Source organism: Ovis canadensis, chromosome 11, assembly GCF_042477335.2.
Source record: "Ovis canadensis isolate MfBH-ARS-UI-01 breed Bighorn chromosome 11, ARS-UI_OviCan_v2, whole genome shotgun sequence".
In the NCBI taxonomy this organism is placed as follows: Eukaryota; Metazoa; Chordata; class Mammalia; order Artiodactyla; family Bovidae; genus Ovis; species Ovis canadensis.
In genome coordinates, this window is record NC_091255.1 from 65,193,495 (window position 1) to 65,263,921 (window position 70,427).

At 52.3% G+C, this 70,427-nt stretch overlaps 1 protein-coding gene across 3 annotated transcripts; it reads right to left on the bottom strand.

Annotated features, from left to right (window-relative positions):
* Positions 1-728: 728 nt before the first annotated feature.
* Positions 729-5,006, bottom strand: RPL38 (ribosomal protein L38). 3 transcript variants are annotated; one of them, XM_069544042.1, is made up of 5 exons: positions 4,929-5,006; positions 4,682-4,715; positions 4,472-4,532; positions 1,451-1,573; positions 729-803 (listed from the first exon to the last, which is right to left on the bottom strand). In XM_069544042.1, the coding sequence occupies exons 2-5, from the start codon at positions 4,682-4,684 to the stop codon at positions 778-780; spliced, it is 213 nt and encodes a 70-aa protein (XP_069400143.1). In that variant the 5' UTR covers positions 4,685-4,715; positions 4,929-5,006; the 3' UTR covers positions 729-777. The 3 variants fall into 3 exon arrangements, with proteins under 3 accessions (XP_069400143.1, XP_069400145.1, XP_069400144.1); XM_069544044.1 differs by having other exon boundaries at positions 4,913-4,954; XM_069544043.1 differs by having other exon boundaries at positions 4,837-4,945.
* Positions 5,007-70,427: the final 65,421 nt, after the last annotated feature.

The following is a 70,427-nucleotide window of genomic DNA, read 5'->3' on the forward strand; positions in this document are numbered from 1 at the left end:
CCACCTGTGCATGTGGTTGGTGGCTATCTGTCAGCTGGCAGGGCAGTTCGCCTCCACACCCACTACTGCCTCAGTGAGAGGACCCCCATCTTTTCCCCACAGAGGAGGAGGGCCACATGCTTCAAGAACACATTTTAAGTAGAAAACAGAGTCTGACACTATTCCACAGGTGCCCGGCACAGGTCCTGTGGGAGCCTCAGCCTCCAGCCCTTGGCAGAGGCATCCCCGCCACAGCCCCGTCTCAGGCTGCCGAGGGGTGGGCGCCAGCCTGCTCTTCCCAGCACTCTGCCTCAGCGCCCATCAGCCTAAGGGAAGGGCCCCTTCTCCAGGGGCACCACATCTCGCCATGGCAGAGACAAAAGCCGCCACATTCCGAGGATTCTGAGGAAAAGCCAGCTTCATTTACTGCCACTTCTGAGAAGGCTGATCAACTCCGTCAAACTATCATTTTCATCACTGGGGAGCTTATTTTACCTAAGTGACTTTTAAATCTCAGGAGTGGAGACTGGCTTTATTTCCACCAGTATCTGACTCCTTTAACTGCCTACTTCTTCTTACTTTCAAAATTAAGACTTAAAAAAAAAATGGCTTAACTGTCCCCTGGGAGGGATCATAGCCCAAGATAGGGGAGTTAATGAGGGAGCCCAGCCAGGACTCCCACGCTATTCCCACCAGAAGCCATCAGCAAGTTAGGACCCACCCACCCCTGTTCTCAAAGACAAAGGCCATTTTGAGAATTTTAAAAATTTTAATACAGTTCAAAGCAGCGTACGTGGTTCATTTCAGCTCCTTCACGGCCAAACCTAGAGGCAAAGACACATAAACGTGAGCCAATCAAACGACTCATCTCATCTGAGTTACTACTGCCTGTCTGGATCTGGCACTTAGGCTAAAGAGCGTTCACAGAGCTCAGAAATTAAGCCCACCAGGCAGGTCTGCGTCAAACATAAGTTAGTGTTTAAAAATAAAAACGCAGTTAACTCTCACATAGGAAGTGGCGCTGGCTGACTTGTACTGTGAAGACGTGGCCTGTGGAACCCTGGCTGGGCTCTGAGCTCCCAGCTGCTCTGCTGAGCCTTCCGCCACCAGGATGGCCCCTCTGCTTAATCCACCCGCATCATCTGCCGTATTCAGTAAGTTTCTCAACCAGTGAGAACGGGGGCCATCAATCCCAGCACCTCCCTACCCTGCAGGGCCATGGTGGGGATGAAATGAGTGGCCCAGGGGGTGAGCGCCAGCTGGCATGATGCTATATTAGAAAGGCATGGCTCCCTCTGGGTCTGACTTCTGAGCGCCCACGTGACACCACCGGCAGGAGCAGACAGTTAGACAAAGCACAGAAGGGACTCTCCTAATTCTGGAGACAAGTCGGGAAACAAGCCGGTGACACAGCCCGCCCCCGCCCCCGCCCCTCGGGCTGTCCGCACCCCTGCGGCTTCCGGCTACTCACCAGGGGGCAGGGACTGCTTCAGCTTCTCGGCCTTCTCTTTGTCTGTGATGACCAAGGTGTAAAGGTATCTGCTGCATCGAACTTTAAACTTCACATTATCCTTATTTTTCTTGATCTTGACGGCTACCAGAGAGACCAGAGTAGTAATAAGACCGTGGCACAGGAGAGAGACATTGCAGTCCACCTGCTGTTTGCTACTTCTGCACAAAGCGGCACCGGTGACTGCTGCGCTCACCTCCCTCGTGGTCCCTCTGATCAACAGAAAATAAGACCCCCCACCCACCTCTGACCTCAGTGTCAGAAATCCACATTTCCCCTGTATCAATACTCTAGAACCTGAGTTAAAGTCTGTATTTGTAACACAAGTAGCATCTGACACAGAGAAGGCAATGGCACCCCACTCTAGTACTCTTGCCTGGAAAATCCCATGGATGGGGTCGCTAAGAGTTGGACATGACTTCACTTTCACGCATTGGAGAAGAAAATGGCAACCCACTCCAGTGTTCTTGCCTGGAGAATCCCAGGGACGGGGAGCCTGGTGGGCTGCTGTCTATGGGGTCGCCCAGAGTTGGACACGACTGAAGTGACTTAGCAGCAGCAGCAGCATCTGGCACAGTGATACACTCCAGACCATCCAGTATCCACCTTAAAATTCTCTATCAGGACCACAGCTTGGACAATAAAGAGCCCCAAGTGTGCCCCAAACTCAACAGTGTGCAGTTTGAAATTTAGCGAACAATCTGATTATGTACAGGCGTCAATGCATTTCTATGAGGCCAGGAGCTACTCCGCAAGTGGGAAGACAGCCCCTTCCAGGTGACTCATGTCTGGCACCCGTCAAATTGCTCGTTCTGACTCCCATGGCACAGGCTGACCTGGCCACACGACACTCAACTCCATCTCTGCCAGTAACTGCTGAAGGGGTAGGGCACGTCACCGGAAGCAGAAACTATGCCCGAGCCTGCCCAAGACACCGGCTGCCCTGGCTCACATTCTAATAAATCAGAACCGTGGCTATTTATTCAAACCAACCTATTCTGCTATCTTAACATTCCTCTCAAAGCTGAATATACTGTGTTGTCCCTAGCAGCTGCCGTACACCTATAAACTGAACTCTCACAAGGTCAGACATAAGCAACTCTTAAAAAATGTTTACTCAACAACATATGATGCAATAACTGTATTTACAGGAATATACTCCAAAGAACTGAAAGCAGGGACAAGAGAGATTTTACATCAAAACTCACAGCAACACTGTTCACAAGAGCCAAAGGCAGAAACCACCCAAATGTCCACGTTATGCTAAATGAACTCAGCCCGTCATGAAAGGACAAATGTCACACGATTTCACTCACATGAGGTGCTGAGAGTGGTCAGGGTAGAAGAGACAGTAGTGGAGGCAGGAGAACGGTGTCGCCAGGGGGGAGAGTCGCAGACCAGGACTGGCCCAGGGCCTGTGAGGAGCCAGGCTGCCCGGGAGGAGGTGGGCGATGGGTGGAACCCATCTCCCCAAGCCCGTGGGAAAACTGGCTCCTGGTCTAAAATGGCTGGGGACTCTTGGTTAATGGGTTACAGGGTTTTAGTTTTGCAAGATGAGAATTTCTCAAAAAGCATGGCTGCCCTACAATGTGAATACAGGCAAACACGGCACACACATTGCACACCCCAAAACGTGAGCTTCACGTTGCTTATGTTACAACTACAGCGATGACGACAACTTTACGTTTATCCAAAGACGACTTCCTGGGCACCCTATCATATCCAGGGGAACAGGATTCTCAGGTCACGCTTTAACACCAAGCTCCCAAACAGAAGAGCAATGCAAAGCAGTCTGATGATCTGGTGTCATCTCTTCACTGTGCTAAAATTCTCTACCAGGTCATCTGGTCTGATCCTGCCACCAAACCTGAGAGACAGGTACGATCACCCCCCTCTGCTACAGTGGAAATGGTGGGGTCAGAGAGTTACCCACTGGGAGAGCTGGCCTTTGAACCCAGAAGTGACCGCAAATTCCCTGGTCTGGACTAAAGCTGACCTGATAGTTTCTCTTTGCATATGACTGTAAATAAAAAAATACAAGCACGTGATCACCTGCAGTTCCCACAGTACCTGTTACAGGTAAGGGGGACACAACTACGAATCTCCTCGTCCCCCACGCCAATCCCCAAAAGGCTCTCCCGTGAGCCACCGCTTCACCCCACCACTGAGACAGGTCATCAGAGACCTCAGTGCCTTAGCCCACCCTAACCCGTCCGTCCAAGAGTACTCTCTCTACTTTCCCAACCTCCCCTTTGGGATGTGTCTGGGAGGGGAGGGAAACTGCAAGTAACAGCCCCAAAGAGATGTGTTAAAGCTGCACATCCGAGTCCAAACCCAGTGCTGACCACGAGCTCCCCAAACCCCCCTACAACAAAGAGACGCGAGAACTCCCTCTCACATCAGGGTAGAGAGAGAGAACAGACGCAGCTGGGGCGGGCACATGTCAATCAAAGACTTGCTGCTCTACGCGTCTCCTATCAGTGACCCAGCGTTTGCGCAAATGACGTAGTTCATTGTGAACAGAGCTTGTCCTCGGCCCAGAACCCAACACGCAGCACTGACTCCGAGTTTGTGAAACCTGAGTTTCCCGACGTCCCCCCTGCAGGAACCTCCACTATCCCCCGGGGTTTGCGCAAACTCCCGTCTACTAGGTCGCTGATGCTATCTAACCATCTCATCCTCCGCCGCCTCCTTCTTTTGCCTTCAGTCTTTTCCACAACCGGGGTCTTCTCCAAAGAGTCAGCTCTTCACATCCGTTCACACTACCCCACACACACCAGAAAACAAAAAACCCCTGGGGACCCTCCTTAAGGAAGGAAGAGAACACACCCCGGACCAAGCGCCTTGTCTTATGGGAGACAGGCTGAGACCCCCGAACCCCGACAGCAGACGAGGGCAGAAGCGGCCGCCGGCGCCCTCCCGCCGTTCCGGGGGGCGTCCCGAGCCCGCGATCGCCGCCTCCCGTCCAGGGCTCCCACTTACACTTGGCGTCCTTGCGGCGGGCTGTGAGCAGGAAGTCCTTGATCTCCTCGATTTTGCGAGGCTGCAACACACAGCGAAGGCAATCAGCCGCTGAGACGCATCTGGCTGGGGTGCCCAACCCCGGCAGCCACTTTGGGGCCCCTGAAGACCCTCGCAGAGGCCGCCCTGCCTGCGCCCCCCGCGGGGAGCCCCAAGTGGGGTCGTACTCACCATAGCGATGAGGAGCGGGGCGCGCGGCCGGAACCTGCAGGGAAGACAAGCGTTGGCGGCGTCAACGCGGGAGCGGGCACTGGCGGCGGCCCTGCCTCCCTGCCCCGTGCCCCCAAAATGCCGGCCCCATCGCACCCCACCCTCCCCCGAAACACCTTCAACCCAGAACTGGGGTCCTCAGATAGCACCCGGCGAGGATGACCACGGATTACTACCCCATTCCCCACGTACGGCACTAGAGACTCACGTCAAGGGGCGAGAAGCGAAGAGAGCGGAAAAGGAAGAGACTTCCGCTTCCGGGCAATTAAACCGTGCCCCAGAGGAAGCTGAGTACGGTATCTGCAGAGGGTCAAGAACCACACAGGCGTTTGCCCTTCACATGGCTGCCTCTCTGCCCTCTTCTGGCCTAGATTAACAGTGCAGCTTCCTGCACGCAGCGGGCCGCCTCCTGCCCCCACTCTTGACCGCCTCTATTCCTCCGCCCAAATCCCTCCCTGCCTTTGTTAGATTTCATTTCAGACCCAGTTTGAAGACCTGTGTTAGGACTTGTTATCAACTAGTTTTATTAGGCCTCTGTGTTAAATGGCAACCCACTCCAGTGATCTTACCTGAGGATCCCAGGGACGGGGGAGCCTGGTGGGCTGCCGCCTATGGCGTCGCACAGAGTTGGACACAATTGAAGCGACTTAGCAGCAGCAGCAGCAGTTGGGCATCTAGGCAGAAATGTTTTTCATTTAAATGAAGGGTTGTTCTCCTGTCGTGTCCGACTCTTTGCAACCCCATGAACATGCACACAAGGCTCCTCTGTCCTCGACTATCTCCCAGCTGCTGCTGCTGCTGCTAAGTCGCTTCAGTCGTGTCTGACTCTGTGCGATGCCATAGACGGTAGCCCACCAGGGATTCTGGTGGGCTCGGCCGTTCCTGGGATTCTCCAGGCAAGAACACTGGAAGGGGTTGCCATTTCCTTCTCCAATGCATGAAAGTGAAAAGTGAAAGTGAAGTCGCTCAGTCGTATCCGACTCTTCTTGACCCCATGGACTGCAGCCTACCAGGCTCCTCCGTCCATGGAGTTTTCCAGGCAAGAGTACTGGAGTGGGGTGCCATTGCCTTCTCCAGAGTTTGCACAAATTCATGTCTATCAAGTCGGTGATGCTGTCTAACCATCTCATCCTTGGCTGCCTCCTCCTTTAGCTTTCAATCTGTCCCAGCATCAGGGTCTTTTCCAATGACTCAGCTCTTCACATCAGGTGGCCAAAGTATTGGAGCTTCAGCTTCAGCATCACCTTCCAATGAATATTCAGGTTGAAGGGACTCTCTTGTGTATATTTGAGAACCTCTTTCTAGGAAAGTGAAAGTGAAGTCGCTCAGTTGTGTCTGACTCTTTGTGACCCCATGGACTGTAGCCTGCCAGGCTCCTTCTGTCCATGGAATTTCCCAGGCAAGAATACTGGAGTGGATTGCCATTTCCTTCTCCAGGGGATCCTCCTGACCTAGGAATTGAACTCACAGCCCCTGCATTGGCAGGCCGGTTTTCTACCACTGAACCGCCTGGGAAGTCCATTTAAGAACTGATACCATTGGGAATTCCCTGGTGGTCCAGTGGTTAAGACTGCACTTCCACTGCAGGGGATGTGGGTTAGACCCCACCGGTCAAGGAACTAACATTCCACTTGCTGGTGGTGCAGAATAAATGAATAACTGGTACTCCAAAAGCAAGTTAAAACCTGGAATAGCTGACCTCTGTGGAATACTCCTTGGGCAGCCCCTGCATTAAGCACTTCACCCACAGGGCGTCTGTGATCCTCGGGTGTGCTGGTAAGGGGTGGCCTGGTCATTTACTCCAGTCTTACCCAGGGGAGAATGAAGGCTTGTCAGTTGCTGGGAGAGGTGACATCAAGACTCGAACACACGCTCCCAGACTCCTGACCACTTCTTCCCGAGGCTGTGTGTACACCTGCAACGCTCTGGCAGCTCTGAGAAGGCAGCATTCTCTTTGCCCCTTTGCTCCCTCGCAGCCTCCGTCCCATCCTTGGCATTTTATTTTCTCGGCACAAATTTACCCTCAGCTCTTAGAGAACTGGCAGGCTCTGGGAAGCCTGAGGTTATCGATTTTATTTTTATCCTCCACTTTAATTTTATTTTTAACCTCCTTACAAATGTCTACATTTTATTATATTTGTTTCTTCCCTCCCATTTAATAACTGCACATTGGAATGTAATTGCCCTGTGGGCCTTATTACAGAGCAGCCCACCTGAAGAGGAGTCCTTTACCATGAACCTCACTTTGAACTCACCTCCCTCCCTCCTCGCTTTTCTCCCGTTAGACGAGCCCAGGTCGAGCATCTTCCTAGAGATGCCGGAGATACAGGGAAAGATAAACCTGCAGTCCTTGCCCCTGGGAGATCGCGAGATCCTCTAATTGTGCTGGAGAGCCTTTTAAAAGAAGCCAGACTGTATTTCTGTGACTAAAGATGCATCTGAGTGTTAACCATGAGAAAGGCTAATTGGTAGGGGCTTAATCTGAGATTATCTGAAGGTCAGGGTGCCTCAGCTCTGAACTGAGAAGGTGAAACTGTTAGTTGCTCAGTGTCGTGTCCGCCTCTGTTTGACCCCATGGACTGTAGCTCGCCAGGCTCCTCCGTCCGTAGGATTCTCCAGGCAAGAATACTGCCATTTCCTCCTCCAGGGGACCTTCCTGACCCAGGGATCCAACCCAGGTCTCCCGCATTGCAGGCAGATTCTTTACTGTCTGAGCCACCAGGGACCCGAGAAGGACACTCTCAGATCCACCAGGCTGACCCAACAGCCCCCTCCGCCTCGCGCTGCTGCCTTTCTGGTCCTTTCTCCCCTACTACTCGGGCAGAAGCACTGGCCTTTTCAGCCCAGCCAGCGGGTCTCCCATGTGCACTTCCAGAGTCCAGGCGTCTGCCTGTGTCCTTCCCTCTGATACTAAGTCCTGCTCATCCTCAGCGCTCAGCTCTCCCCTCTCCTCCGGGCGGGACCCTGCATCTCTGCCTCCTGTCGCCCGTCGCTCGTGCGGTAGTTACTCCCACGCGCTTCTCCATAGACGTGCGGCAGTGTTAAACTTTTCATACAGCTGCACCAATTTTCAAAATTTTTTAATAAAGGCAAGAATGAGGTTCTGCGTGCTGCTGCTAACTCTCCAAATGCGATGCTCATAAAGCTGCAGAGTCGCTCAGAGCTGCCATGGATGACCCTTAAGGCGGATGCAGCATCCGTCTAGATCCCTTCCTATATGAAGGGTGGACGGATTGATGGAGGGGTGGCTGGATGAATGAATGAAGGGGTGGAGAGGGGGATGGAGAGCTAGGGGAGGGGAAAAGGGAGGATGGGAGGGAGGACCAGTGTGGACAAAGCGAAGCCCAGCACATAGTAGGTCCACAGAATATTTGTTGCGTGAATGCCTGGTGCTGCTCCCCTCCACAGGACCTGCAGGACAGGCAAGGGGGCAGGGAGAGGGGCTGAACCCCCCTACCTCACCTTCACACTTAAAAAAAATATAAATATCCCAGTGAGACTGTGCAATTCAGATTGGGACTTGAGCCCACGGTCTTTTTAAAATTAAATTTAATTCTGTTTTTGGCTGCTCTGGGTCTTCGTTGCTGCCTGGGCTCTACTCCAGCTGCGGTGAGCAGGGGCTGTCCTCTAGCTGCGATGCTCAGGCTTCTCACTGGGCGGCCTCTCTGCTGTGGAACACAAGGTCTAGAGCGTGGGCTCAGTAGTTGTTGGGGACTTAGTTGCCCCGCGGCACGTGGGATCTTCCCGGACCCGTGTCCCCTGCACTGGCAGGCGGGTTCCTAACCGCTGGACCATCAGGGAAGTCCCTGGACCTCCCTATTGGCAGCAACCCCAGAGACAGATGTTCACCCGCTTGAATTGCCTAAGAAAAGACCATCGACATCCAGTAACACAAAGACGTCTGTATTCAAGCACCAAAGGCTTTTTCCAGCTTCCCAAAGGGACAAATAGTAAAATCAGCTGCAGCCACCGAAAGGTGAAGCTAGGAGCCTGGAGGGAAGGCTTCCCTCCTTCATGAGAGGGCGAGCCCCACAGGAAACTGGAAACGGGAGCCAAAGCCCTGGTCCTGGGAGACGGCCTGTGTCTCTGGGTGGAGCCCGGGATGCTGCATTTGACAGACACCTCCCTGGTGATGCCCATACTCTAAACTCCGCGAGGGGCCCAGGGAGGACCTTGGAGGATGTGAAGGCCCCTGGATTTAAGAGCCTGACCCAGGTTGCCGGTACCGAGTCACTCTGGCCATGAAGTGTGGAGGATGGGCTGGAACGTCCAAGACGATGGCCGTGAGAATGAGGAGGGCTACGGTCAGTGTCTGAGGGCCAGGGAGGAGGGTCTCAGATAGGGGGTGGCCGTTTGGTCGGAAGGCTGGAGGCGGACAGAGGGCGCGTCCAGAGGTGCAGGAAGCCTTCCCTTCTCTCTTTGCCGGCCCCCCCCCCCGCCCCGCTCCCCCCAACCCCGCCTCGCTCCCCCCCACCCCCCCAGCTCCCCCCCACCCCCCCAGCCCCCCCCAATCATCCTGCCAGCCTCAGGGCTGCTTGACCCTCCCCGAGCGGGCCAGGCACACAGCTTCTACCCCTAGCCGGGCCTGGCCACCCCTGAGGGCTGCCCAATTTAGATGCCTCTGCAGCTTCCAGGGCACATCGGAAGGAGACCTGCACTGGCCAAGAAATCAGCGCAGACCTCACGGTGGGCAGAGGACCCTTATGACACCGGGGGGTGATCTGAAGGGCCTGAAAGACCTTCCCAGGCCTCCACGTTTCCTCTCTTTCAATTCATTCCATTCATGCAAATTGTGTTTAATGGGGCTTCCCTGGTGGCTCAGTGATGAAGAATCTGCCTGTGGACGCACAAGCCGTAGGAGGCATGGGTTCAATTCCTGGGTTGGGAAGATCCCTTGGAGAAGGGAATGACAACCCACTCCAGTATTCTTGCCTGGGCAATCCCATGGACAGAGGGGCCTGGAGGGACTACAGTCCTCGGGGTGGCAAAGAACTGGACGCGCCTGAGGAACTGAGCACGCATGCGCGAACTCTTTTCCCGTGCCAGGCCCTGGACTGGAATAACCAGGCTGTTGGGGTTTGGTGTTTCATCCAACCTGAGTCCCGAACAGCAAGGGCTGTGCCCACAGGCACGACGGTCCTCCTGGGGGTGCCCGTGGGGGAGTTCATGGTTTCTGTTAGAGCCGAGAGGCAGGAGGAGGTGGGGGGGGGGCTCCCCAAATGGCTGTTCCCACTCGACGCTGTTCTGTAAGGCTGGGCTTGTCCACGGCAGACATCATCCTGCAAAAACCCGTGCCTGCTTGCAGTCTCGTCTCCTTCACTTGTTCTAAAGCAAGGAGTGTGTGTGTGTGTTGGGAGGCCGGGGGTCACTACCTCCCTCTCCTCTCTCACGGGGCTGCTGTGAAGCCCCAGTGGCTCAGTGAGACTCAGAACCATCTTGCTTTCCTCCCCTCATCGGAAAATCGCCGCCCAGCCCTGGGTGTAGTTCCCACGAGTGGCCACACGAGGGTGCTGAGGCCGCGACTGGAAATGGAAAGGGAAGGAACCGGGCATTTTCTGCCTCGAATCCTAAAACCTCCGGCTGAGAGCACTTACATAAATTAGAGGTAATATTTGTATGGTATTTCATACCTGACGGGGTGCTCTCATATCTACCATCTCATATAATTTCCAAGAGGCCCCCAAGAGGCCCATGCCGTCTGCTGCCGGCAGGGCTGGCCTTTAAACCATCCTGGCTGGGGTTTGTTTATTAAACCTTAAAGGTTTTCAGCCCCGGGGGGAGAGCTCAGGATGGCCTCTGGCTGAATTTGGTTACTTGGGGAAAGGACGCCGAGGGAGGGAAAGAGGCAGGGTGTGGGCATGGGGCTGGTGCTTTTATTGGGGGGGGGGGTGCGGTGGACCAGAGATGGCTAAAGGGATGCAGGGTTCTCCCCTCCTCCACCCTCAAAGAGTCCGGGGTAACCTCAGGTCCTCCCGCCCCCAACCCCCTCACCCCCACCCCAGAGATGTAGGTTTAATATTTTCCCAGTTGCTGTGGTAAAAGTCATAAGGCATGGCCGGTCAGACTGCAACAGGGTTTCTCAAACTCAGACTGCTGACTTTTGGACCAGATCGTTCTGGTTTTGTTGGGTGTGGGGTGTGGGGTGGGGAGCAGTTCTGAACAGGTAGCATGCTGGGTTCTCCCTGGCCGCTACCCGCCAGATGCCGGACCCTCACCACTGTGACAGACAAGTGCATCTCCAGACATTGTCCTGTGTCCCTGGGGAGCGAAAACATCGCTCCACATTGACAGCCCCTGGACCAGAAGGACAAAACCAAGAGGACATTCTTTATTATAGTGATGTCTGTCCTGCACCTGTGGCCAAGTACCCCTGCGCTCGGGCCGCTGTCTTTGCACCCAGTGGCCATTGCTCATGTTGGTACCCGGCCCTTGCCCTGGGATGCTCGAAGGTCTGGTGTCTTTCTCTACTGCTTCTTTGTGGGTCTCTGGCCGGCTGGCAAGGACGGGTGTGGGCATGCAGTCAGTCACAAGAGCGAGTGCAGGCCCATCGGCTGGAAGCCCTGACCCTTAGGAATGGCGCTCTCTTCTTCGCAGCGGGAGGACCATTTCCACTGGGAGTCCTTCTGTGGGGATGGGGTCTGGTGAGGGAGTTGGGGAGGCAGGAGGCAGAAAAGGCAGAAAAGGAGCTTGTTGTTAAGGGGCCTTTAAGGGAGCACACGCCCACCTGCCCAGACAGCCCGTTGACTGACTAAATGGATTCAACCCATTTTTAGAGAGCTCCTTCTGTCAGCTCCTTCAGGCAGGTGGTGAAGACGCAGAAATAAGATCTAGTCTGCGTCTCTGTCTCCGTCTCCAGAAGCTCACAGACTAGCAGGAGAGGCGCAGATAAGGCAGTCAGTGCTTCTCGTTCACGGTGGGACCAGATGGGGACCGTGGGAGTCTGAGCCAGGCTGGGGACAGGCTGGGCTCAGGGAAACCCTCCCGGAGGAAGTTACGATGGTGCCCATTCACAGCTGAGAGAACCCACCCAACACGCTCAGCAGCCTGCCAGCAAGAGCAAGCCCTCACCGCAAATATGTTCTGGGGGGGGAGGGGACAAGAACAGCAATGAGCAATAATAGCAAAAGAAGCCATGAGACTGGGTGGCCTCAATCCAGGAGGTCTTCCTGGAGGAAGTGCTGTGGTAATATTTGAGGAAAACTGTCCCTGGAGATGGACAGTCTTGGATTGAAATCCCATGTCTGACTGAGAGATCTTGAACCAGTCTCCTGGCATCTCTGAGCCTCAGTCTCTGTTGAGGAGGGGTATGAATCCTTCCAAGACTTCCCGGTCCCTGTGCTGAACGGGTGGAATCCACACAACTGTTGGCAGCAGAAACCACAGCAGCAAGTGCTTAGGCCAGCGGCTGGCTCTGGGGCTGCGAACTGAGTGTAAGTCAAGAGTTGCCAGTGGGGCTTCCTGGGTGGCTCAGTGGTAAAGAATCCGCCTGCCGATGCAGAAGATACGGGTTCGATCCCTGGTCTGGGAAGGTCCCACGTGCCATGGAGCTACCAAGCCCGTGTGCCTGTGCTCTGGAGCCCAGGAGCCACACCGCCTGAAGCCGACATGCCCTGGACCCCGTGCCTTGCCACGAGAGAAGCCACTGCAATGAGAAACCTGCGCACCGCAACTCGAGGGTAGCCCCCGCTCGCCACAACTACAGGGAAGACCCCGCAGCAAGGAAGACCCCGCAGCAAGGAAGACCCAACTCGGCCAAGGAACAAGAGCCGTCAGTGGATTTGGAGCGCTACAACCCGGAGGAGAGGAGGTGGGCTGGGCCGGCCCTGGACCTGGGTGAGGCAGGACCCCTGAGGAAACCCGCTTGGTGCCGAGGGGGGACCCAGCCAGTTTGACAGATGCCACCTCCTCAATTCCCCTGCCTCCACTCCCCACTTTACACTGTGAACGGCTTCCACGGTGTCCAACCTGCTACCGTAAAAAGGATAGATTAGACAGCGTCCACTAGCAGTGAGGAAAATCATATCAGGGCAGAGGAGAATCCATCTTGAGTGTAAGGGACGAGTGCCCCTCCTATACATCAGCGGGTGCCAGGGGTGAGGGGCATATGAGAGAGAGGAAGAAGAAGGGCACGGTCCCTTCAGAGTAAGGGACGGGGGCCCGGCCTATCGGCTTGTATATATCTTGCATTATGCAGCGGGAGAGAGAAAATCAATAGAGCTGTCAGCGGTGTAATGCATTCAGCATTGCCGACAGTCCCATCTCAGGATGCTCCAGACAGATGCTTCAAATTAAAAAAAGGGGGGAGGGGGAGAAGGGCTGCAGGGGTGGGAGACAAACGCCCTGACAGACCGGAGGGAAAGAGGGGGCATGACTGAGGTGCTGGGGAAATTAAAGTCCATAAATCACCAGGCTGGGAGAGCATCCGGGGTGTGACTGACTGGAGCCCCTTATCATCAGGGGTGGCGGGGCCTTGGCCCCCTCTGCCAGGTGGGCTTCGTGGTTGGGGAGAGGGGTGAGCATGGGGCCCTCTGGTATTAGCGGTGTTAATGACAGGAGGCTGGGCTAGACTGGGATGTGGGGGTGGGGGAAGCCAGATGCTGTGAATGATAACCTTCGAGCCTCGGGGGGTTGTGGGGGTCCTTTGGGTTGGTGGGGGGTCTCTATGGACCTGCCTGCTGGGTGCCTGCTTTCCCCTCAACCTCAGAGTCTCTGACCTCCTACCCCGTCCCCACAGGAGCCCCAAGGGCTGCCTGCATCACCCTCTTCTTGGAGGTGATCCCCGTGGGAGTCTGGGTGGTCTGTGTGTCCTTCCCAGAACTAGCTGTCTCAGGTGTAGAACTTAGGAGCCCTGGGAAAGACGTGTGCATGGGGGGTTGAAGGGCCTGCACCCTCCCCTCCTGCAGGAAGCCCTGTGCCCCCACCCTCCCCCAGGGTTTCACCTGCCCAGGCTGGGCCAACTGAGAAGAAAATCAGAGCCGACCCCACATCGAGGTGTGCAGGGGTCAGGACAGTGCTGCCTCCAGGACGGGGTCACTTCTCACCATCAACGGCCCCCACTGCCCTCTGGATGCTTCCAGACTCTGACCGGAAACAGCACAGCAATGACTGGAGGGTCATGTTAACCTCGCGGCTGGTTTTAAGCAGGTGTGGGCAGCAGGTGCATGGAACCAAGCGGGAGACCTCCCCCGGCCCAGAGTGTGGCAGGGACACCTCAGCTGGCCGTGGACAGTCTGTTGGAAGGGCTGCCCCGCTGACCCTTCGGGCATCTCTTGCTGAAGGATGTGCTCAGCTCTCTGCAGCCTCTCAGGGGGAGGCTCGCTCTCTCTCCCCATCCCGCCTTCTCTCCACGTCTCTCTTCTTCTTCCTCCCATCTCCCCCCGGAGCACCCCACTGTCCGAACCCCACAGGGTCACGGTCACCCATGGGACCCAGAGCAGGGTGGAGTTCCGACCTGGAGAGACCAGCCGGCCTGTCTTCACGGCGCCAGGAGCCGGTGGACGGCAGGCCTCCGGGGGCCCAGTGATCCAGTGTGGCCGCCTCCCCATCCGGCTTCTCCATGGCCCCGAGGCAGAGGAGTCCCTGGCGCTCAGCCTGCTCCCGTCTGTCCCGCCCATCATCCCAGCGTCCCCTGCACTCCCTGGTCCCCGGAATCCCCGCCACGTCTGCAGGCTCAGGTTGGCATCCACAGGCGCAGACGTGCCCTGGCCGGTGAGCCTCCCGCGTGCAGGTGAGCCGCGCGAGAAACAGTAGGCCCGAGGCTGCTTCACCGGGTACGATCGCCCAGGACATGATCTGCCAGTTAAACTGGTGACTGCCTTTCAGAAGCAATTACAGAGAGCTGCACTGCCTCCCAAGGTGAGGCGATTAAGAACAGCGCTGGAGACCACTGTGCGGGCAGGGCCTGGAGGGGTCAGGGGACAGCGGGGACGCGAGGCTGCGCGGCTCCCGGCACCCGAGCGCGTGCGCCAGCGGAGAGGGTCCCGCGGAGGAAGCCGGATTTGGGAGGAAGGAGAGGAAGCTAGACGCGGCCGGGGGCCCCAAGCCGCAAGCTTCAGAGCCAGAACTGGGTCTCTGTGCCCCTGTCCTTCCTGTCTCCTTCTCTGGTGTGTGCCAGTTTGGAAACAAGATTTGTGCGAATCTAGACTCCATCCCAGGGGTCAGGGAGGCGCGCGGCCTGGTTAGGAGCGAGGAGGAGAGAACTGACCCTGGTCTCTGTGGTGAGAAACCTTTCCCATGGTCTCCTCCGCTTCCTCACAAAGGCTGGTGAGCCGCCGGAGGCCTCCCACGTGGCGAAAATCGCAGCACCTTCGGAGCCGGAAGGATGGAGTCAGAAGTGGCCCCAACCAGCCTCCTTCCTGGCTGAGGCTTGGGGAGGGGCGGCCCTGGCTGCTCGCCACGTTCTCCAGCTCCAAGGCACGACCCTGCCCGCTCTGCCTTCCTTCCCCCTCTACCTGCTCTCTGCATTGCCTGTAAGGTAACGCGGGCTGTTCCCCTTGGTCTGCTCTCATCTCCCCGTGGGCTTCCCAGGTGGCACAGTGGGGGAGAACCCACCTGCCAGTGCAGGAGACTCAGGAGATGCCGGCTCGATTCCTGGGTGGGGAAGATCCCCTGGAGAAGGTTACCCACTCCAGTATCTTGCCTGGAGAATTCTATGGAGAGAGAAGCCTGGTGGGCTACAGTCCATGGGGTGGGCTGCAGAGTCAGACGTGACTGAGCACACACATCCCTCCCTGAGAGGCAGCCTGTGGTCTCTGGAAAGTTAGCCTCCCAGACGGGGAGTGACAGGAAGTGGGGGGAAGGCTGAAGGGCAGCTGGGTCCTTCCAACTCTGCCTCCTTCTTTCCTGTTCAGAATTTCCCCCTCAGCCCTTGCGGGGCAGACTGCTCTCCCGTTGGTGGAGGAAGGCAGGTGCAGCTGGCTTGTGAAGGACAGCAGGTGAGGTCTTCGGGGGAGACCTGGGGGCGGGGCGGGAGTAGGGGGGAATGGCTGCACTTGGGTGTCCACGCGGACTTACCCCTCTGGGAGCAGGGTTGGGGTTGGAAGAGGCGCTGTGTGCGGCTGATTGGAGTCACGTCAGACATGGGGAGGAAGCCTAATGGGAGAGCGGTGGAGGACCCTGTTCTGGGGATTCAGGGTAGAACATGACAGAAGCTCCAGGGGCTCTCTGATGGCTCAGTGGTAAAGAATCTGCCTGCAATGCAGGAGACTGGGTTTGATCCCTGGGCTGGGAAGATACCCTGGAGGAGGGCATGGCAGCCCACTCCAGTATTCTTGCCTGGAGAATCCCATGGACAGAGGAGCCTGGTGGGCTACAGTCCGGGGCGTTGCAAAGAGTCGGACATGACTGAGTGACTAACACACACACACACACACACACACACACACACACACACACTCTGTCAGGTGCCACACCAGCTGCTGTGGGGCCACCATGTCCCACCATCCTCACCACAACCCTGCATTAGGCAAGATCGCAGTCCTTGTGTTGCAAGTGAGGTCCTTGAAGCACAGAGATGTTAAGCCACTTGCTCGAGGTCACACAGCCGGAAACTGAAGGAAAAGGATGCCTCCTTACTTGAGCTTGGAGCATTTCCCCATTGAATTCCTCAAAGCCCTTTGCCTCCCTCTCCAGGGACCAAGTGGGTCACAGGTTGCTGAGAGAAGGATTCAAATTTAGGTGATTTCTTGAATTTACATATATGTATTGGGCTCCTGCTCTGTGCTGGGACTGGGGGGGGGTCTCGAGATGAATCAACACATGTCCTGTCCTCATGGGCTTGGCCGTTGGTCTGTGAGGTGGGCCAGTTTCTCGGCTCTGAGTTGGCCCCACAGCTCCCGGCTAAAGAGACAGCAGCCACGTGACTCCCTCTTCCCCGTGACAGTGTGACCCTGCCCCATGGCCTCGGATGATTGGGCCAAGCTGGGACAATCCTGGGTTTGGAGCCGGAGCTTAGAGCCTCTGGTTTGTTTCGTGGCTGATTGTCTGGGGTTTCATCCTGGCCGGGGGCCCGGGGAGCCTCTTCGGGAGAAGCCAAGATGGGTGCGTGAAGGCTGGAGTCGGGGACAGGAGCTTCAGAGAAAGAGGAGCTGGTGGGCACCTTCCTCGCAGCTGTGACAGCAGGTAAACGTTCTCTCCCGGGTCCTGTGACGTTCACCCTCCCCCGCACAGAGATTTCGACCTTTTCTTGAAGCTGCTTTGAATTGGTTTGCATTTTGAGAACCAAATGACCCCTAAGATAGAAGACAAGGTGAGAAATCCAGGTTGGGCACAGGATCCTTGCACTGGAGGGGCCCGGAGCAAGGCGGTTGGGATCTTCCTGGGCCCTCAGCAAACGACTGGGGTCTCATCAGGCAGAGAGGAGAGACAGAAGGGGCGTCCCAGGGAGTAGGGGGCAACCTGGCAGAGGCAACAGCCCACACTGAGATGGGCAGATGCGCAAGTGGCCGACATGCTTAGGAGCCCTCCTACAGGGGTGTGCTGGCAAGTGATTAAAATCCAGCTTTCTGACCTAAATTACGAAATCAGCCATTCATTTGTAGCATGTGCTGATTCCCAGGGTGTCAATCCTCCTCCCCATGGTCAATTTCAGGCTGCTGATGTGATGTCAGTTTTTGAATGTGGAGCGAGCGGTTCCCATGAACTGGTCAGAGCCGGTTCTAGGAGACCACCCATCAGGTCGTCACCTGAATGCAGGGGTCATGTGGAGAGGACAGGAGAGGAGGAGCAAGGTAGGGTTGGGAGGGTTTCTATTTTTATTTTTTGGCCGTGCTGGGTCTTCGTCGCTGTGCCTGGGCTTTCTCTAGTTGCAGGATGCGGGCTTCTCACTGCGGTGGCTTCTCTTGGGGCAGAGCACGGACTCCAGGGCCCACAGGCTTCAGTAGCTGTGGTGCACCGACTTAGCTGCCCTGCGGCTTGTGGGATCTTCCCAGACCAGGTATAGAACCTGTGTCCCCTGCATTGGCAGGCGGATTCTTAACCACCAGGGAAGTCCCTGGGAGGGGTTTTGAATGTCATGTGTTCGGGAGGCTGAGCTTCAGTCTCAACTGGCAAAAGCCCAGGCTTGATTGGGTGCTTTGGGCAGGCGGGTGAGTCAGCAGCTCTAGGCTCTTTGTGGTCTGCTGAGGCCTGGCCTCCCCTTAGGCTGGTCCCTCGAATAACCCCAGGGGGTCTGTTCGAGGCTGGTACTGGACCTGGGGAGGGGTGCACTGAATGTGAGCTGCGCTTTCCCAGCAGAGGGCGGGAAGGCGAGTTCTGACTCCCCCAGCCAGCTGTGCCGCGGGCCCATCCCTCATCTTAATGAGTCCATCCAAATCTCATTTGCTAATGAGGATTTTAATGGTCACAGGCTGACAAGCGAGACTGAGGGGGAGACGGGAAGGTCGTTACAGAAATGAAGTGTGTAGCTAAGTGGCACGCCACTGCCATCCACCTTCCCACCCAGAGTGACTGAGCCACGGGAAGCAGGGACCGGCTTGCCTCACTCCGGGGGCTCCCGGCTGGGCCTGGGGGTCAGCACCACGGACAGGGCCCAGCTTCGTTCTGCCTGCCCTTGGTCTGGCATGCCAGCTCCTTCTGCTCCCGGATAAAGTTTGTTTTTCCTAAGCCTCAGATGGGGTGTCATCCCCCTTTGGAAATCTTGAGTGCAGCCCCAGATGGTGTCTGCAGGGCAATCTTTGCACAATCTCGTAGCACCTATGACAGGGTGTTTTCCCCACTCATTTGTAAACCACCTTGAATGCAGGGTGTGTGTTACCGTCTCCATATTCCTGAGTCCTGACCATGTGCCCAGCACTCAGGGAGAAAATATGTTGGGGAATGAATGAATGAGCTGGTGAATAAATGTGTAGATGGACAATGTGTTCAATGAAAGAATCAATGGGTATAGAATCCTGACTAGGCTATTGAAGGGGTGGGTAAAGATTCAGATACAAAAAGAAACATCCCATACTTGAGACTGCGCAAGAGGGACAGGAAAGTTAGAACAGAGATTTCCAGAAATCTTCTTATCCATCCCTTCACCATTCTTCCTTGATACAGAGCTATTCAGGTAAAAACAACACATTTCAGCATTCTATACAGTTATCTGTGGCCGTGTGACTAATTCATAGCCACAGGGTGTAAGGAGAAATAGTGTAAGGGGAGGGGGCATGCCCTTCTCCTTCCCTTCCTCCTTCCTATTGGCTGAACTGTGGGGCTGAAGGCTGGAGCTGGAGCAGCCATCTTAGACTTTGAAGCCAGCCAGTTTGGAGCAACATGATAGAGCGAGTCTTTTGAGGACTCTGTAGAACAGAGCTTTTGGTCTAGTCCTCGGTTGCTAACATCTACATTGCAGTGGGAGAGAGAAATGAATCTCCAGCATTTCATCCTGTTATTTTAGGCTTCAGTGTCTCAGTTCAGTTCAGTTCAGTCGCTCAGTTGTGTCCGACTCTTTGCAATCCCATGAATCGCAGCATGCCAGGCCTCCCTGTCCATCATCAACTCCTGGAGTTCACCCAAACTCACGTCCATCGAGTCAGTGATGCCATCCAGCCATCTCATCCTCTGTTGTCCCCTTCTCCTCCTGCCCTCAATCCTTCCCAGCATCAGCGTCTTTTCCAATGAGTCAAACTCTTCACATGAGATGGCCAAAGTATTGAAGTTTCAGCTTTAGCATCAGTCCTTCCAATGAACACCCAGGACTGATCTCCTTTAGAATGGACTGGTTGGATCTCCTTGCAGTCCAAGGCACTCTCAAGAGTCTTCTCCAACACCACAGTTCAAAAGCATCAATTCTTCGGCGCTCAGCTTTCTTCACAGTCCAACTCTCACATCCATACATGACCACTGGAAAAACCATAGCCTTGGCTAGATGGACCTTTGTTGGCAAAGTAATGTCTTTGCTTTTCAATATGCTATCTAGGTTGGTCATACCTTTCCTTCCAAGGAGTAAGCGTCTTTTAATTTCATGGTTGCAGTCACCATCTGCAGTGATTTTGGAGTCCAAAAAAAAATAAAGTCTGACACTGTTTCCACTGTTTCCCCATCTATTTCCCATGAAGTGATGGGACCAGATGCCATGATCTTAGTTTTCTGAAAATTGAGCTTTAAGCCAACTTTTTCACTCTCCTCTTTCACTTTCTTCAAGAGGCTTTTTAGTTCTTCTTCACTTTCTGCCATAAGGGTGGTGTCATCTGCATATCTGAGGTTATTGATATTTCTCCCAGCAATCTTGATTCCAGCTTGTGCTTCATCCAGCCCAGTGTTTCTCATGATGTACTCTGCATAGAAGTTAAATAAGCAAGGTGACAATATACAGCCTTGACAACTCCTTTTCCTATTTGGAACCAGTCTGTTGTTCCATGTCCAGTTCTAACTGTTGCTTGCTGATCTGCATATAGGTTTCTCAAGAGGCAGGTCAGGTGGTCTGGTATTCCCATCTCTTTCAGAAGTTTCCAGTTTATTGTGATCCACACAGTCAAAGGCTTTGGCATAGTCAATAAAGCAGAAATAGATGTTTTTCTGGAAGTCTCTTGCTTTTTCCATGATCCAGCGGATGTTGCAATTTGATCTCTGGTTCCTCTGCCTTTTCTAAAACCAGCTTGAACATCTGGAAGTTCATGGTTCACATGTTGCGGAAGCCTGGCTTGGAGAATTTTAAGTATTATTTTACTAGCATGGTAGATGAGTGCAACTGTGTGGTAGTTTGAGCATTCTTTGGCATTGCCTTTCTTTAGGATTGGAATGAAAACTGACCTTTTCCAGTCCTGTGGCCACTGCTGAGTTTTCCAAATTTACTGGCATATTGAGTGCAGCACTTTCACAGCATCATCTTCCAGGATTTGAAATAGCTCAACTGGAATTCCATCACCTCCACTAGCTTTGTTCGTAGTGATGCTTTCTAAGGCCCACTTGACTTCACATTCCAGGATGTCTGGCTCTAGATGAGTGATCACACCACTGTGATCATCTGGGTCGTGAAGATCTTTTTTGTATAGTTCTTCTGGGTATTCTTGCCACCTCTTCTTAATATCTTCTGCTTCTGTTAGGTCCATACCATTTCCGTCCTTTATCGAGCCCATCTTTGCATGAAATGTTCCCTTGGTATCTCTAATTTTCTTGAAGAGATCTCTAGTCTTTCCCATTCTATTGTTTTCCTCTATTTCTTTGCATTGATCACTGAAGAAGGCTTTCTTATCTCTTCTTGCTATTCTTTGGAACTCTGCATTCAGATGCTTATATCTTTCCTTTTCTCCTTTGCTTTTCACGTCTCTTCTTTTCACAGCTATTTATAAGGCCTCCTCAGACAGCCATTTTGTTTTTTTGCATTTCTTTTCCATGGGGATGGTCTTGATCCCTGTCTCCTGTACAATGTCATGAACCTCTGTCCATAGTTCATCAGGCACTCTGTCTATCAGATCTAGTCCCTTAAATCTATTTCTCACTTCCACTGTATAATCATAAAGGATTTAATTTAGGTCATACCTGAACAGTCTAGTGGTTTTCCCTGCTTTCTTCAATTTCAGTCTGAATTTGGCAATAAGGAGTTCATGATCTGAGCCACATTCAGCTCACGGTCTTGTTTTTGCTGACTGTATAGAGAGAGCTTCTCCATCTTTGGCTGTAAAGAATATAATCCATCTGATTTCGGTGTTGACCATCTGGTGATGTCCATGGTAGAGTCTTCTCTTGTGTTGCTGGAAGAGGGTGTTTGCTATGACCAGTGCGTCCTCTTGGCAAAACTCTATTAGCCTTTGTCCTGCTTCATTCTGTACTCCAAGGCCAAATTTGCCTGTTACTCCAGGTGTTTCTTGACGTCCTACCTTTTTTTTTTTTTCCTACTTAGCTGAAACTAATCCTAAGTCATATATGTGCCACCATGAAAGAGAGACTAAAACATAAGAATCAAGGGCAGATCAGTATGGCACAAATTATGGATGCTGGCCCTGAGCAGGGTTGTCTGAGATTCACCCAGGTGACATCTAAGCTGGATGCTGAAGGAGGAAGGAGGCACGTGAGGAGCAGAAATGTGGGGAAATTGTTAGAATGCTGACTGGGCTCCCAAATCCCGGGTCTCTGTCCACATCCAGCCTGGGAGCTCCCTGCATCTCTTCCTGTGCTCAGCATCCTGGGAAGCGGGAGGGTAGCTAGTCAGGACTCCCAGGTCAGGGCAGCCAGGAATCCTGGCAGAGGTTTGGGACACCGAGAAGGCCAGAGACCGGGAGAAAAGCACCAGCATCAGACTGCATCAGGTCTTTGATTGCTTTCTCCATCTCCTCTCCCAAGTGGGGAGGCTCTCAATCCTGGCTGGCTGCTGGGCCCACCAGGCGGTGCCACCCTCCCGTGGCCTGATTCCATGCCTTTGGGGGAGGAGGGCTTGGCAAGGCACTCCAGTGGGAGGTGTGAGGGGCAGGATTCTCAGATGACCTCCAGTGACCCACACCCTTCAAAATTCCCCTCCCTTGAGTGCAGGTGGGGCCTCTAACTTGCTTCTCACCCAGAGACTATGGCAAAGGCAAACGACTTTTGCAGACGTCATTAAGGTCCCTAAACTGTTAATGCTGAGTTCATCACAATGGAGATTATCCTGGTGGGCCTGATCTAGTCAGGGAGAGGGACCAGAAATCAGAGGCCCCCCCCCCCCCGCCCCCTTCCTGCTGGACTTTAAAGAAGCAAGCTGCTAGAAATTCTCTTGCTGTCAGGAAAAATGGATCCTACCAAGAACCATGTGTTTTTGCCAGGGGACTCCAAGCCTCGGAGGAGATCCCAGTCCCAGCCACACCTCTAGCGCAGCCTGGTGAGACCCCAGCAGAGGCCTCAACTAGACTGTGATCAGACTCCCAACCCACAGAAGCTTTAGTGTCATAAACGTGTCTTGTTCGAAGCCACTACATTTGGAGTAATTTGTTATGCAGCCATAAAGATTTCATGCAGAGAGTCCAGCGTGTCTGGACTAACCCTGCTTTGGTCCTGCCTCCCGGCCCACCTCTCTCAAGCTGGGATGTTAGGCTGTGTGGGATCTCCACTCATGGCAACGTGATGATGAGAGAGAAAATTAAAATCCAAGATGGAACGATTGGAAAGCTGTAATCTTGGCGCACAGTGGTACTTAGATTTCCCATTATTGACCCCCTCAGTGGATACTCTCCAATCTCGTAATTACAGGGGGACGTTTTCAATTTGGGCTGAATTGCCTCCCCTCCCCCCATGCCCCTCCTTGATTTCTCTGAACTCACAGTAAGGCCAGGTGGGTTGTAGGCAGCTGTGGAATCTAAATAAACAGTGCTTATCACTTTAATTGAACTCCGATCCCCGCCATAGGAAGGCTCCAGCAAGTAGCGTCTTCCTCTTATCTCCATGGGGCAGGGGGTGAATTCTGCCCTTGGTTTGAGGCCACTCAGGGCCATCTGCTTCCTGCAGCTGACCTCCTGTGAATTCCTGAGTTCCTGTTTCATCCTGGGAGAGGCTGACAGGTGCTGGGGTCTCCTGAGCTAAACTTTATCCCCCTGTCTCTGGTACGATTTAAGCATCTCTGCCAGGATCCCTGGGTCAGCACACTGAATCCTCCATTCTCTGCTTTGTTGGCCACCGGGCAGTTCTCCTTATCAGCTGGCTAGCCCACTGGCTCTCCCCTCCCCCAGGGATACAGGGCAGTGACTGGAGACATCTTGGGGGTTATAACCTGGGAGGAGAGTGAGTAGGGACCGGGGATGCTGGACTTTCGACACCCTCCAGTGCACAGGATGGACTCCAGGTGATCTGGCCCCGAATGTCAGTAAATAGTGTGAAGGCTGGGAAAGGGAAAATAAACATGGAGTCAGCATGCTAAGAGGGCTCTCTGAAATGGATCGGGGAGGCCATGCAGAAAGTGTGACTTATGCATGTCTCAGCCTGGCTGGAGTCTGACCTTTTGACCTGATGAAGTCACCCAGCCCATCTGCCAGAAATGCAAGATGCCTGTTGGACCCTTACCCCAAAATAACTTGTGGCAGTCTATCTACTTATCAGACCCCTGTCCAGAGCCCCTCTCACCACTGGCCAGGAGCATGTAAAGGAGAGATTGTCCCACCGAAGAAATCACCAGTGCAGACACCAGGGAGACATATATACTGCTCATGAAAAAGCATTTTCCCCTAGCAAGCCCATTCAACCTGGCATTTAACCAGGAATCACAAAGCGCAGTCCCAGAGCGACCCTGCGGCTCCACTGCCCAGGAGCACGGGGAGCCACCGGCTTTACAGTTTTTGCTTCTCGTGGCTCCTTTCTCTAGTTTTAATCAGGGAAAGATGGCTCCCTGGCTGCCTTCCTGGCGCCCGCCAGCCCCTGAGAAGCTACGAAACTTTGGCTCGTGGAGTTTGCCAGGTTGGGTGCTGAGGGTACAGAGAGTAACTCAGTTCAGGTAGAGAGTCTGCAGGACTCTTAAAGGACATGGTCGGATCCTGTTCCCATCTGAAGTGAGGGGCCTCCAGGGGGCCCTTGTCACTGGCATTGTGCTGTCCACGGTCCTGAAAACTTGGCCAAGCCTGTTGGAACCCGGTGGGGCCAACATCCCAGACAAACAGCCATATAGCTGAGACTTGAGGAGGGTCACCTGCCCAGGAGGTGGCCCTGCTCAGCTGGGTGACACCCTCTCCCCTTAGAGAAAATGGCAGCAGTGGAGCTTCCCAGGAGGGTGACAGGCTGAGGGCCAGGAGAGGAGCAGCTGGCCCCCAGGGAGGGGCCCATTGCTCAGACCTCTCTAGTGCTCACCATCTTCTTGTCTCTCTGCTTTCTCGTGCCCTTTCTGTAGAACCTCCCTGTGGCCGAGGTCCTTCGTTTGAGGGACCACACAGCCTCATTGGCCAGGTGGATACCTCGTGTCCTGGCATGATAATTAAAAGCTCTTCTTTTCATGCTGAGAGATGTTCTGGCTTAGGACATGGGAGGGGGCCGTGAGGACCCCTGGGGACGATGTGGCCAGGAGACAAGTGTAGTCTGTGGCTGGTGCCGGTTTCAGAACAGCACCTTACTTGTCCACCAGCAAGTAAGTGCAGATCCTGAGAGGATGTGTGTAGAAACTTTCATAGCAGTTGACAAAGACATTTTATGGCTGATGATTTAATAGTAATAGAAATTAGATTTCTTTGGGTGAGTTATTTAAATTTAATTTTTCTAATAATTCCTTTTTATATTACTTTTACAGAGTGTTAATGGTGCAGCCGTTTGGGAAAAGAGGTTGGCAGTTTCTAAAAAAATGAAACATTGGGACTTCCCAGGTGGTCCAGTGGTTAAGGCTCTGCGCTTCCCCTGTAGGAGGCATGGGTTCGATCCCTGGTCAAGGAACTAAGATCTTGCATGCTATGTAGCTTGGCCAAAAAATTAAAAAAAAAATAAACATATGGCCCCTATGTTTAAAGCTACCCCACATGATCCAGCAATTCAGGGTATATTTACACACATGGCTTCCCGTATGAAATGGACATGAACATGGTCAAACGTCGGGAGATGGTGAGGGGCAAGGAGGCCTGGCGTGCTGCAGTCCATGGGGTCACAGAGAGTCAGACATGACTGGGCTACTGAACAACAGTAGATGACTTCCCAGGTGGCTCAGTGATGGAGAGCTTGCCTGCCTTCACCAGGAGACTCAGGTTGGATCCCTGGGTCCAGAAGATCCCCTGGAGGAGGGCACGGCAACCCACTCCAGTATTCTTGCCTGGAGAGTCCCATGGTCAGAGGAGCCTGGCGGGCTGCAGTCCACGGGGTCATGAAGAGTTGGACACGACTGAGTGAGCAAACGCACAGCAGCACCGCAGGCAGCTGAGAATCTTTTCAGACGAGGGAACTGAGTTCCAGGTAATGGCAGGGGGGACCCAGATTCATCCCCCTGGGTGTCACAGCAGGGAGCCCAGGCCTCCACTGGGGCCAGTGAGCTCAGCGTTAAGACAATCAGCCAAGCACCTGTTACACTCTGTGAAGGGCAACTCTGGACACCAGTCAGGTCATGAGAAATGGGGCACTGGGGGATCCTCCTGACACCTCAGTCCCCCAAAACCTCAGAGCAAAATTTCTACAGGAAAAGACTTTCTGGAAGACGAGGAGAATGGACTGGCTTTCTCGACCTTGTCTCTCTCTTCTCCTACTTCAGCTGGAAGTTGGTCACCCCAGAGACCAAGTTCCCTCTGTCGGGCAGAAGATTGCTGCTCTGCTGGGATCCAGGGCCCACCTGCCTCCACCAAGCCTCCAGGAAGGCGTCTTGTTTTCCTTGCCCTGATTCTGGCAAAATTCCCAATTCCATTGATTCCTGCAAAAACCGAGGGGGGTCTGCAGCCATGAGAAGGTGTGGGCAGCCAGGGCCACCTGCCGGATCCGTACCTGGCCCGCTGGGCCATGAGCAGAGCAGAAACTGTCTGGAGTCAGGCGGCATCCTGACCACTAGGACAGGGATCACTGCTGGAGTTTAACCGGCATCTCTGTCATGCTACGAGCTTTACAAATGCAGTCGCCAGATGTTCCCAAACCTAGCTTGTTTTTAGCTTTTCTTATGTATTTACTTCCTGAAGAAGGAAATGGCAACCCACTCCAGTATTCTTGACTGGAGAATCCCATGGACAGAGGAGCCTGGCGGGCCATGGTCCATAGGGTCGCAGAGAGTCGGACACGACTGAAGTGACTAAGCACGCACACACACACGTATGTACTTGGCTGCTCTGGGGCTTGGTTTCTGCCCTCGGGATCTTCGATCTTCATTGTGGCATGCGGTATCTTTAGTTGTAACACATGAACTTTTAGCTGCCTCACGTAGGATCCAGTTCCTTGACCAGGGATGGGACCTGGGCCCCCGGCACTGGGAGCGTGGAGTCTTGGCCACTGGCCCACCACAGAAGTCCCCCAGAGCTCTCTTGTAGGTATTGTTATTGTCTTGAAGTTACTATGGAACAAAAGGAGTCTTTGAGAGAAGCTAGGTGGCTTGTCCGAGGCCTCACTGCTACTTTGTGGAGGAGCTTTGAGTGCAGATCTGCTTGTCTTCACCCTGCGCCTCCTGTGCCCTCCAGGTGCCTGGATGGAGTGGATGGAGCAGCAGATGGAAAGGAAAGAACCTGTAGAGGCAAAGAGGGAGGCAGGAGGAGACACCGGACGTAGCAGGGCCCCCTCGCTGGTGTGATTTTCCCCATCACAGCACGGCTTGGGTAGATCAGCATTTGGAAAGCTGGCCCTGGTGCTGTGGAACCCCAGTGCCCAGCTGAGAGAGAGGCAGGGGAGTGGACAGGATGAGTCTAACATAGTGTGGCTGACATGAGAAAGGTCTGGGAGCATCACAGAATCTGGGCTTTCCGGCACTCTCTCCAGGTGTTTCCATGCTTGCGATCTGACTGCCGGACGTATGTTGGGTGGACCTGACATTCTCGTCCAACCATGGGGGAGCAGGGAAGATGGAGGAGACCCAGGTCTTCTTGGGGTTTCAGGGAAAATAAAAGCATACAGAGGCCGTATACAGAAAACACTGCCAACAAGAGCGAGCTGAGACCTCCACGGATGTGAGATCGCAAGGCTCCCTGGGGGAAGCTTCTAGAAGATAGCACTTTGGGGTGGAGTCTGGCAGAGAAGGGAAGGAAGTCGTCTGATGGAGGGGGTGGAAGCTGGGGGGCGGGGGCATTCCAGGACACCTCCACCGTCTCCGTCATTTAACTTTCATTTGGTAACTCCAGGCATCACTCACTCGGAATGCAGATCATAAAAATTACAATTGATGTTTCAATTAGTTATAATTTACGGAGCGATTATATTTAATTTCTCTTTTATTGTATTTTAATGGCTTCAAATTTCTTGTTGATGAGATTCAGCCCCTGGTCTGAAGTCACCAGGCTGGAAGGTGGGGAAGGGGGCTCGGGTTCTTAAAGGGGTGGGTGGGCCAACGATCGCGTCAGGGCTTCTCGCTGGCCCAGTAGTCTCACACCAGCCTTTGCTGTCACAGGTGGGGAGTGGGGTGGGAGGCGGATAAAACCTGCAGGGTTGTTAGGGGTTGGATGGGGGGAGGCGGGCTTGGGGGCCTTTGCCCTGCAGGCATCTGTTGAAATGATGGGAGAAGTTGAAATGATGGAAGAAAAAGCATTAGCATCTTTTTAACTAAGGATCTGGGGGAATGCAGCATAGACAGGAGGCAGGGCAGGGAAAGAGCTGAGCGGGCTGCGGGAGAAGCACTGAGCTGTGCCCCTCCCCCAGCCCACGGAACCCGGGGGCGCCCGGCGAGGGGGCGCAGGGGCCTGGAGCCTGCAGCGTAGAGGAGAGAAGCTAGGAGAGCGGAAGTTGTGCTTGGCACGTTCGCATCCCGGGCAGTGCCAGCTCCGGCAGCACGTGGTCACCGCAGGCGCTTCATAAATATCAGATCCTCCGCCTTGGTTTGCTTGGCCCCGAACTCCAGACGGGAACTCCTCGGGACCCGATCCTTCTGAAGCTCCCTGATATTTGGAAGAAGTTCCCGGCACCCGGCCTCTCCCTTCCTCCTGCCCTGGAGGGGTGGGGGTGGGGGCGGGGGAGATGGGGAGCTTGGGTGCAGAAGGGGGCGTTGATGTGCTTTCCAGAGACTAAGGCCTCCCAGCCCTGGCTCAGTTCCCCAGGGACCGACCCTTCTAACTTGGGTTAGAGCGGGGAAGCGGCGGCCGCTCCTGTGCGGGGCTCGGTAATTGGACGTGGCCCGGGGGTGCAAAGCCTTTCTGCCACTCGGTGACTGTACACAATGCCGCCGCCTTTGAAGAGGCTTCAAAGCGTTTGCCGGGGAGGCCCGCGAATCATCTTGAGAAGCAGACTGGACTCTGCCAAGGCGGAGAACAAGGACAGGGGACAGCTCCGCGGGGCTTCCCTCCTCCCAGCTTCCCAGGTGGGGGCCAGGAGTCCGCACATCAAAGTCCCAGGAACAGGGGACCTGGCGCAGATCACAGGTCCTGAATCAAAAAACGCCTGCCCGTGGTTTTGAATTTCTATCCAGCAGGACGCTGGGAGGGCTGGGAGGAGGCTCTAGAGGCTTGAGAGCTGAGGCTGGGCTTGCCTGAGCAACGGTCAATCCAGCTCCGGCGGCTGGGGGCTGCTGGAGAAGGTGGAGGAAGGGTCTGACCGAGCACACCCCTTCCCCATGCCTTGGAGGGCGGTCCTGCCCTGGCGCCAACAGGGAGGGTGAGCAGATTGCCAACTAGCCTTTGGAGGTCCCGGAAATCTTAGCAGGGAAAGAAAGATGTTTCAAGGAATGGACATTTCAGGCTGGAGAAGAAAAAGCTGGAGGGTGACTGTGTTTTCTAACTTCCAGACAATTAACCAAGGAGGAGGGTGAACAGGCCTTGTAGGGGTTTTACGTCCTCTTGACCCTGTCAGAATTTTAGGCCGAAACCCTGACAGCTGTGTCTCCAAGGCTTTGCATGTACCCAGAATCATCCAATTTCCTGATAATTCTAGTGTTCTTGGCAAAAACTACCGAAGCTCCAGGTTTTCCTAATCAGATTGTTTAAAAAAAAAAGAGATAGATCATGTATCAGTTGTACTGAAGGATTCTCCCCTTATTCAGAAATCCTATAAACCAGGAGTCCCCAAACTTCTTGGCACCAAGGATTGGTTTCATTCCAGTCCCAAAGAACGGCAATGCCAAAGAATGCTCAAATTACTGCCCAATTGCACTCATCTCACACGCTAGTAAAGAAATGCTCAAAATTCTCCAAGCCAGGCTTCAATAGTACATGAACTGTGAACTTCCAGATGTTGAAGCTGGTTTTAGAAAAGGCAGAGGAAGCAGAGATCAAATTGCCAACATCCACTGGATCATCAAAAAGGGAAGAGAGCTCCAGAAAAACATCTATTTCTGCTTTATTGATTTTGCAAAAGCCTTTGTGTGGATCACAATAAACTGTGGAACGTTCTTCAAGAGATGGAATACCAGGCCACCTGACCTGCCTCTTGAGAAATCTGTATGCAGGTCAGGAAGCAACAGTTAGAACTGGACATGGAACAACAGACTGGTTCCAAATAGGAAAAGGAGTACATCAAGGCTGTTTACTGTCACCCTGCTTATTTAACTTATATGCAGAGTACATCATGAGAAACGCTGGGCTGGAGGAAGCACAAGCTGGAATCAAGATTGCCAGGAGAAACATTAATAACCTCATATATGCAGATGACACCACCCTTATAGCAGAAAATGAAGAACTAAAGAGCCACTTGATGAAAGTGAAAGAGGAGAGTGAAAAAGTTGGCTTAAAACTCAACATTCAGAAAACAAAGATCATGGCATCTGATCCCATCACTTCATGGCAAGTAGATGGGGAAACAATGGAAAAAATGAGAGGCTTTATTTTTTTTGGCTCCAAAATCTCTGCAGATGGTGATTGCAGCCATGAAATTAAAAGATGCTTGCTCCTTGGGAGAAAAGCCATGACCACCTAGACAGCATATTAAAAAGCAGAGACATTACTTTGCCAACAAAGGTCCATCTAGTCAAGGCTATGGGTTTTCCAGTGATCATGTATGGATGTGAGAGTTGGACTGTAATGAAAACTGAGGACCGAAGAATTGATGCTTTTGAACTGTGGTGTTGGAGAAGACTCTTGAGAGTGCCTTGGACCGCAAGGAGATCCAACCAGTCCATCCTAAAGGAAATCAGTCCTGACTGTTCATTGGAAGGACTGATGCTGAAGCTGAAAGTCTAATACTTTGGCCACCTGATGCAAAGAACTGACTCATTTGAAAAGACCCTGATGCTGGGAAAGATTGAAGGTGGGAGGAGAAGGGGACAACCGAGGATGAGATGGTTGGATGGCATTGCTGACTCAATGGACATGAGTTTGAGCAAACTCTAGGAGTTGGTGATGGACGGGGGAGGCCTGGTGTGCTGCAGTCCATGGGATTGCAAAGAGCTGGACACGACTGAGCGACTGAACTGAACTAACTGATTGGTTTCATTGAAGACAGTTTTTCCACAGGCCAGGAATGGGGGTGGTGGGGGGGTAGTTTTAGGATGATTCAAGCACATTACTTTATTGTGCAGTTTATTTCTATCATTTTTTAAAAGGTATTTTTTATGTGGACCATTTTTAAAGTCTTATGCATTCCAGTATCGCTTCTGTCTTGTGTTCTGGGTTTTTTGCCATGAGGCAGGCGGGATCTAGCTCTCCCACCAGGAACTGAACCTTCACCTGCATTGAAAGGCGAAGTCCCAAACACTGGCCACCAGGGAAGTCCTTGGGGTTATTCAGTCACTAGGTCGTGTCTGACTCTTTGTGACCCCATGGACTGCAGCATACCAGGCTTCCCTGTCCTTCACTCTCTCCCAGAGTTTGCTCAAACTCATGTCCATTGAGTCAGTGATGCCATCCAACCATCTCATCTTCTGCTGCCTCTGTCTCCTATTCCCCTCAATCTCTCCCAGCATCAGGATCTTTTCCCAGGAATAGGCCCTTCGAATCAGATGGCCAAAGTATGGGAGCTTCAGCTTCAGCACCAGTCCTTCCAATGAAGTCCCTATTTCTGTTATTAGCACATCAGCTCCACTTTGGATCATTAGGCATTAGATGCCGAAGGTTGGGCAGCCCTGCTTTAAGCAATCCGAACGGACAGGCTCGCTCAGCATCTTGGGTCTGTTTACATGTGCAGGCGGGGTGGTGAGGGGGGCATTATGCTAGAACACCTCTAGGAGCCTCTGCGTGGCCATGTGTGTTCTCACCATGGACACACCCCTGAGGATGGGGTCGCATGACCTGTGGCTCCCGCAGCAGAACCGTAGTCAGTGGCTGTGGGTTTGGGAAGTGATCTGGGCTCTGCTCCACCCCCCCACTCCCAGTGGCTGGCGAAGGGCATCTCTTGGCCTCTCTTCCTGTATTATTTCCTGCATGCTGAGTCGCTTCAGTCATATTTGACTCTTTGTGACCCCATGGACTGTAGCCCGCCAGGCTCCTCTGTCCATGGGATTCTCCAGGCAGAAATAGTGGAGTGGGTTGCCATGCCCTCCTCCAGGGGCTGTTCCTGACTCAGGGATTGAACCTGTGTTTCTTACGTCTCCTGCATTGGCAGGTGGGTTCTTTACCACCAGTGCCCCCTGGGAAGCCCGTATTATTTCCTAGAGCTGCACTAACAAATGACCACAAGCTGGGCAGCTTAGAACAACAGAAATAGCTTCTCCTGCAGACCTAGAGACCAGAGGCTGGGCTCCCGCTGGAAGCCCTGGGGGAGAACTTTCATTGCCTCTTCTGGCTTCTGGGGGCTCTGGTGTTCCCTGGCTTGTGGCCGCCTGACTCCAGTCTTTGCCTCTGTCTTTCCCTGGCCTCATCCCTTTGTGTCCGTGGGGGTCCTTTTCTGTCTCTTACAGGACAGTCTCGTGGGATTCAGGGCCCACCCTAATCCAGTACCATCTCAAGTCCTCACCTTCACTACATCTACAAAGAATCTATTTCCAAATGAGGTCACACTCTGAGGTTCTGGGTGGAACCAAAGGTTTTGGGAGACACTGTTCAATAAACTGCACCCCTACAGCTCCTCCCGCTTCCTTTCCCTGGGAACACACCCTCCTCTGTTCGGGAAACTCTCCTGTCACCCCCTCCTCTTACTCAGGGTTCGGTGATAGTGTCCTTCCCATCTGCCTGGCCCCAGAGGCGGACATGAACCCCCGGCGAAATCACTCCTGTCTCCCGGGCTCTGGGAATGGATCCAGGGATCAAGAGATCTGAGCTGTCAGTCATCCCAGAGATTCAGATGTTCCTCAGCATCAGCAGGAGAGGGAGAGGAAGCCCCTGAGCGAGGAACACACATGTGTGGAAGGGCCTTGGCCATCTCCACCCTGCTGCAGAAGAACAGGGCAAGGCCCTCCCCACCCCATCTCATCACTCTGAGTGAGTCTGAGCTGCGTTTCTGCCGCCTGCCACGAAGCCCTAACGCAACAGCATATGAAAGGATAAATAACCATTAGCAGAGGTATTGAGGAGGGCTGAGTGAGGAACCACCAGCAACGCTGTTAGGAGGGAGATCCATTTTGGGCGGCTTCCCACATGACTCTGGTAAAGAAACTGCCGGCCAATGCAGGAGAGTCTGGTTCGACTCCTGGGTCAGGAAGATCCCCTGGAGGAGGAAATGGCAACACACTCCAGTATTCTTGCCTGGGAAATCCCATGGACAGAGGAGCCTGGTGGGCCACAGTCCATGGGGTCGCAGAGTCTTAGCGACTTAGCGACTAAACAACAGCCTGCTTTGGGCAGGGGCTTGGACTGGATGAGTGGTTTTGATAAGCATGTATTAGGCACCTGCTGTGTGCTAGGCACTGCAGGCACAGAGGTGAAGGACGATGGTGGACTTGTCTTGCATTGACGAAGAGTAGGGGGGCTGCCTCAATGAGATGTTGGGGGTGAGGGGACAGCGAGGCTCCGGTAGCTGCCGGGCGGTCAATGGGGGCGCCCCTGCAGTCCTGGGGGCCCCCTGTGCTCGGTGCACTGCAGGTGTTCAGGAAGCGTTTGTTGAATAAATGAGTTTGGATTATTTGATGGCTCACCTGCTTGTGTCTGTGTGATTCATGCTGTGTACATCCTCTCCTTTGTTTGCACACCTGCCCTCCAGTGTGTGCGTGCACACAGGCACACACACACACACACAGAGCCAGCTGCCAGGTATGACGCCAGGCACCTGGGAGAGCTGAGTAAGCATCTGTGGTCCACATGATGGAGTGGCTGGCAGGTGAGTGAGTGGCAGAAAGCTGCCTCCATCCATCTTGCTGTCGGGCCCTCACCGATGTGGCAGTGGAGGGGCGGGGTGTGTGACTGGCTCCTGGAGTCTGGCTTGTACCTAGCTCCTCTGACTCGCTGTGTGGATGATCCACGGCGTGTTTTATCCAAGGTCTCTCTCCCGTTGCCACCCAGGATGCTTCCGGGTCGTCTCTAGCAAGAACCAGGCACCCCGTGGTCATTTAAGCGCTGGTTCTTGATGCCCAGGCTGTCTTGGCGACCTTGGGAGCACTTTCGGGGGAGAGGGATGGAGGGGGTGGTCTTTCTGTTTCTAGATACTTCTACCATCCCTCTCCTTGAAGGGCGAGTCTGTGCTGCAGGTTCCTTCTATGACCACTAGATGTCAGTGTTTCTTAATGGATGGAAACTGGGGTCTCGAGCTGGGGTGATGTAGCCGAGACTAAGGTGCCTGGATCGTGCCTGTTTTAGAGATGGGAACGAAGACTCCAGGGAACAGAGCCAAGGCTTAGGCAGGGATTCCACTGGGTGAGACGTAGTGAACTGGTCGAAAGACCCCCGGGGTCCTGAATCCCAGTTCCCTGGTGTCCCCAGGACAAGAGCTGCAGACAGCTGAGAGTGAAGGTGTCGGGGGGAGAATCAACCTTGGGAGGTGTGAGGGCGGCCTGACCGTGAGAGGGGGTGAGAGAGAGGGCTTGGAGGGGCCGCAGCTGGAAAAGGCCCGCTCACCCTTCCTGGCGTTCCTCCTCTCATCCGGTTTCTCATCCTCCTTTCTGATTTTGGTCTGCTGTCCGAGAAGGCAGCGGAAAAGGAACAGGCTGAGAGGCTCCACTTCTCAAAGGAGACCCTTCTGACACTGAATTGAAGCGCAGGCTGCATGTCAGCCCTCTTTGGAGTTCATCCTTCCACCCCCCCTGGCTCCTGTCCTGCAGCCCTGGTGTAGCTCTGGGAGCCCAGGATGCCCTCCATCCGTGTGCCCAGGGAGGGGCGGGGTGGGGCGGGGAGAGATTTACAGAGACTGAGCAGCTGGGGAGGGGGCTGGAGCCTAGTGCTCGGGGAGACCTGGGGATCCCAGAATATAAAGCAGGGTCGGATTCTGAGCCTCACTTAGGGTGGTGATAGGTAAATAACATCTGCCCCCCAAATGGAAGAAGGGGTTGGGGTTAGGGTGACTGGGGCATTTGGGGGCAGACCAAGATGGTGCTGCTGTGGTTTAACCGGAGATAAGGAAGGTTATCTGCTGCCTCCAGTATGTTTCCTACGAACTCAAGTTTTATCATTAGACACTGATTTATTTAGGTCAAGCCCTGACCGCCCCCCCCCACCCCCACCCCCAGGAGCTTCCCATGGTTTCTTGCTTGTAATAGACCATTCAGTAAATATTTGTCAACTGAGCCTCCATTAAAATGGAAATATCCCCGAGGAGGGATAAACCAGTTGTGTTTGCTAACACTTCACTGTGAATCAGTTCATCAGCTAACTAGCGCCCTCAGGCTTCTCAGGGGCAGAGGCCCAGTGCAGATGTGTTCCGAGGGCCTGCCTGGGGAGACAGGGCCCTCTGGAGCTCGGTCCTGAGCCCGGCTGTGACTTGGCTAAGAGCAAGGGCCAGCGGCTCAAGGTCAGCGCAAGGACACTGGGGGTGCCTGTGGCCCACAGATGTGATCATGCCCCTCCTCTGACAGCTCTTTAATGCTCTCCGTGGTCCTCAGGAAAATGTCCCAACTCATCACCAGGAGTCTAGAGACCCTCCTGACTGGGCCCCCTCTCACCCTTCCAGCCCCAGGTCTTGACATTCTATTTTTTAAGCACCTTTGTTTATTTAAAATTGACATATAGTTGGTTTGCCATGGTGCGTTAATTTCAGGTGTACAGCGCAGTGATCTCACACACACACACACACCCCTATTCTTTTTCAGATTCTTTTCCACTGTAGATTATTACAAGATATTGAAGATAGTTCCCTGTGCTATATAGTGCGACCTTGTGGGTTATCTATTTTTATATATAGTTGTATGTATATGTTAATCCCAAACTCCTAATTTATCCCTTCCTACCCCCTTTTCCATAAGGAAAAGCCATAAGTTTGTCTTCTATATATATATGTGAGTCTGTTTCTGTTTTGTAAAGTTCAGTTGTATAATTTTTTTAGATTTCACATATAAATGATATTTGTCTTTCTGTGGCCTTTTCATTCTAGAAACTTTAGCCAAACTCTTCCATGAAGGTAAAACGAGGCCTGTATTGCATCCTCCCTTTGAACACGGCTTTTGTTCTCTGTGCCTGATTCAATGTCCCACACTCTATCTGGTTAATCCCAGTTCACTATTTAAATTCAGCTTGGATGTCACTTCCTCCAGGGAGTCCTCCATAACCCATCTGAGGCTGAGGTGGTTTTCCTTTCAGATGATCTTGCAGCTCTCCGTTGCTACATTCTCATAACAGTTATAGCACTGAATTTAACAGATTACTCAAAAGTAGTGCCTGTTCAGAGTTAAAAAAAAATTCTGGCTGTGGAGGAGGCTTATAATCAAAAGTTTCAGTTGTCCGCCCCTACCAGTCAAGGTCTGATCAGGAAAATTGAAACCTCCTTAGTTATTTTAACAGAGAAAATTTAATACGGAGAATTAACTCAACGTGAATTGTAAGACTGAAAAGATAAAAAGAAAACATGGGTATAGTAGCTGCAGAAAGAAGCCGTCGGTCCTACAGCTGGCGGAACACAGGCAGGAGGCTGGGCTTATCTGACCCCAGAAGCTTGAAGAAGACGTTGCATGGAGCTGGGCTCAGACTTCTGCGGAGGAGCACTGGCTGACTGGTACTGATGTGTTTGAAGGGCCCTTTGATGAGGCTCATGGCATAAAAAACTGGATACTCGCTTGAACTGCTCCTGCTGGGGTGGAGATCTGTTGACAGGGATGCAGACAAGAAGGGCGCGCAAACAGGCAGAGTGTGTCCCTTCTCCCCGCTCCCGCCCTCCAGCTGCTCTCTGGTTCTGTTATTGGCAGAAGCTAACAGGGAGTCAGCTGGCAGAGCATGTGCAAAATTCCAGCCTGAGTCCCATCACAACACCGAGTCGAGAAGGATGAACTTGGAGTTGGGAGACAATAGCTTAATGACCCATGCCGTCCACCCCTTTGGCTCCATAGCATCCACAGACACCCTTCCACACACGTGTGAACTCCATCGAATAATAACAACACGAGATTCACGCCTTTTCCTTGCCAGGTGCAGCTATCTTTTTACAGAGACCCTCAACGTGTTCTCAAAAACGTGCTCAGTTTCTCAGCTGTGTCCAGCTCTTTGTGACCCCATGGACTGTAGCCCACCAGGCTCCTCTGTCCTTGGGATTTTTCAGCCACAAATGCTGGAGCGGTTTGCCATTTCCTCCTCCAGGGGATCGTCCTGACCCAAGGATCAAACTTGCATCTGCTGTGTCTCCAGCATTGGCAGGGAGATTCTTTACCACTAAACCACCTGGGAAGCCTGTTCTCAAAAACAGGAGACACAAAATCTCAACAGCCCATCTTTGGGTGACAGCAATGGTATCATTTCTGAGTGAGGCTGATTACCCTTCAACTATGGTCAAAATCCTATCTGAATATTCTCTAACTTAAACAGCAGATAAGACACAAATGAGCCTATGAAACAGCAACAGAATCAGGGACATAGAGACTGGTAATTGCCAAGGGGGAGGGAGATGGGAGAAGGCTGAATTGGGAGCTTGGGATTTTCGGATACAAAAATCATATATAGCATGGATAAACATTAAGGTCCTACTGAATAGCACAGGGAACTATATTCACTATGCTGTGATGAACCCTAATGGAAAAGAATATGAGAAAGAATGATTATGTATGTATGACTGAGTCACTTTCCGGCATAGCAGTAATTAACACAACCTTGTAATTCAACTATACCTCAAGAAAAAACAATTAAAAAAAGACCAAAGAAAAAGTGAATCACCGTCTTTCTTAGAAAATCAAAAAGAGGAAGGAGAGAGAAAAGAACTTAGTTAATATTCACAAAGACATAACAGGTGGATAGGAAACCATCAAGGAAGAAGGGATCCGTGGCTTCCACAGTTCCTGTGTCTGTGAGGCCACAGTTGATATCTGTAGCCTCCGTTTCCCACCGCCCGTTTCGTGTTCATGGTACTTCTCTTGGACACGGAAGTACGAGGTGGATTCTTTACCAGCTGAGCCACCAGGGAAGCCCAAGACTACTGGAGTGGGTAGCCTATCCAGGAGTAACCCGGAGAACTTCCTGGGTTCCCGGTCCCCCTCATGTAGCAGAAACCTCCGTCCTCCTTGGTAACCAGAAGCGTAACTCTCTGGGGACGTCCCCGAAGGTCCAACAGTTAAGACTCTGTGCTTCCACTGCAGGGGCCACAGGTTCAGTCCCTGGTTGGAAAAGAAAAAGAGAGAGAGAGACTTCCTGTTTTGTTTATTCAAAAGAGAATGATCGGGTGTCAGTCTCAACCTCTAAGTCACAGGAATCTTTATTCTGTTCTCGTGGGAGCATTTCTTTCTTGGATCCAAGGGCCTTAAAATCTGTAGAGTCTGAAGTTGAGGGGACAGGAAATAAAAGTTCCATGAGAGTGGTGAGCTCTAACAGTGAGGGGAGGGACTTCCCCTGTGATCTGCCTGCAATGTGGAAGACCTGGGTCGGGAAGATTCCCTGGAGAAGGGAGCAGCTATCCACTCCAGTATTCTGGCCTGGAGAATTCCAGGGACTGAATAGTCCACTGGGCCGCAAAGAGTCAGACACGACTGAGGGACTTTCACTTTCGCTTCAGGGAACTAGATTTTGCTTGCCCGGCGGGGCGCGACCTTCAATCTTGTGGCACTCGGGGTCTTTAGCTGGGTCGTGTGAACTCTCAGTTGCCATATGTGGGATCTAGTTCCCTGACCAGGGGCTGAACCTGGAACCCCTGCATTAAGAGCTTGGAGTCTCAGCCGCTGGACCAGCAGGGGCCTCCCTTCCAGAGTTACTGTCACTCGGGGCCGACGTGTTCACTTCTGGTTGGTGCCAGTGTATCACACAGAGCCATCTGTAAACAGATCCGATTTCTTTCCTTTCCAGTCAACTGGTCATAAAGAACTTCCTAGGAGTCCACACGTGTAGTTTTGTCTTTCAAAGGCAACCACTATGTTCTTTTGTTATCTTCATCGATCTCTAATACGGTAATATTTCTATTTTTTTGTTTTTGTTAATTTCAAACCTGTACTGATTCCCTACTGTGAAAGATGTAGTTTTCTCCTCCCATCCACTTCCTCTTATTTTTGGGTAATTATATTTATTTCTCATACTAGTTGCTTTCACAATTTTAAATTATACACTTAAAATACCCAGTTCTTATTCCCTTAACATGAGATGGTAATTCTTGAGTGCTTACTCTGTAAGATGAGAATTTTATTTATTTACTTTATTTTTTGCTTTTTGGCCACGTGCGGCATGTGGGATCCTAGTTCCCGGACCAGGGATCGAACCTGCGTCCCCTGGACTGGAAGCTCGGAGTCTTGACCACTGGACTGCCAGGGAAGTCCCAAGGTGAGGATATCATTTTGTTTCCTATCCTTCCTATCTCCGTTCCTTCCCACTCCTTTTAACTCCCAACTTCTGCCAGCTTATCTTTACTTTTATGTTGTCAAAATCGATGACATTTACATTCTGTTCTTTAACCACATCTGTCATCCTGCTGTTATCCATAGATTCGTCTTCAAAGTTGGAATCCAATCAACAGCCTTTATGTGTTGGTGATGATGTAAATATTGTTTTCACAAGTGAACTAGGAAATACAGGGGGGTTATGTTTTCTTTTCTCTCCCTCTTATATCACAACCCATGTACACAAACTTAAAGGAAATGCACACTGAAATCAAATAGACTAGGGAGTTCCCTGGTGGTCCAGTGGCTCAGACGCCAAGCTCTCGATGCAAGGGGCCTGGGGACTAAGAAGACCGTATGCCGCAACGAAGACCCCGAGAGCCCCAGCTAAGACCCAGCACAGCCAAGATAAATAAATAACAAATAAAGTAAACACAAGAAATCAAATAGGGCATCTTTTTCTATTTTCCATCAATTCTTCAAAATCATGCTTAGATTGAGGTCATGATTGTTTGGTATTAACACAATTTATTTTTTGGAGTATTTAAGTGTACATTTTAAGTACGTTTGGGGAGAAAAGTTACCTTCCTCATCATTTCACAAATATCTTTCAGTTTCCTATTAAGTCTCTCAATTGCTTAGACAACATTGAGCTCTTCTTAAAGATTTTGTGGGTGACATCCACCGCCAGAATTTGAGGGTTTCCTTTACTAGGAGTTTTGCTTTTTCTCTCTTCCTCAGTATCCTGTTCCCTGTGTTAGAGGACTTCCTCTAGTCATTTCTTTAGAAAAAAAGGTAGTTTCTGAATTTTCAGATGCCCCAGGTGCTATTTTTCCTCCATAGGTAGTTTGGCTGGGCGTAGAGTTGGTTAGATTTTGATGAGCATTAGACTATAAACAAGTAAACAAATTTAAAAAGTACTGACTATAATAAGTTCTTTGCAGAAAAACAAGTAAGTGATGGGTACGGAGCAGCTGAAAAGCTTCTTTAGATAGAGCAGTGGGTGGATTGTCCTAGAGAAGGTGACTTTTCAGCTATGAGTCAGAAGGCAGGAGGAGCCAGTCACTTGAGTCAAGTTTGGAGGGTATGGTGCAGGGCAGGGTGGGAGGGGGGTGGTCCAGGCACAGGAAACAGTTGGTGCAAAGGCCCCCAGTCTGTTCTTTCTGGAAACTACCAAACCTCCCTCCTTGTGTTCTAGGAGAGTTGATTCCCCTCTGGGTTTTCGACTAGTTTGTGTGTGTTTCTGTTACTTGTGGCCAAGAGTCCTTGGTCATGTGAATTGTGTATTATTTCCCATTTTTCTAAATGAGGGGTCTGAGTTTTAGAGACGCTGAGTAACTTGCCTGTGGTCACTTGGAGGGGAGGTTAAGAGAAGCCAGGTGTGTTGGCTGCCAAGCTCAGTCTCTCCCTGTTGCTTCTCCCCGAATCCTTGTCCCCACACCCAGAGCCAGGGATTTCTTCTTTGTTGGACTCTTGCAATTTGGATTCACGGTGCAGTCATGGCCAACGTGCAGCTCAGAACTCTCTCTGCAGCCCCAGTTTCAAATGTCGCCCCCTCACCCCGCCGGTGCACTTGAGTTTCTCAGACATTTGCCCTGAAGGAGCTTAGAAATTCCAGTGGCTATCGCTCCACCGCCTCGCATTTTTGCTCCTTTTTTCACCGTCTCGTTACCTAAGGGGAAAGCTGGAGAGGCAGACTGAGAGGTGAGAGGTTCATGGGAGCAAAGAGAAAAGAAGGCGGGAGGCGGGGAGCCAAGTTAAGAAAGAAAGAAGGAAGAGGACTTTCCTGGTGACACAGTGGTTAGGGGTCTGCCTGCCACTGGAGGGGACACGGGTTCGATCCCTGGTCTGGGAAGATTCCACGTGCCACGTGCTCCACAGCTGCTGAGCCTGCGCCCTGGGGCCCGGGAGCCACAGCAAGAGAAGCCGTCTCGATGAGAAAGCCGTGTGCTGTAACAAAGACCCGGTGCAGCCAAAAACAAAGTGAGACATTCATTAAAAAATGAAACGACACGGAGAAACACAATGGATTCTGACTCAGAAAACAGGAAGAAATGATGCCTTTAAAAAAGGAAGGAGGAAAGAAGACAGGAAGGGAACGATGCAGAGACTCGACCGAACGTACGCAGGCCACGGTCTTCCCCTGGAGCTCAACCCAAAGGCCAATCTGCTCAAGTGGATTCGCCCGACTCCTCGCTTGGACGGGGTCCTGCCTTCCTCGGGCTGAAGTCCGAGCTCTCGGGCCTTGCCCAGAAGGTCCTGCCGGTCCCGCCACTTCTCCCCCTTCTTAAAGGCTCCAATCCTATGTTCAGTCCTTCTGGGAGTCTTCAGAGGCACCAAGGCCCGCCCAGCCCTTGGGTCTCTGTTCCTGCTGCCTGGATATTCTTCCCTCTTCTTTCACCCTCCTCACAGCAGGTCCCAAGACCAGGGCCTGCAAGCAGATTATTAACTTGGGGATGTTACCCTTGGGAGCAGGAACAACAGAGGAGTTAAACAGGGAAGTAGGGGAACCAACCCCTGCATGTGGTCACAGCCGCGGGACGCTGGTACGCCGTGTCACAGGCAGCAGGGTGTGTGTCTCAGACCTGTCCACCTGCTGGACACCAGGGGAGTCCCTATGCTGTCCTTCTCTTGATTAAACCCTCCTCACGCTGTTCCTCAGCCACCGCTGCTTCTTTCCTGCCTGGATATGAGGATCCGCAGATCAGAGGCAGGAGACTGCAGATCAGCTATCCGCTTTTCTAAAGGCTCTGGAAATCCTGTAGTGTTCTTACCTCTGTGTGTGTGTGTGTGTGTGTGTGTGTGTGTGTGTGTGTCTGGGAAGCCCTCTCCCTGGACAGCCCACATTAGTGTGGACAGCCCCTGTGAACATATTCTATAATCTCACACCGGTGCTGGGGTCCCTCACCCAGGTTTGTGAGCAGGTGGGGGCTGTTTTAGGGAAAACTCAGCCCTCATCCCCTTAAAGTGGGCTGAGTGTCTGTGGACATAGCTGCCTGATGTGGATGGAGGGGCCCCCAGAACCTGGCTTCCGGCACTGTGATCCCCGGAAAGATTCCGCACGCAGAGATGGCAGACACCCCTCCTGGTTTTCTGGAACCTCGCAGTCCAGATAGAGATGCGACCTCCATCTGTGGACCAAAAGCTGGGGCCGGAATCAATTTGTCGACAAACACAGGCCTGGAGGGTAGATGAGGACTGAGGGGCTCAGGGTAAGAGGGGAAACCATTTGAGTGGGTGATATAAACCTGGAAGAGAGCTTCCCTGGTGGTTCCGTGACGAAGAATCCACCTGCCAAGCAGGAGACGTGGGTTCGATCCCCGGGTTGGGAAGACCTCTTGGAGGAGGGCGTGACAACCCACTGCAGTATTCTTGCCAAGAGTGTCCATGGAGATCCCATGGACAGAGGAGCATGGCAGGCCACAGTCCTTGGGGTTGCAGAGTCGGGCACAACTGAGCATGCCTGCATGTGAACCTAGAAATCCCTTCTGATTTGGAGGAGCCTGGTTTTCTCTTGCTTACGTGGGCTGAGTGCCACGGGTGTGATTTTCTGTCACAGTGAGGAGGAATCCACTTTGCTGTGCTGAGGAAGCATCAAGGGCAGTCATGTTATTATTGTTGAGATTTTTTTTAATGTGGGCCATTTTTAACGTCCTTATTAAATCCGTTACAATATTGCTTCTGGCTTGTGTTTTGCATTTGTGGCCCTGAGAAGATCTTAGCTCCCCTACCAGGGATCAAACCTGCACCCCCGCTGTCGGAAGGCAAAGTCGTAACCCCTGGATGGTCAGGAGAGTCCTAAGGGCGGTTATCGACGTTAGCCACGAGGTGTAATAAAGATGAAACTGGACCATGTTCAGAGGGAAGTAACCATGATGAAGGGAATGAAAATCAAGTCTTCAGAGGAATCAGGCTCATGTGAAGGAAGAACCCAGAGGGGCTAGTTAGCTGGAGACACTTGGAAGGTTATCTATCACGTGGAGGAAAGGAGATACATTTCCTGTGTCTCTAACTGGAAACCTTGGCCCAGCATAGACAGGCATATTTCAGCTCAAAAGAGTCAAGAGTAAGCTTCCTGTGTACAGTGGACTGGATTATTGCTCTCACTTGAAAAAAAATTTTTTTTTAATTTATTGGCTGCGTTAGATCTGAGTTGCAGCCTGTGGGATGCTTGTTGCACCGTGTGGGGCCTTTTGCTGCAGTGCCCAGACTCTCCAGCTGTGGCGCACCGGCTTAGCTGCTCTGCAGCAGCTGGCATCCTAGTTCCCTGACCAGGGATCGAACCAGCGTCCTCTGCGTTGCAAGGCAGATTCTTTCCACTAGACCACCCGGGAAGACCACTGGACCTGGTAGTCTTAGCACTGGACCCCTGGACCTCCCTGCTTTCAGTTCTTCATGCCCTCCTTTTGTTGAGTGATCTCACGGAGTACATATTCCCGCCCTATTACTGCTGCTCTTGCAGTGTCTGACTTGCTTTGGCCAATGGAACTTTGGCAGACATGATCTAAACTGAGGCCTCCTGTATGCTTGTTTGGTTTGGTTGGCTCTCCCGAGCTCCCTTGATCTGCTCTTAGAGGAATGCTCAGGTTTGATTCTGGCCCGAGGCGAATGGATAGACATAATCGTAATATAGACACATATACACATATAGACACATATACGAATGTATATACATAATCAGTGTATAGACATATGTATAGACATAGTTCAGAAAGCGAAGATCATGGCATCTGGTCCCATCACTTCATGGGAAATAGATGGGGAAACAGTGGAAACAGTGTCAGACTTTATTTTTCGGGGCTCCAAAATCACTGCAGATGGTGACTGCAACCATGAAATTAGAAGACGCTTATTCCTTGGAAGAAAAGTTACGACCAACCTAGATAGTATATTGAAAAGCAGAGATATTACTTTGCTAACAAAGGTCCGTCTAGTCAAGGCTATGGTTTTTCCAGTGGTCATGTATGGATGTGAGAGTTGGACTGTGAAGAAAGCTGAGTGCTGAAGAATTGATGCTTTTGAACTGTGGTATTGGAGAAGACTCTTGCGAGTCCCTTGGACTGCAAGGAGATCCAACCAGTCCATTCTAAAGGAGATCAGCCCTGGGTGTTCTTTGGAAGGACTGATGCTAAAGCTGAAACTCCAGTACTTTGGCCACCTCACGTGAAGAGCTGACTCATTGGAAAAGACTCTGATGCTGAGAGGGATTGGGGGCAGGAGGAGAAGGGGACAACAGAGGATGAGATGGCTGGATGGCATCACTGACTCGATGGACTCGAGTTTGAGTGAACTCCGGGAGATGGTGATGGACAGGGAGGCCTGGCATGCTGCAATTCATGGGGTCACAAAGAGTCGGACACGACTGAGCGACTGAACTGAACTGAACTGAACTGATAAGACATAATAGAACCTAATTGGAGCCAAGTTTAGTCAACCCTTAGCCTGAAGCAGAACAATCCAAAAATAAAAGCCTGTTATTTTTGAGCCACTGAGTTTTGGGGATGGTTTGTTACACAGCATTATTGCTCTAATAGACTTCACTTTCACTTTTCACTTTCATGCATTGGAGAATGAAGTGGCAACCCACTCCAGTGTTCTTGCCTGGAGAATCCCAGGGACGGGGGAGCCTGGTGGGCTGCCGTCTGTGGGGTTGCACAGAGTCGGACACGACTGAAGCGACTTAGCAGCAGCAGCAGCAGCTAACTCATACATCATCACTGAAGGCAATTGGTCTTAAGCCATTTGGTTGGACATTATAAAGGAGATTCCAGCATTAAGCAGGTGTTAGGGCTAGGGTATCTCTAAGGTGTCTTTGAGCCTTTAGATTCTGTAGTTTTATGTTCCCAAGGGGGTGTGGTTAACTCTGCTTATTTGAGGCTGAAACCCTAGGGAATAGAATCAATACAAGAACAAAAATTTAAACTTGACACAGGCCAGTGCTGCACCTCCCACCTCAACCAGACACTTCATCTCCCAGTCAGGGTCCAGTCAGGAGCACAGTTCATTTCAGTTGCTCAGTCATGTCTGATTCTTGGCGACCCCACGGACTGCAGCACGCCAGGCCTCCCTGTCCATCAGCTCCCGGAGCTTGCTCAAACTCATGTCCATCGAGTCGGTGATGCCATCCAGCCATCTCATCCTGTTGTTCCCTTCTCCTCCTGCCCTCAGTCTTTCCCAGCATTAGAGTCTTTTCCAATGAGTCAGTTCTTCATATCAGGTGGCCAAAATATTGGAGTTTCAGCTTCAGCTTCAGTCCTTCCAGTGAATATTCAGGACTGATTTCCTTTAGGATGGACTGGTTGGATCTCCTTGCAGTCCAAGGGACTCAAGAGTCTTCTCCAACACCACAGTTCAAAAGCATCAATTCTTTGACGCTCAACTTTCTTTATAGTTCAACTCTCACATCCATACATGACTACTGGAAAAACCATAGCTTTGACTAAAGCACAGAAACCATTCTAAATCTTTAATACGAAGGGAATATTTGATAGGATTTTGGTCACACAGGCCATGGAGGAACTGAGAGGTTGAGTAAGGGATGGTGAGGCAAGCCGGGGATCAGCTAAGCAGGAAGCTGTGGCTGTTGGAGGGATGGAGGGCCCAGGGGGAGAGGCAGGGTTAAACCAGGACCGGGATGACGCAGTGAAAGCTGCAGCCGTGGAGGGCTGCACAGTGGGAACTGGAGCCTCAGGGAAGACGTAGCTGCCTCCTCAACTTCCTTGAGACTCTGCCCAAGGCCCAGAGAGGGAGAGACCCATCCCAGCTCCTCGCTTCTTCCTACCCTCCAGCCTCCTCCCAATGTGTGTCCCATTGGCTGAGCCCAGCTGACCCAGGTTCTGGGGTCTTCGGGGGCTAGATGTCCTGTGGTACAGAGAAGGTCAAGGGGAGGACGAGAGATGGTTCGGAGGCTGCAGACCATCACTGCCTATTTATGTGTGCCTTTGGCCAATATGCCTGTCTTGGTAAACTGCCTTCTCAGCTACCCAGCTACTCAGCCAGAAACCTGGGCGACATCTTTTCCACCCCCAAGTCTGCTTCATCAGTGATGCCCAGGAGCTCCACCTCCAGATTATGTTGGCACAAATGTCCTTCTCGTCATCGGGCCTTTCCTCTGCCCCCACAGGATCACTGCAGCAGCGCCCAGCCGGTCCCCCTGCCTCCATGCTCGTCCTTTCCCCATCCACTCCCCACGCGGCAGCCACAGCGATGTTTCGCAAATGTAAGTCAGGTCGTGTCATTCCTTGGTAAAAACCCATCCAAAGTCTTCGAATCCAAGCTCCTTTGCCCAACAGAGTCTGTTCTCTGCTAGCCTTTCAAGCCCATTTTTGCCCTTTTCTTTTTGTCCTCACTGAGTTCCAGGTACTTACTGGCCTTTCCACACTCCTGAGAGCCGGGCAGAATCTTTCTCACCCCAGGGCCTTTGCACCTGCTGCTCCCTCAGTTTTTAGGCATAACCAGCTCCTTCGCATCCTTCAGGTCTCAGCTAACCTTTCACCTCTTCCGAGCTGCCTTCATGGACCGCCCTAAAGTGTCCCCCCGGGGCTGCCCACTGCCTTGTCACTTCTCCCTCTTGCATCACGCCTTCATTCTTGCATTCACATGTTGCTTTGTGTGTTGGCTGTCTCCCAGACTTGAATATCATCTTTATGAAGACAGGGCCTGGGCTGGCTTGCCCACTGCCGGGTAGCCTGCTCGTCTCTCCATGACTAACATATGGGGGACACTCAATACATGTTTAGCAAAAGATTAATGGAAAAGACAGACGGATGGTCATTGACAGAGGAATGGATAAAGAAGACATGGTGCATATGTACAACGGAGTATTACTCAGCCATTAATAGAGACTGAAACAATGCCATGTGCAGCAACGTGAGCGCAACTAGAGGTTATCACACTGAGTGAAGTAAGTCGAGAAGGAGAATGTAAAGTTATGGCACCCTTTATATGCAGAATCTAAAAAGAAAGGATACAAAGACTTCCCTGGTGGCCCAGTGGCCAAGATTATGTGTTCCCAGCGCAGGGGGCCTGGGTTTGATCCCTGGTCAGGGAATATAACTAAAATCTGGTTCTGCCAAATAAATAAAAAAAAATAAATTGAAAAAAAGAAATGATACGAATGAACTTATTTATAAAACAGAAACAGGCTTACAGATTTAGAGAAAGAATTTATGGTTGCCAGTGGGGAAGAACTGGGGGGGAAAGGATAGCTAGGGAGTTTGGGATGGACGTGCACACACTGCTGTGTTTAAAACGGATAACCAACAAGGACCCACTGTACAGCCCTGGGAACTCTGCTCCATGCTCTGTGGCGGCCTGGATGGGAGGGGAGTCTGGGGGAGAATGGATACATGTGTGTGCATGGCGGAGTCCCAACATTGTTAATCAGATGCGCTCCAATATAAAATAAAAAGTTAAAAAATAGAGTGCTCAGAAGAGTGTCTGGAAAAAAGAAAAAAAGACCGAGGGGCTGAGAAGTTGGCTCTCTGGAGGAAAAAAAAAAAAAAAGAATCGATGTGTCTGTGGACTGCCAAGGGTCGGTGGCCTGCTCTTTGTGCAACGACCAGGAGGAGGCTGCCGTGAGTGTCTGCGAACCCTGTTCCCACCGTCACATGGCCCGGCAAGGCTTGAGGCAGAGGAGTGGAAAGGTGCCAAATAAAGCCCAGATCTCATTGTCTCCGGTCTTCTGATTACCAGGTATTTAGACTGCAGTTACACAGTCAGCGGTGATGAGCTGTAATTGCAGACGTTTTCCATGGGTATTTTTGCCCCTGGAAAATAAAGTGATACCTGTAATTTCCCCCAAGTTGCGCTCCAGCCTCCTCTCCTGAGGCCCGGGGCTCAGCAGCCTTCATTACCCCGAACTGCGGGGTTCCCTTTCTGCTCCTTGGTGAGTAGGTGGGTGGGCAGGGAGTTCAAAGCTGTGTGTCCTGGTTTAGAATTTGCCATTGACTTGCTGGAGGATTCTGACCCTCAGGTGCACATCTGGAAAATGGAGGCTGTGCTGGGCACTTGGGGAGGTGAGGGGGGCAGGGATGGAATCCCAGTGGAGCACAAGGTCCTCAAAAGAGGAGCTTTTAGGAATCGACAGCTAAGCAAACAAAATGGACAATCCAGAAGGCTTGGGAATCAGCATTAGCCACAAGGAGCTACTGACTCTGCTGTGCTAAGTCGCTTCAGTCGTGTCTGACTCTGTGACCCTATGGACTGTAGCCCTTCAGGCCCCTCTGTCCATGGGATTCTCCAGGCAAGAATGCTGGTGTGGGCTGCCACTCCCTCCTCCAGGGATCTTCCCGACCCAGGGATCAAACTCGAGTCTTTTGTGTCTTCTGCACTGGCAGGCGGGTTCTTTACCACTAGCACCGTCTCATTCTGTGATGACCTCCGATCCTTGGGGCAGGGCTTCCCCATCAACCCAGCCCACAGCCACAATGTTTTCTTTCTTTTGGGTGTGTTAGGTCTTTGCTGTGGTGCACGGGCTTTCTTTGGTTGTGGCACACGGGCTTAGCTGCCCTGCGGCATGTGGGGTCTTAGTTCCCCAACCAGGGATTGAACCCCTGTCCCCTGCATTGGGAGGCAGATTCTCAACCCCTGGACCACCAGGGAAGTCCCCACAGCCACAATGTTGCCCTCACCTGAGCTCCCGGTTTGCTAAAGGCTTGCCCTGGCTCTAGGAATCCCCTGGTTCCTCCGCCCAGTGGGTGACAGGGTGGGAGGAGGGGGCTTCCTGTCCTCACTGTGCTTTCTGCAGGAACACTGCTGCACTGGCCCTGTCGTGGCGCCGCCCCTGGACTCCCTCTGTGAGCTTCCCCATGGGCTGAGCTGGGACCGCGGGGGCGGGGGGTGGGGGCATGCACAGTACTGCTTCAGTGAGAAGACGCACCCCCAGCGCTCCAGCTCCACACAGCAGACTCGTAACAATTTCGTTTTATTTTTTCACTTTTAATTGGAGTGTAACTGCTTCACAATGTTGTGTTAGTTTCTGCTGCACAACAACGTGAACATGGCCCCTCCCTCTTGAGCCTCCCTCCTCTCCCCACCATCCCGCTCCTCCAGGTCGTCACAGAACACCGAGCTGAGCTCCCTGTTAGCTATCTAGTACAAACAGTAGACTTTTTCAAAGCACTTCTGGAGCCTAGCCTAATTCCAGGCTGAGGGCAGACAGGCTGTACGGGTTTTTAGGGTCAGGAAGACAGGCAGAGGCAAGGGGGGTACTTCAGCACTGCCTGTCTCCTCCCCGCCACCCCTGCGGCTGAGCTCTCTGCTCCAGCCCGCTCTGAAGCTGACCACGGTCTCCCGATGGCTCTCCTGCTCTGTCCCTATGCAGGCCCACTGGCCGCTGGACTGGTAACCCGGGGAAACGATATAAAAAGCCTCAGACTCATACCACCCTCTCCTTCTTTCTTTACTTGGACTTGGATGCAGAAGACAAACTCCCTACCTGGGCGTAAGTGATGAGTCATTCCTCAAAGGTCGGCAGGAAGATTTATCTACTGAGCAGCCAGTCTAGTCCCTGACCCACATCGGCTCTCCCACCTTTGATCCGGGCCGGCCTGAGACAGTTCCCTGCAGGCTTCCACCGTATTTCACGCAGTGGTGCCTCAAGCAAGGGCATGAAGGCTCCTCGCTTCTCCACGGCTGCTCCTCTCTGCCACGGTGATTACCACCAGAGCTCTGCAGGCACCGGGCTCCGGCTGCCAACTGCAGAGGGGATGCTGGGGTGGTGGTCAGGCTTGGGCTCCCTGTCCTGCCAGGGCGCCATTCTAGGAAGCAGTTTTCCACAATTCTCAGAAGGTTCTGGAGGAAAGGGGCCCCCAGGTTTGCTGCTGGCCCAAAATCTTGGCTTTCTCTGCCCAGCCAGCCAGTGCCTGCTCAGCTGTGTCCAGCTCTTTCGACCCCATGGACTGTAGCCCCTGCCCCCTCACCCCACCCAGCCCCTCTGCCTGTGGACTTTTCCAGGTATGAATACTGGTGTGGGTTGCCATTTCCTCTTCCAGGGGATCTTTCCGACTCAGGGATCAAACACAGAAGCCAAATAAAAAATACGGAGACAGAGTTTGGAAGAAATGGAAAGGTGGCTTTAATTCTCAGCCAGTGGAGAGCGGAACACGGTAGGCTCACGGCTCAAGAACTGAGCCCCCGCCCCATGAGGAGTCTAGGGCTTACATAAGATGAGGGCTCACAGTCAGGAGTCGTCATGAGGAGCAAAGGTGTTAGGCTCTTGGCTTCTTCCCCTTACGTTGTTTCAAAGACAGTCACAGGCCAGCGTCAGCCACCCAGTAATTGAGTCGGGCAGTTCCGCAGCTCTGTGGCCTGCTTTCTGATCTGTAACTACAAGGCAGGGTGTTGTAAGGGTAAACACCAGAGAGGGGCTGTGTTTAGCATAGAGTCAAAGGAAAAGAGGTGCCAAGCACAGCTCTTGGAGAGTTAGGGGGCAGAGAAGCAAACTTAGCTACACACCTGCAGAGTCTGGGGCAGTTAAAGTAAAAAAAAAAATACCAGGAATGTTCAGAGTCTGGGGCAGTTAAAGGTCAAAAAAAACCAAGAATGTTCAGAGTCTGGGGCAGTTAAAGTAAAAAAAAAAAATACCAGGAATGTTCAGAGTCTGGGGCAGTTAAAGGTAGAAAAACCAGGAATGTTCAGAGTCTGAGGCAGTTAAAGGTAAAAAAAAAAAACAGGAATGTTCAGGCCTGCCCACTCTTCTCTTTATCTTCTTTGTTCTCTGGAAAGAGAAAGGAAAACCTCATTCCTCTTTTTTTCCTTATCATGGCAACAGGTTCGCAGTGGCCTTCTCGAGAGCCGACTTCTGTTCCCTGGCTCTCCCCCTTCTTTCATTCCTGCTCCCTCAGGGTCACCCATCAAATAAAACCCCCACATACATGTCTTCCTCTCTGGCTCTGCTTTTGGAAGACTCCGGGCTAAGACATCCATATTTCAGAGGAGCCCCTCAAGAGGAACATGAAAATAAGGTTTTGAGGTCCCAGGTCAGGTCTTAGTCCTGGCTGGGATACTCCCAGGGGGCGACGGGGCAAGTGGGAGATGGAAGGCCTACAGGGCGACCTAACCTGCCCTTTCCACATGGTTTTGGAGGAGGCCGAGAGGATGTGGTGGTGACCTGGGCCCCTGGACCTGGGCTCAGCAGTGACAGAGGGTGACCTGTGCCCTGGTAACCTAAGGCTAGACAAGGCAAGGCTTTGGAGGAAGGCAGGGCTCTGGCTTGGACAAGCGTGGGGATGCGTGAAGTCCTGTCCACGTGACTTCGTTGTGGGAGCTCTGTATCATTTTCTCTGGCTCCAGTGAGAACCCCATTACAGCCCGGGAGCCCAGATAGGAATCAATTCCCACAGCACAGGGCGGGCGGCATGAGAGCCGGATGGGGGTTGGGGTGGGAGTGTGCGGTGCTGAGAACAATGGCTTCATTAGGAGGCCCTAATGAAAAGGAGATCTTCCAAGGCTAATGTTAATTAAGAAGTGCAAAGATATCAGGGATGATGAGCAAACTGCAGGAGGAGGACCTGGGCCTCAGTCAGCAGGAATGATGGAGCCGGGGCTGGCTTGTCTGCAGGGTCACCCCAGAACCGCAGAGATCCCGAGAGGGCCTCTGAGTGGGGGGGGCACAGTCACCCCCTCAGGGAGTGGGACAAAGCCCAGCTCTTTCCTTTGAGGCCAAAATTTGTGCCTTCATTCAAGAAGCATGTATGGAGCATCTACTATCTGAAACCACTCTAGTCATTGGGGTACATCAATGAACAGAACAGACAGCTGTCACTGCCCCGGTGGGGTTACCTTCTAGCAGGGGCCTGAACTTAGTGAGGATCCGAATAACTTAGTGAGTCATGTGGCATGTCAGAAGGTCATAAGTGCTATTAAGAAAAAGAAAGAGTGGAAACTTAAGAAGGACAGGATGGTTGGGTGGGATGAGGGGTAAGTAGCTTGCAGATTAAATAAGGTCATCAGGGGAGGACCCACTGGAAGATGAGAAATGAGCAAAGATTTGGTAGAGATGAGTCGTAACTTGCTGTGAAGTTCTGGCGCGGGCCTGTCCTTTTTCTGTTTTTCTCCTGGCAAATGATACCTTACCCAGGCCCTGGGAAGGGAACTCAGGTCCCAATTCTTCTCCTGCAGGGAGATGACTGGTCTCCTGACCAGGATGTCACAGCATCCACCTTGGCTCGAGACCTCCAAGCAGACACGGTCGTTTAAGGGGTCCCAGGCTGGGCTCTTGGGGACTCTCGGAAGACACCCCTTTCCCTCAGCACACCTGGCTTTGCCTTCATCCCCAGGCATGGTGCCCCTTCCTCCTGTCTCCCTCCATGAGGACATTTTCATAACGGGGTGATTCAAGCAAACACATTAAAAAAAGCCGCAGTGCACTGGAGAAGCTGCCGGAATCCTTTCGTGCTATATCTCTGTTCACTGCATTAATGATCCTCTCCAGATTACCCATTTCCTAACAAACCATTAGCACAGAAGGGAGGTGGGGAGGTGAAGAAGGAAGGAGGAGGAGCGGGGTTGCGGGTGGGGACAGCCACCGCGGAGCTCAAGCTAAGTGCAGACAGGGCTCTGCATCCTCCCCTGCTTCCGCAAGGTGGCGTGGAGGCAGGGGCTGGGGGCGGGCCTCTCTGGGAAAGGCGAGGAGGGGTTCACTGGCCCTTCCATCACTGGGAGAACATGCAGGCTCTGAATCTGGCCAACAGCTTGGAGGCTTTCTTCCTCTTGGCTAGGGCGACTTGGATCCTGGGGCCAATCTCCTAAAGGGAATAAACTCAGACTGAGAAGCAGCTCAGTGCTTCTCCATGCATGAAGTCAGGTTTCACAGTTTGCTCAATATCATGTGGGTTTTGAGGAGTGGGGCTGGGATTTGAACCCAAGTCTCTAAATACGGGTTCCGGGTGGCCCAGTGGGAAAGAATCAGTCTGCAACGCAGGCGCTGCAGGTTGGATCCCTGGGTTGAGCAGATCCCCTGGAGAAGGAAATGGCAACCCGCTCTAGTATTCTTGCCTGGAAAATTGCACAGACAGAGGAGCCTGGCGGGCTATATACCGTTCATGGGTTCACAAAGGGTCGGACATGACATAGCGACTGAAAAACAACAGGCAACAGCTCTCTAAATGTGCAAAGCTCCCCAGTTCATCAGAGCCTCCTGCCACTGCTGACCGTTGCTTTTGCTGCATCCCAGCCTTCTGAAAGATTGCTGGTGGCTTCCCCTGGTACCCGCGCCAGACAAGGGTCAGATCAGTGGCGTGAGAGCCACCCATCACAAGTGGACAGCTTCCTGCTTCCCGCTCTACACCCCCATCTCCTTGCGCCAAGAATCCCCCTCCCTCCCTCAGAACTCCAGCATGTGGCCCCGTGGGGAGGACTCTGTACACACAGGGGTTCTCAGCCCAACAGGCACTGACTTTTGGAGCGCTGCCCTCTACCCTCCTGCCTCATTTCCGCTTCGGGTCTCACTGAGGCCATTCTTACAAGCCAGCAAATGCAGTGGCCCTCTTCCCATAGGAAAGCACAAGATCTATGGGATTTAATAAGATCATCCAAGCCTTGGCGTGATGGCAGATTTCTGGTGACACCATGTTCTTTGGGGAGGTAAATTTCCTTTCTCTTTAATCCACTGTTTCTAAAGCAGGTGACCCGCTCTGTGTTATTACAAGCAGGTTATTATTACCATAAATCCTTCCGCCTCTACTACTTCCATTTACATTAAATATAGTCTCTGTTATGGCGCCTAAATTAGCTTTCATAGAAGGAAATTCCTGTATAATTTAAAGAGAATAGAGAACCTGAGTCAGGCTGGGGGAGGGGAGGGCAAAAAGGGAATGAAGTGAAGGCTTCTCATCCCAAATAAGGAAAAGGCCCCCTCCTCCTTCACTCAAAGCCCCATGGAATGCGGGCCACACTTCGTCCTTTCATGGATCCATTTGTGAACCTGGCACACGTTGAAGCGCCAGGCCACAGGGATCAAAACAATGGCAATGCTGTATGATTTCAGCTATGTGACATTCTGGAAAAGGCAAAACAGTGGAGACAGGAAAAAGATCACTGATTGCCGGGGGTCTGGGAGAGAGAGAGAGACGGATGACTGGGTGAAGCACAGAGGACTTTTAGGGCAGTGAAACTGTTCTGTGTTCTGCAGTCATGAGAGATGCATGCCATTATGCATTCGTCGCAAAGAGTGAACCCTAGCGTAAACTACGGGTGTCAGTAGATAATAACGTATCGATATTGGTTCATCACTTGAAACAAATGTACAACACTAATACAAAATAGAAATAATAAGGGAGACTGTGGGGGTGGATAGAACGGGTGTCTGGAAATGCTCTGTACTTCTCGATCAATTTTTCTGCAAATCTGAAACTGTGGTCCAGTGGTTAAGATCCTGCGCTTCCACTGCAGCAGGGCACAGATTCTATTCCTGGTCTGGAAACTAAGACCCCAGAAGTCAAGCAGCCCACCAGGCTCCTCTGTCCAGGGGATTTCCCCAGCAGGGATACTGGAGCAGGTGGCCATTTCCTCCTCCAGGGCATCTTCTGGAGCCAGGGATCGCAGCTGCATCTCCTGTGTCCCCTGTGTTGGCAAGCAGATTCTTTACCACTGAGACCTGGAAAGCCTGACTATCCAAGAGGGTGACGTGATAGTTTGGCTTTCCAAAATTGACTTGACTGCAGGTCCCCTGGGCTCTATGAACCCTCTGACCTCTCCCCGGCCTTCCCTGACCTCCCCTGACCTCCTTATTGCCTTTGCTTTTTGCAGAGCATTTCCAGAACCAGAGTGCAGGAAGCACATTCAGGGAGATGCTGCCTGGGATGGTTGTAGGAGGAGGCGTACTTCATCTCTTCCGGCTTCAGTTTCCTCATCTGCATAAAGAGAGTTGGGTTTAATCACATCAGGACTCTATTTCTGCTCTAACCTTTTAAGCCTGAGACTGCGTGAGGTGTACCCCCCGACCTCCACCTTGCCATCCCTCCCCCATCCCAGTCACTCCACAGCCAATGAGGGGCGATTGGGAGAAAACTCCAAGCCAGATTAATCAAGGTATAGGGAAGTTATAGATATGCTAATGCTTTATGTTAATGACTGATGAGAGTGGGTAATTGGAGATGGCAGGAGGGTGCCGTGTGGGGAAGGAATTTCGGTTCTTAGAGAAAATACTGCATTCAAAGAGCTTAAGAATGATTAATGGAGGTTCTGGAATTACAAAGAGCAACCGGTAGAAACTGTTTGGAACAGGACTTGCTCAGGGGGAATAACCTTGAGGAGAGCGTGGGTCCGGGTTGGGGACATTTTACCCAGGGAAGGGGCGGGAGCTTGAGAGCTAGTGAGGGGAGATGCTGTCTGGAACAGGAGTGGGCTTTGACCCGGAGGAAGGTGACCCCAGGGTGTTCTGGCCCTGTGCCTGGACAGGGCTGGAGCCAGAGGGGCTGGTGTGTGCCCAGTCACTCAGTCGTGTCTGATACTTTGCAGCTCCATGGACTATAGCCCTCCAGGCTCTTCTGTCCATGGAATTTTCCAGGCAAGAATACTGGAGTGGGTTGCCATTTCCTCTTCCAGGGGACTTTCCCAACCCAAGGATCAAATCCGAGGCTCCTGCATCTCCTGCACTGGCAGGTGGATTCCTTACCACTGAGCCACCACTGGGGGGCTAGAGCTGATCCTAAAAGCTGGACCTGTGTGCACCTGCCCCCCCTCCCTTGTGTATCATGGTTGCCCCATGCCTGCAGCCTGCTGTAGACCTCAAAGCCTGATTCAGCTGCTGGGGACCCAGCTGTCCTGGACGAGACCCAGAGAGAAGATGCATCACCAACAGAGAGCTGCTGCTGAAAGGGCACCGTTTTCAGACCCCTGACTCCCGTGGGCATCGTTCAGGGGAAGCGGTTCAGGTTGAAACGAAAATGGTGGCGAAGCCCTCTGTTTCCTCCAAGGAGGGAAGGCCGGGGTGTCCCATACATCCCCTTCTAACAGGAGGATCTGTGGGAGAGCTGCATCCAGACGCATCTTTGGGATGGGCCTGCTTTCCTGTAGGAGATCGGAGCCCCGGTCACAGAGCCAAATGCTCAGATCACTGGCCTTGCATCTTCCTGCCGAGACCAACACGGTTGAGATGCCGAGCACTGCCACTCGGCATTTATAATCCTGTCAGCCGGCGGATGAAGGATGGCGGAGCCACGTCCACCTAGGGAGGTCCTGCCTTGAACAGATGCTGCCGATGGAGGCTGCCTTCCTCGCCTTTCCATCTCCTTCAGCGCCGGCCCTAGGGCACCCATCACCTTCTCTACCGTGCTCTCTCTGGTCAATGTCCTCGCCGCAGACAGCCTGGCTGGTGAACAGGTGAGCAGGCGCCACTTCCAACCTCCTGGGTCCCGGATTGATGGATGCTGGACTGCGTACCTCCTGTCTTCCCCCTACGTCACCCCCACCTTCACTTTCAGAGCACAGTGGAAAGTTGCGGGTTCCATGGGTCTCACGGAGCCTGGAGTTCTGATGCCAAGTGTGCATGGCAAAGGAAAGAGGTCGAGGCCATGGAGGTGGCCGGGTTCTCGGGATTCCCACATCTGTTCCAGGGAGCTCATTCTGCCCAGAGAAGCCAATCCCTTATCCTTTTTGCTGCTGGACAGAGCTTTCCTTTAGAGAAACTCACACCCCTTAGGCTGGTTTCTTCCAATCCAAGAAGGCTTGAAGGTCATCTTGCCCAGGGCTTCCCTGGTGGCTCAGTGGTAAAGAATCTGCCTGCTAATGCAGGAGACACAGGTTAGGCCCTTGGTCCAGGAAGATCCCACATGCTGTGGAGCAGTTAAGCCCCTGGGCCGCGGCTATTGAGCCTGTGCCCTGGAGCCCGGGAACTGCCACTGTTGAGCCCATTTGCCGCAACTACTGGAGCCCACGCACCCTGGAGACTTGGGCAAGAGAAGCCATTGCAATGAGAAGCCCGAGCTCCGCAACAGACAGCAGTCTCCGCTCTCCGAAACTAGAGAAAGCCCGCACAGCAACGGAGACCGGGCACAGCCCAAGATACATACATGCATAAATAAACATTTGAAAAAAGGTCACCTTGTGCAGTTGTTTTGAGACTTCGAAAAACAATCTGTACGGACTTCCCTGGCGGTCCAGCGGTTAAGAGTCTGAGCTTCCGCTGCAGGGGGTGTGGGTTTGATCTCTGGTTGGGGAACGAAGATCCCGCATGTCATGGGGCATGCCCCCCAAAAATAAATAATAAATAAAAATAAATTTTAAAAAAATTGCAGAGTCTTCCACTCAAATGTACACCCGACCTAGCAGCTGAAATAGATTTCGCTAGAGCCTCCTGCTTGCTCATCCTTCCCTCTACCTGCTCCTTCCCAAGCAGCCTGGAGGAGTCGTAATGAACTCCTGGGTGTCCTCAGAGGCCAGTTTGAAAACCAGTGATGCAGGAAGCGGGGAAAGGGGAGTTAGGTACAGAGCTTCAGTTTTGTGAGTTTAGAGTTCTGGAGATGGATGACGATGGTGGCTGCACGACAATGTAAGCATGCTTAATACTGCTGAACCGCATGCTTAAAAGTGGTCAGGCTAGTAAATCTTATCCCGTGTGCATTTGGCCAAAGTCAAAACTAAAACGAAACACCAGTTCAGGAATGCAGATGGGAAACCTCAGGCTTACACAGCTAGGCTTACGAGCTGCTCAGTAGCCAGGCTGACCTCCTCTCTTTGGACTGTGGCCTTATTCCAGGGCTCCTTTCACTCCACTATGCTCGGTGCGGGGCTCCTTGGATGGGCTGAAGCCCCAGAAGCAGCTCGTGTAACACCAGGAGGTGGGGAGGAGAGCCGGGAGTGAGCAAGAGGACATCGGGAGCCCAGAGAAGGGAGGTGAGACCAAGGGGACGCCTGTCTCTGAAGTTCTTGTCTCAAGGGCCCAGGAAGCCTCACTCATTTTTGGCGGGTTGCTACATTTTCACCAGATGAGTTTTTTAATTGCGTGATTTACTTATCTCGTCTCGGATCTGCTGATGTACTCTGCAGCCTTTTAATTGCTTGAAAAGTTGAGCAGTTTTTCATGTTTTAAGGAGTGCTGAATTGTATAATTAAAACACTAACAGTGTAAATCAACAGTGCAGAAGAAAGACAGCAGAGAATTAAGCAAGTGTGTTGGCATAATAATAAAATCAAACCGGCATGAAGAGGGCCCATTACCAGGAAGATGCTGAATGCTAAATGGTACCCGGGCCTGGGAGTGGGGCGGGGCTCACAGGACCCTGCCCCGCCCCTTCTCTTTCTGGAGAAACAGGGTAGTTGAAAAAACGAGAAGGCTGGATTTGAAAGTCCCTGAGGCCTTGGGCTGAAGGTGGGAGGTGGCTTTGTGTATACCTCCGGTGGGGGCTGGGGGTTGGGGCGCTGGGGTGGGGGAGGGAAAGAGTCAGTGGGGAAGAGGGAAGAGGCCACGTGCGTGTCTTCAGGATCTCCTCTTCTTTGAGGGGTTTGCAGTTTGCTTTCGGTGAGGATGGTGGGCAGGAGGAGCTAGAAACCTTTCTTCCCTCCCTTGCTCCCTTCTCACCAAAGTTCACGCCCAGTGTGATTCTTTCAGACAACACAGAAACATTTAGCAGGAAACAGGAAAGCCTACTCTTGGCTTCTCTTCTTCCTCTGCCTGCAGGCAGGCGAAGTTGGAAGTGGGAGCGAAGGATGGAGATGAAGGCTCAGGCATCCATCCTGGCAGGACTTGTTCGGACCTGGCCTGAAAACTCTCCAGCTCGAAATCAGTCAGTGTTTCCTGAAGGGTGGAAGGTGGAACGCTGGCCCAGGGAGATGCTCCGTGAAAAAATTTTTTAAAAAAATTTTTGGCCAGTAAGCTTGGAAAACTCTGAGCTAAACAAAAGGTGCTGAGCTAAAGAGGGTGCTGAGCCCCTCTTAGGCACCTGCCATTTTGACTACAGGACTTCCCCGACCCCTGAACATGCTGCTGCACCTGTCTCTTTGCACCCCAGCAGGGTAAACTTTGAGGACCTGGAAGAGCATTCTTTCAAGCCTCATGGCTTCAGAGCCCATGGCAAGTGGGTTCCGGGTATGACACTTTGATAAATATTCAAAGTGTTAGTCGCTAAGTCGTGTCTGACTCTTTGCAATCCCATGGATTACAGCCCGCCAGGCTTCTCTGTTAATGAAATTCTCCAGGCAAGAATACTGGAGTGGGCAACCATTTCCTTCTCCAGGGGATCTTCTCGACCCAGAGATCGAACCCTGGTCTCCTGCATTGCAGGCAGATTCTTTACCATCTGAGCCACCAGGGAAGCCCTTGAGAAAAGTTGGGTTCAGGTGAAAAGGGTACTTTGCTTGGGTCCTGGAGCTGTGGTCACATCCCAGACCCATCACTGACCAACCAGCTGTGTGGCCTAGGGTACATCTCATCACCCTTCTGGGCCTCAGACTCCCCACTTGTCAAATGAGACAGATGATGCCAAGCTCTCAGGAGCTGGTAAGGAGAAGTCGGATAATGCTGTGGAAGCACATAGCCTGGGGCCGATGGTGGGCATTCTTTTGTGGTGATGCCCAGACTGGGGTGTGTGTCCACTCCCCATTCTTATACCACCAGATTCAAAGCCTGTTCATGAGCCAGGTGGGTCCTGGGGGGAACCCCAGGGGCTAGCAGTGTGGAGGAGAAATGGAATCAGGCTCTAGAAAATTAAATAAACGATGGAAAAACTAGGAAGACAGCTGGGCTGTGTGGAATTGGCTGGAAATGAGATGAATGCAAGGTTGTGAGGATTCTGTGAAAATGCAGTCACTAGCAGGACAGGGATCAGGGTGAGCTGGGTAAAGCATCACAAAATTTAAAGGTGTGCCCTAGACTCTGTAATCAAGGTAAATAATATTTCAATGCAATTTTTTTTTTGAAAGAGCTAAGTGAATGAAAAAAAATCACGAGGGACAAAATACCAAAATTTAAATAAACGCAGAATCTGACCTTCATCTCACTGGCCTGCACTGAGAGCTGAACTCTTTCTGTCCCCTGAGCGTCCCCCGAGGGGCTGGATCTGGGGACTGACTCTGGGCTGAGCAGGGTCAAGGCCCACCCCCACCCCCACCCCCTGCCTTCAGGGACCCTCACACCTCAGCGAGTGCTTCAGGGACAGACGTAGACTCGGGCCTTTCCTGTGGGGTCACTCCGGGCTCCCCCCATGGCGGGCGTGGGCTGGGGGGATGAGCTTCCTCACTGCCTCGGGCCTGGCCTTCCTCGAGGTCACCAGGGAACGGGCGTCTCTGTGCCCACTCCAGCTCTGCGTGGGGCCCCAGGCTGGCCAGCTCATATCTCCCCTTCTTTCTTGGCGCCCGTTCTTGGCTCATCTCCAGGGAGCCCCTCATGGCTCCCCATCAACTGGACGCGACCTCACTCTCCTTTAGGCTCTAGGGACGCTGAGCCCCTCTTGGGCACTCGTCAGGTACTCATCCGTCTCCCCATCTCTAGCTTGACATCCCCAAAGGCAGACGCCACATCAGCATCGTCCACTTCCCCAGCCCCCTGTCCTTTGTGTCCTTGACACGAGTCGGCATTCAAACAGAACCAACCAGGAGGACAGACCCTCCTCCATGCTGGACGCACTCCTGCCCACGTCACTGGGCAGCCTTCCGGGGGCGATGGGATGCCCGGGACTGGAGATATTCAGGTTAAGAATCCACCTGCAATGCAGGAGACCTGGGTTCAATCCCTGGCTTGGGAAGATCCCTTGGAGAAGGGAATGGCAACCCACTCCAGTACTCTGGCCTGGAGAATTGCATGGACTGTATGGTCCATGGGGTCACAAAGAGTTGGACACAGCTGAGCGACTTTCACGCCCCTTGTGCTGGGAGGGCTCTGATAGGCCTGGGAGCCCCTGGCAGCTCTGCCATGGAGATGACAACGACAGAGAGGTCTACTTTGTAGGCATTGTCCTTTTTAGTCTCCACAATAGCCTTGCACGTTGATGTCAATATTCCCGTTTTACAGGTGAGTAAACTGAGGCTTGGGCTTTCCAGGTAGCTCAGTGGTAAAGAATCCACCTGGTAATGAAGGAGACACAGGAGTCCTGGATTCCCCTGGAGGGGGAAGTGGCAACCCACTCCAGTATTCTTGCCTGGACTGTCCCCTGAACAGAGGAGCTTGGTGGGCTGCAGTCCACAGGGTCTCAAGAGTCAGACATGACTGAGTATGGATGCATGCATGCAACTGAGGCTTAGAGTAGTACATTTAGGAAGTTTGCAAAGGTAGTCAACAGCAGCGGCAGGATTGGACTCCAGGTCGGCCTGATTCCAAGCTCACATGCTTACCCTCTGAGCTCTTGTTGCCTCAGGAGAAGTGGAGATGGGGACCACCTCACACTTGGATGGGCACTTTTCCAGGCTGGTAGACCTCGGGTGGGGCTTCCCTGATAGCCCAGCTGGTAAAGAATCCACCTGCAATGCAAGGGACCCCGGTTCAATCCCTGGGTCAGGAAGCTCCACTGGAGAAGGGATAGGCTACCCACTCCAATATTCTTGGTCTTCCCTGGTGGGTCAGGCGGTAAAGAATCTCCCTGCAACGCGGGAGACCTGGGTTTGATTCCTGGGTTGGGAAGATCCCCTGGAGGAGGGCATAGCAACCCACTCCAGTACTCTTGCCTGGAGAAACCCATGGACAGAGAAGCCTGGTGGGCTACAGTCCTTGGGCTGCAAAGAGTAGGACACGACTGAGCAACTAAGCACAACACACACACACACACATACACACACACACACACACCCCCCAGCGAGAGGTTTCAGAAGCTCCGATGACTGCTCTTCCTGCCTGCGGAGAAGGAAGACGGGAGGATTTCACTGCAGGGTCCCTGTGTGTGTACTGATACACCTCCCTTTCCTCTTGGGGACGCCCTTGTCTCCCCCCTGCCACTCCCAAGCACTGGGTGGGCTCTGAGAGTTGTTCTCATTAGTGAAACCACCTCAGGGCCCATCCCAGCCTCAGCCCACTTGTATTGATAAGTCTCAGAGGCTGCAGACTTGTTTGATATTTACAGCACTCCGTTCCTCACCTTTATGATGGATGGTTCGCATGTTGGGATCAATATGGCCCTTGCAAGATTTACATACTCATATTATTAATAAACAATAAGTCACCCCGGTAGCCCTGCCCTGCTGGGTCTTCAGGGTGTTCTGTGCAGACAGCTAACCTTGTCCTCTGTCTTGTGCAGCAGTCCTGATGGCAGCTATTGATCCGCTTGGTCGGATGGGGACATAGAGCAGAGCGTGGAGCACGTGGAGACAGAGCCTGGAATTCACACCATGCCCTCTGCGCTCCTGCTCTGCCTCCCGGCTGGTGGGCTGGCTCCTTACCCTTCGGGCTGGAGGAGGACCCTTCCCCTGCGGGGGTCCTCTGCAGACAGCGGTCACCAGGCTGGTGGTGATTTTCTTCTAGTTGTCTTTCTATCCATCTTGACCTCTCCATGCCCAGTGCCCTCACCACCCAGGACCTCATCAGAGCCCACCTGGGTCCAGAGCAGCCTCCTGACTAGCCGCTCAGTCATCCCCACCCCTCCGACCCCTCCCTCTGCTCTGAGACTTTGCTTCCTCTCTTCCTGGAATCATAGCTCTGCTTCAAAATCTCTCATTCACTCATTCTTTTTTTCTTCCCCCCTTTTAAAAGAAATTTACCTGGCTGAGCCGGGTCTTAGTTGCCGCACGCAGGATCTTTCAGTTGTGGCAGGAGGGGTCCAGTTCCCTGACCAGGTATCGAACCTAGGCCCCCTGATTTGGGAGCATGGAGTCTTAGCCACCGGACCTCCAGGGGAGTCCCTCTCATTCTTTTCACATACCAGCTCCTCTGTCTGGCTCCCAGACCCTTTTCCAAGGGAGAGATTTGGACCACCCCAGCATCTGCCAATTTGTCCCTCTGAGAAGGTCATCTGGGTGACCCCCACTCCACACTGTCTTGCCCTGTGACTGGCTTGGACCCTTTGTGGTAGGTTATCGTATTTCCCTCCAGGTAAATATCTGTTTTCTCTATGACATCATCCCTGTGGAGATTTACCTGGATAGCAGTTATTTATTTCGCTCTCTGAATCCTCCATTCCTCTAGAAAAGATTTAAAGCAGAACGCCCCCCCCCCAAAAAAAAAATGCGTAAAATACAAAAGTGTTATGTGCTCAGTCCTGTCTGACTCTTTGCGACCCTATGGAATGCAACCTGCCGGGCTTGTCTGTCCGTGGGGTTCTTCGGGCAAGAAAAGTGGAGTGGGTAGCCATTTCCTTCTCCAGGGATAAAATATAAAAAGACCAATGTAAATTGAAAGTCTGGATGGAAAAAGAAAGGATGCAGAATGGTATAGAAGTAAGCTTACAGAGGCACGTCCTGGGGGAATATATGCTGAAGAGGGTTTGGTTCTAAGTTTTCCAATAACCAGAGCGAAAGGCAAATGTATGTTCGCGGCATCCAGAAGATAACAAGCACTCACAGCTGTAACTGAACTGGAGGAGAAAACATCAAACAGATTCTTAGCTGAGAAAACACTGCAAATAGCCTGCTTCAGCATCACTCAATTCCAGTGAGTCTCACCTGGGGCAATTTTGTCCCCAGGGGGAAGGTTGGCAATGTTTAGAGACAGTAAGAGTATCATAGCCGGGGGAGGGGGCCCTCCCAGGAGGCTCTAGTGGTAGAGAATCCACCGGCCAATACAGGAAATGCAAGAGACTCGGGTTTGATCCCGGGGAAAGGAAGATCCCCTGGAGGAGGGCATGGCAACCCATCCCAGTATTCTTGCCTGGAGAATCCCAAGGACAGAGGAGCCTGGCGGGCTACAGTCCATGGGATTGCAAAGAGTCAGACACGACTGAAGTGACTTGGCAAGCAAGCTGGGCTGGGGAAGGGTTTGCTGCAGGTATCTGGACAGTAGGAGCCCGGGGGCTGCCCCGCATCCTGCAACGCGCAGGACAGTCCCCAGACCAGCAAGCAGCATGACCCTCGGTGTTAATACTCCCCAACTGGGAAACACCGGTCCAACCCTTTATTCGGCCTGGAGACACAGCACTGATTTAAAAGCAAGTCATTTTGGTCCATGTGTAACTAAGCCCTCTTGGACAAGATTCAAAAACGCCCTGGCCTGAGACTGAGTCCCCTTCTCTGGGGAGATAAATGCTTTTGGATTCCTCGAATCTAAGAACGGGAAAGCTAGATCACCGAGGCCAGCGCATCCATCAGTCATCATGCTTCTGCGGCCCCTGGCAGGCATCCAGCCCTTGGCCAGAATCCACAGAGAATTCAGAAGTAGCTCAGCTCATGTGCCCTGCCCGTGACGGGCTTGCAAACCACCAGCAGAGGCCTCCCTCCAGGCAGGCCTGGATCTTTTGCGGAATCGCGAACCTGCTCTGGAGGAATCAGGGACTCAGGGCAGAGGAGGCGACCAAGACTCTGACTGACTGGGGAAGTCTTTGCAGAGGGAGCGTATTTCCTGTACTGTTTCCTGGCCTCAAGGTTGAGGCTTCCTCTCTGCCCAGGAATGTCTTTCTCTCTCTTCTCTGCAGAGGCCTGGTGTTCTGGGGTAGACACGTACCAGACGTGAGTCCCTTTCCTGCAGTGCAACGCGGTGGCAAGCTCTTCCCATGCATGGATGAATGGGAAGGCCCTACACTGAGGATGGCATGAGTTTACCAGGTCACAAGGTCTCCTTCTTTTTTTTTTCTTAAAACACGGCCCTGAGAGCTTTGCTGCTTCTCCCATCAGAAGGTGGGGTGCATGTCCCCCCGCCTTGTGTCTGGGCTCTGTGTCTATTTGGCGCATAGAATACAGTAGAACGATGCTCCACCAGTTTCTGGACTCAGGTCTTTAGAAAGAGACAGCTCCAAGTGAAAATTACGATGAGGTTATCGCCTCACCCGGGTCGGAAGGGTCACTGTCAAAATGATAAGCATTTACAAACAGTGACTGCTCCTACGTTGTTGGTGGGAAATGCACATTGGTACAGCCCCTGTGGAAGACAGTATGGAGGTTCCCTGCAAAGCTAAAAACAGAACTACCACATATATGATCCAGCAACCCCACTCCTGGACATACATCTGGAGAAAACTGTAATTTGAAAAGACACATGCAGCCCAATGCTCAGCACAGCGCTGTCTATAGGAGCCAAGACAGGGAAGCAACCGCAACGTCCTTCAGCAGAGAAATGGATGAATGTGTCACCTACAGACGATGGCAGATGACTCACTGTAAAACAGAATGAAACACTGCTGTTTACAGCCACATGGGTGGACTTGGAGGTTATCACAGTAAGTGAAGTCAGTCCGACAAAAACAAATATCATATGATATCCCTTACATGTGAAATCATACAAATGAACCTATTTACAAAAGAGAAACAGGCTCACAGACTTAAAAAACAAACATGGGTACCAAAGGGGGGAGGGGAGGAGGGATAAATTAGGACTTCAGGATTAGCAATTCCACGCTGCTGCACATGAAACAGATGACCATCAGGGACCTACTGTAGAGTACAGAGAGCTCCAGTTGAGATTCTGTAATATCCTACATGGGAAAAGCATCTGACAAGTAATGGATACATGTGTATGTATTGAAAAAGCAAGAGAGTTCCACAAAAACATCTATTTCGGCTTTCTTGACTGTGCCAAAGCCGTTGACTGTGTGGATCACAAAAAACTGTGGAAAATTCTGAAAGAGTTGGAATATCAGACCACCTGACCTGCCCCATGAGAAACCTATATGCAGGTCAGGAAGCAACAGTTAGAACTGGACATGGAACAACAGACTGGTTCCAAATAGGAAAAGGAGTACATCAAGGCTGTATATTGTCACCCTGCTTATTTAACTTATATGCAGAGTACATCATGAGAAACACTGGGCTGGATGAAGCACAAGCTGGAATCAACATTGTTGGGAGAAACATCAATAACCTCAGATATGCAGATGATACCACCCTTATGGCAGAAAGTGAAGAGGAACTAAAAAGCCTCTTGATGAAAGTGAAAGAGGAGAGTGAAAACGTTGGCTTAAAGCTCAACATTCAGAAAACGAAGATCATGGCATCTGGTCCCATCACTTCGTGGGAAATAGATGGGGGAACAGTGGAAACAGTGTCAGACTTTATTTTGGGGGGCTCCAAAATCACTGCAGATTGTGATTGCAGCCATGAAATTAAAAGACACTCCTTGGAAGGAAAGTTATGACCAACCTAGATAGTATATTGAAAAGCATAGATATTACTTTGCCAACAAAGGTCCATCTAGTCAAGGCTATGGTTTTTCCAGTGGTCATGTATGGATGTGAGAGCTGGACTGTGAAGAAAGCTGAGTGCCGAAGAATTGATGCTTTTGAACTGTGGTGTTGGAGAAGACTCTTGAGAGTCACTTAGACTGCAAGGAGATCCAACTGGTCCATCCTAAAGGAGATCAGTCCTGGGTGTTCATTGGAAGGACTGATGCTGAAGCTGAAACTCCAATACTTTGGCCACCTCACTTGAAGAGTTGACTCATTGGAAAAGACCCTGATGGTGGGAGGGATTGGGGGCAGGAGGAGAAGGAGACGACAGAGGGTGAGATGGCCGGATGGCATCACTGACTCGATGGATATGAGTCTGGGTAAACCTCAGGAGTTGGTGATGGACAGGGAGGCCTGGCGTGCTGCAGTCATGGGGTTGCAAAGAGTCGGACACGACTGAGCGACTGAACTGAACTGAGAACTGAATCACCTTGTTGTACACCTGAAACTAACACAACATTGTAAATCGACTATGGGTTGCTGTTCAGTCGCTAAGTTGTGTCCAACCCTTTGTGACCGTAAGGACTGCAGCATGCCAGGCTTCCCTGTCCTTTACCATTTCCAGAGTTTGCTCAAACTCATGTCCATTGAGTTGGTGATGCCATCCAACCATCTCATCCTCTGTTGCCCTTTCCTCTAAAAGGATAAAAAAAAAAAAATGAAATGGGCAGCTCCCACTTCCTGTCCCTTGGGACAGTCCGTCTCAGACCCCAGCCGCTGTGTTGTGAGGATGTGATCAGCCACACAGAGTGGCTGGTGAGATGTTCTGGCCCACAGTCTAGGCTGCAGCCTAGGATGCAGACAGTAGCTAATACTCTGAGTGTGTGAGATTTCAGACAATTCCAGCCCCTTGCGGCTGAGTCAGCCCGTCTTTGAGCCACATGGAGCAGAAATGAGCTGTCTTCCCAAGCCCCGCCCCAACTGCCGAATGAATGACTGCTGTAGTTTCAAGCCTCTGCATTTAGGGCGGCTCGTTACAAGGCAATAGACAACGGAAGCGGCGTCCTTCCTATTTCCTGTATCTAGCCATTCAACAAATGTTTCCCAGTACCTGTCATGAGTCAGCCACAACTCCAGATGCTACAGATAGAGCACGGAAGAAAACGAACAAGAATTCTCACCCTCGTGGAGCTTATGTTCCAATGAGGCAGACAGACAAGCAAGAAAAATAAAGTCAACTGTACGGCATGGTGGTGGAGGAAAACAGAGAAGGCTGTGAAATCGGGCTGGGGGTATGGTTTTATATGAGGGGGAAGGTCTCACTGAGCAGGTGGTATTGTTTAAAGCCTTGAAGGACATGGGGGAGCTGGCCTGGTGAAAGAACTTTCGAGGCAGAGGAAGTGCAAAGGCCCTGGGGAGGGGGAAGGAATATCCAGGGTGGGTGGTGGAGTAAGTAGCAGGATATGAGGTCCGGGTGGTAATGGGCTGGGTGGTGTAGGACGCTAACCCTCATGGGTGGTTTTAATTAATTAATTAATAATTTATTATTAAAAATTTTAATCAATTACTTTAAATTAATCTATTTTATTGATATATTTATTTTAATTGAAAGGTAATTGCTTTACAATATTGTGTTGGTGTCTGCCATACACCAACATGAATCAGTCACAGGTATACGTATGCGCCCTCCCTCGTGAGCCTCTCTCCCACCTCCCACCCCATCCCGCTCTTCTAGGTTGTCCCAGAGCCCCAGTTTGAGTTCTCTGAGTCATACAGCAAATTCTCTCATGGGTGTTGTTTTTTTTTTAATATTTATTTATTGTTTTGGCTGCACGGGTCTTCATTGCAGCTCTTTAGATTTTTAGCTGCGGCATGCAAACTCTTAGTTACGGCATGTGGGATCTAGTTCCCTGACCAGGGATTGAACCCAGAGCCCCCTGCACTGGGAGCGTGGGGTCTTGACCAACAGACCACCAAGGAAGTCCGTTAGAGGCGGTTTTGAGCAGAGGAGTAACACATTTTAACAGGATCACCATAAGTCTGGGAGTTCAAACACGGATTTGGGGAGCCTACTTAGGAGGCCATTGCAACAATTAAGATGAATCAGCTCATGCCTTACGGGCGGCCTGGGGTGGATCGTTCCAAATTCTGCATTTTACATTATTTCTTAGAGTTTTCCTGGGAGATGAAGCCCAGTTGCCTTCTTCGGTAGCTGGTTAGTAACAGTCCTTTGTGGCTGCCTTCCCCTCCCTGGATCACGTCTCCGTTCCCTGGCCTGGAGTCCCTGGTACTTTGCAGACCCTCTTGGGGCCTGCTGCTCGGGGGAGCAGACCAGCTCTCGGGAAGCAGTATTTGGGGAGATGGAGAGCCCAGAAAGCGGCCCGAGGCAGGACTCCGCAGTGCACAGAGGGGACCCCCGGGAGCGGAGACTCTAGAGCTTGAGCTCGACCCACCAGCAGAGGAGACGGGGGGCCTTCCAAAGCTGGTCCAGGGCTTCCCAGGTGGCTCAGTGGTAAAGAATCCACATGTTGATGCAGGAGACTCGGGTTTGATCCCTGGGTTGGGAAGATCCCTAGAGGAGGGTGTGGCAACCCACTCCAGTATTCTTGCCTGGAGAATCCCATGGACTGAGGACCCTGGGGTCGCGAAAGAGCCGGACACAACTTAGCAACTAAACGACAACCACCACCAGCTGGTCCAGTGTTGGAGCACTGCTGAGCCACACCCGGCGGGTGGCCTCTGATGCGGGCTCATGGCTTTGACCTCGGCAAGATCTCTTTCATTCTTGGAAAGGGACAGGGTCCTGGGTGATGCTGGCCGTCCCGGCAGGGCATTCAGCCTGCAGCTGGTTCCGCCAGGAGGCGCAGAAAGCTTTCTGCTCACAGGGATGCTTTTCCCAGGCAGGTTAACACTTTGCTAATGGGTTGGCGGGTGTGAACGCAGGCTTGCCTAGAGCTGAGAGCATCTGCTCCCTTTGGGGCGGCTTTCCCTGAGGCTGGCTGGACAGGGCAAGACAGCAACGGCCTCCGTGCTGGCTGGTTCCTGGGTCCTGGAGCCCAGGTCCTTTGATTTCCATCCAGAGCCTCTTCAGCTCTGAGCCTTCATTTCTCCTGCTTTGACCCCGGTCTCTCTCACCTCTCTGTGTCTGCCTGGCGGGCCTGGGGAGCCCAGAGCCTCTTGGGGACCGGCTGGTTTGATGTCTCCCTCCCATCCCCGCCCTGTCTCCCCACTGAAGGCAGATTTCAGAGGCAGCACCAGGATTCGCTGTAAATGAGTGACTCCTGCTTGCAACCAGATTTATTCAACAAATGGTAATTCTGAGCTCCTGCTGTGTGCCAGGCGGGGAGATTCCACAGGGAACCTATAGTCGAGAGAAGTAAGAGCATCTAGAATGAGCCCCAGGATAGGGGTGCCTCTTGTGGAAGCGGAATAACTCTTCCAAGGGCCTCCTCTGTGCTATGTGGCTCCTAACATCCAACTGTCCCACAGTGCTGTGAGTGCGTGCTGTGCTCAGTTGCTAAGTCGTGTCTGACTCTTTGCAATGCTATGGATTGTAGCCCACCAGGCTTCTCTGTCCATGGGATTTTCCAGGCAAGGATACTGTAGTGGGTTGCCATTTCCTTCTCTAGGGGATCTTCCCAAACCAGGAATTGAACCTGTGTCTCCTGCATTGGTAGGCAGATTCTTTACCACTGAGCCGCCTGGGAAGCCCCTAAAAGATGCTCAGGGATGCTCAAAGGTGCTGAAAGATACTCAGTCCCTGGATCCACTCTCCATCTTTCTCCATCTGCTCTGAACCCAGGAGACATCTATGTGGCTCGTATCGGTTCACTTGACTCAGGCCACTGGACAGGTGTTGCGGAAGGCTGGGGCTGCGAGGGGGAGAGAGAGTGGAGGGGTGGCCCCCCCCCGCCCCTCCTGGTCTCAGGTGGGTCCTCTCTCCAAGGCTCCACCCCTGTCCGCAGGTCCTCTCCCCCAGCGGGGTGACAGGCTGCACACACCTGTTGCGGCTCCAGGACTTTCCCTGCCCTTGTGGTTTCCATAACCTTGTCCCCATCTGGGCAAAATGTCCCTTCTGTCTTCATGGACAGATGCTCCGTACAGTCTCCACGGGCTGAGCAGGGCCCCACCCTTGGTTGAATGTTCCACTGTCATCACCTTGAAATGCTTCATTCTTTTTGAACAACGGGCTCTCACTTTCCTTTCACGCCTTGTCCGCAAATGGATGCTTCTGGCCTCTCCATTCTGCTCTCCCAGTCAGCCAGGT

Coding starts and splice junctions, on each gene's coding strand:
- RPL38 (XM_069544042.1), bottom strand. Junction 1,574..4,471: donor CCGCCGCAAGGACGCCAAGT/GTAAGTGGGAGC, acceptor TCTCTCTGGTAG/CCGTCAAGATCAAGAAAAAT. Junction 804..1,450: donor GAAGCAGTCCCTGCCCCCTG/GTGAGTAGCCGG, acceptor CTTTGCCTCTAG/GTTTGGCCGTGAAGGAGCTG.